The sequence below is a fragment of the Oryza sativa genome, chromosome 10 (assembly GCF_034140825.1).
Source record: "Oryza sativa Japonica Group chromosome 10, ASM3414082v1".
Taxonomy (NCBI): domain Eukaryota; kingdom Viridiplantae; phylum Streptophyta; class Magnoliopsida; order Poales; family Poaceae; genus Oryza; species Oryza sativa.
In genome coordinates this window covers 2087183-2150387 of record NC_089044.1, presented here as the reverse complement: position 1 = coordinate 2150387, position 63205 = coordinate 2087183, and the positions used below count along the sequence as shown (strand labels likewise).

Here is a 63205-nt window from a genome sequence, read left to right as displayed (position 1 = left end):
CAACTTCATAGTTGTTTAGCTCAAAAAATTTTAAAGATCAAATATTACACAAAGGTTAGCAGTGGAGGATGAACTAAATTAAAATGAGGTCTGGCTTAGCACTGGAGTAAACAGTAGTTTTTTTAAAAAGAAAAAACAGCTCAATCTGTAAACTAGGGGATTAAGTGACACCAAATACACCAACTTGACAATTTGAACCTGATGGTTCATCTCATTTGTATGGTGAATAGTGTAAGCAATTCAGTTAGAAATACAATCTTGACATGATGTGCGCGGTCAAAAAGTCGAAATAGAAACAAAGAGGACCAGCAAAGTTGAAGTCCAAACCTTATTTCATTGTATTTTTTTTTAAAGGAACTAAACCTTATTTCATTGCAAGGAGAATTGTTATAACATAAACGGTATGACGGCTTGAAGATTTTAGATCAACGGTATAGATGATGGCTTTACGATTTCACATCTTTACGTTGTATAATTCGAATTGATATGTGCAGTCCCAAACGGAAGTATTAGGAATATATGACCATAATTTCTTAACTTGAGGAACACACACAAAGGAGTTGGCCAAAGCTCACAGTCTAAACAGAACAGAAAATAAAATTGGGGAGAAGAAATATACTTCCTCCCTGTTGTCTGTTGAGAAGTCAGCAATGGGCATCTGCCATTTCTGGCCCTCCCCTCACCTTAATTCCTGCCGGCCGCTGCCTCCAAGCAAGCAAAGGGTGTGAGAATACAAGTGTCTTAGACCTGAAATTTCATACTGGAACAATCTCTTGAACGCACACATGAAAGCTAAGCCTCAAGTTGCTCAATGCTCCAACTTTATGAGCAAATCTGATAATACAATTGTAAATGTGAGACATGTTATAAAACCAGCCCCGAAATCACATCGGAAACCAAATGCGGAAGAAACGCCTTCGGTGGAAAAATTCCTCATACCCCGAAATCTCAGCTCCGTAGTTGTTTAGGTTATAAATTTAGAGATTTGCTCCGGTGCAGCAAAAAGTATCTCGAGGTACCGGTACCTCACGGTATCAAATCGTTTCCGATCGTTGAATCACAATGCCCATCCTGCCCAGCTAGATCCAATGATCGGAAACGATTTAGTACCGTGAGGTACTGATACCTCGAGGTACTTTTTGCTAGACCAGAGCAAATCTCAGAAATTTAACAAATCATACTAGACAAAGCATAACTGTTATCAGTATATATGGAATTGTTCATATTACACAGTACTAGAGTTAGTGAGACATTTTTTCGCATCTATGATAGAGTAGATAAAATTACAAGATTTTACTACCACGAAGTAGAATGGAATCCATTTTGAGAATGATATCTCATTATGCTATTATAAGGAGAGAAAATCTAGAACCACACAATTTTTTTTCCTAAGTTCATCACAAGACTAGAAAATGGCCTCCGATGCTTCCTCCCTGACAAGGGTGATAGAAGCGAGTCATGTGAACAAATGAAGTGTATGGTGGTATCCTCGACTCCCATGAAATTAACGTAAAATCACCCTTCGGTAGAAAAATATGGCCTGTTAGCAAGTCACCAAATCTCAACTGTGGCAATGGTACCTGTTCCATGAACTCTAGTGCCCATGCGTTCTGAACGTACATTATCAGCAGCGTGAGGAATTCTGGCATTCCCGGAGTATTTAGGGAGAACTGATTGTATGACAACCATGTCATCGCAATCAGGGTTTCATAAAATCACACATATAGATCGTGAGATAATCAAGATATTAACCTGCGACTTGCAATCAGGGTTTCATAAAATCACACACACAGCTCGTGAGATAATCAAGATATTTACCTGCGACTCGGTAAATATCACACTTGCCGTGCTCAGAATAAAATTGCCTTATGCTCGAGGACTTAAATAAGAACCACTATACAGAGGTACCACCTTTGCTAGATAACTTACTTTGCTAGGTCTATACCCATTTGAGAATTGTGGTCGTACTCGTTCGTTCTTCGCATGTACTTGGTAGTGCTTATATCGGTTGAAATAGTACTAGCCACCCGGAAATCAACCATTTCTAGCGTATTGTTCCAATCTAAGTTCATTAAATTTTATGCATAATCTAACTAGGCATCGCTAAGCAAAATCTAGCATATATCTGGTTTGCTACATGTTCAGGTTATGCATTCAAAATCATGTATGGCTAATGCATAGAATAGAGATATAGAATATAGGGTATTTAAGCTCAAAGGAGAGGAATAATAACTTGCCTTGCTCCAACACAAATAAATCCAAGATAGGCAACCTGATTATCCGGTCCTCGCAATACCACAGGTTACCATCCAAAAGACAATAGACTCTACTAAATAAGAGGAAGAACCAAATTCAATAAAAGTTATAGAATAACGAGAAAAACGATAAAATGGTGAGAAGGGCTAGGTTTATGGTATAAATATCTCCTTCATAGGGTATAGGGATTATTGGCTAATATTTTATGTATGGTTTCTAAAGGGTTAGAGGCTAAGGTGGGAAGGGGATCAAGAAACTAATGTCGCTTATATTTCTTGTGTGGGCCTTGGTTGCTTGGATAGTAAGGGATATAACTGGTTAAGTGAGTATGTAGCTAGTATTAGCTGGTGGTAGGTTGGGGTAGTATAATACCTAGGGTTTGGTTATATTTAAGCCGATTTTGGAGTAGGGCAGCATATCCGCTAGGCTTTATATTTTATGTATAGGTTCTAGGAGAGTAGGTGGCTGAGTATAGGGGATAGGCGATACTGGTAGGTGTGGAATTTGGATGATGGTTGGGATTTAACTAGCAAGGTGTCAGCTAGGGTTTGGTTGTGTGCTAGTCGATGCTAGAGCATAACGACTAGGTTTGGTATTTTCTCTAGCCGATGTCGACAGACATCATATCGGCTAGAGGGATTGGAGGGTTTGTATAGGTTTAGTAGGGCGGAAGTGTTACTCCGACAACCGTGAGTGCGGTGGAGCGGCTAGGATCACACAGAGCTCGAGAGCTAACTATGTGGTGTGCTGTGGAGGTCGAGGAAATAGTGAAGCTCTGACCACTATACGCATCGAGGCATGGGGTACTAGGAGCAGCACTTCGACCTTAGGTTTGGTTTTTCCGGGCTTTACAACCAATGGTTCGATGTCGGGGCCAATAGACTGCGAACGTCCCTATAGAAGGCGTAATGTTCTAACCGGCGGCTTTTTAGTGGGTAAAGGGTATTTTGGAGTAAAAGGAGATATTTGAAAAGCAAATAGCATTTAAATAAATTAGGGAAATTCAAATAAAATTATAAAATAGAAAAATTGGTATCAAAATGTAGATTTTGAATTTAGATGAATTTAGGTCCAAGGTTTGATTCACTGTAATCGGATCTACGGTTTAGGAGATATGGGCTTCTAAAAAATAGGATTTAAATTAAATAGGGAAAATATAAAATGCTACTGTGCAGGGGCCCACCTGTGAGCCTTTCTATCTATTTAACCCTTTTCTTTTTCCTTCTTCTTCTTCCTCCCGTTTTCTCTTCTTTTCTCTGTTTCACATGAAGCCAAGACAGAGAGTGGAGAGGACGAGCGGGGCGTTGGCGCTCCGGTGGCCAGGAGGTGGAGACGCCTGTGGCCGGTGGTGTCCCGAGTATGGCGCACCTAAGGGTGATTTTGGACCATTTGCCATTCACTTAGATGTAGCATTCCCAAATGCCATCCTCCCAAATAACTTAGACAATTTGCCCCAGGTCCCCACAAACCAGCTCTCCTCTACCATTTTACACCCAATTTTGGTCCCACGGTTGCCACATCACCAACCAAGGTGGCACTGAGAGCGTGAAATGTCCATCTTACCCCTGCCCCTCTCAGACTCACCACATATCCCTCTCTATCTCGTTTTCACTCAGCCCGGTCTCACTCCTGCAGCGGCGGCGGCGGCGCTGTCGATTCACCGGCAACGGAGCTGCGACAGCCAATGAGGTGTGAGATAAATCCGTTTTCCCCTTCTCTTTTTCAGTTTGGCAACAATTTGTCTCAGATTTGGTTGTTTTTGTTGCATATCGGATTGTCTAGGGTTTGGATTTTGGGGGTTATGGCTCCATCTAAGTGCCCGCTGGGGTAAGGCACAAATCCCATCCTTTAACGCTCTCAGTGCCACCTTGGTTGATGATGTGGCAGCCATGGGACCTGAAATTGGGTGTAAAATGGAAGAGGAGAGCTGATTTGTGAGGACCTGGGGCAAATTGTCTAAGTTATTTGGAAAGATGGTATTTGGGAATGCTACATCTAAGTGAATGGCAAATAGTCCAAAATCCCCCAAAGGAAATCAAGCCACATGGATTAAATTGGTGGCTAGATTAGAAGGAGGAATTTGAATACTTGGATCAGGAATTAAGGATAGGTTTGGAAATCAAAGAACATGTCGATAATTAATTCCAATATAATTGGAATTGCTTTGGTTTAGTTTCAAGGGTAATATTGGAGGATTTTCTTGGACCATAATTCATAAAAATAGAAAGGGTTTTCAAACTAAATTTGAATAAAAGAATTTTAGTTGAAAGAAGGTTTTTAAATTAAAACCAAATCAAGAAATACCTCAATTTAACCAAATATATTTTTAAATGAAAAACACAAAAGAAGTTAAATACCAGATAGGGATTTTATGCATATTAGTTTTAGAAGGTCCCTCTAATTATATTTTGCTAGGTTTAAAAGGTTATTAAAACAGAAGAATCGGCATGATGCAGGATTAGAAAATTGTTAATTTTCAAGATGTTACACCAATGCGGAGCGGTACGACACAGGAGGCCGTGAAGACGATGCGGCGCGTGACTGTGGAGGTGTTTGAGCGGCATGGCCAGCATGGGAGGCCAGCACGGTATGACCGGCGTGTGGGTGTTTCGTGCTGACCTGTGAGGTGGTGGCCGCCCGCCCGGATCCAACGTCCCCGGGTGGCTCTCAGCGACGATAGCGACTTTGGAGGACAGGGTAGGCAACAGTCGTGGCACCGGCTAGGTGTGGCAGCGAGGTGGTAGCGCCCCAACCATACTCTTCCCTGTGTTGCTGATGGCGACGATGGCGATGGGACAACGGTGACAGGGGTGGCGCGGGGCGATGGGATGTAACACCCTAAATAAAATTAGACCGACAAAAATCTAAACCCCAAAAATTTGGGCCTTCAAAAACTTATTGAATAAATTGCATCATGCCAATTTTATTCGATTATTTTATTGGATTTTGATTTCGGAGTTTATAAATCACGAATAATGGAATAATTAATTAGAAATAAACCCTAAAAGTAAATTGATAGGGTAAATAATTAAAGTGCAATTTAAAATAAGATTTGGGGAGGATAGAAATGAGTAAAATATTATTACGACCATATTTGTATCAATTAAATCTAAATGTGATGGAATAAGAATTAACTCTAATTAAATTCAAGAAAATTATATAAAAATAAAATATGGGTGCTATCAATCTAGAGTGAATTTTTCGATTAAAATAAACACAAGTATATGAAAACGTCATTTGTGGAAAAATTAGGAATTAAAGGACAAGATTTATAAAGAATAGGTTAAATTAGGCTAGCACTGTTCATTGCACTCTAGGTGCTCGACGAGGTTCCCTAGCCCTAACCCTCCTTTGCCGCGCACGCTCGGCCGCCTCAAGAGCCGCGCCGTCGTCGCGTCGCCGCTGCCGCGCCGCGCCAACGTCGCCGTCGCTGCCTCGCGCCGCGCGCCGCCGCTGCCGCGCCGTCGAGTCGCCGTCCCGCGCTCATGCGCCGCGCAGCCGTCGCATCGCCGCCTTGCGCCCGCGCGCCACGCGCCGTCGCCCTCGCCGCCTATCGCCGCGCCTGTCCCGTCGCCGCGCCGTCCCGTCGCCTCGCGCCGTGCGCCCGCGCCTCGCGCCCCGCACCGCGCCGCGCGTTGTCGCCGTCGCCCTCGCCGTCGCCCTCGCCGTCGCCGTCGCCGCGCGCGTCCTATCGCCGCCTCGCGCCGCGCGCCCCCACTGCCGCGCCGTCGCCGTCGCCATCCCGTCGCCGCGTGCGCATCCCATCGCCGCCTCGCGCCGCGCGCCACCACTGCCGCGCCGTCGCCGTCGCCATCCCGTCGCCACGCTGCGGCCCGCCCGTCGCCTCGCTGCCGCGCCGTCGCTCGCGCCACGAAGCCGTCGCGTCTCCTAGCGCCGCGTGCCCCCACCTCGCACCCCGTGCCGCCGTTGCGTCACCACCCCTCTCCCCTCTCCTCTCTTCCCCCTTATCTCTCCCCCTCTCCCCTATATAAGCTTCACCATTCCCCACTCACCCCCTCTATCCTCACCTTCTCTCCTCTACCCACTCCACCGCGCTGCCGCCTCCACGCCGCCGCGCCGCCGCATTAGGCCGCCGCGCCGCTGCTTTGAGCCACCGCGCCACTTGCGCCTCCGTCGCCGTCGCCGCCGTCGCCGTCGCCGCCGTCGGTAAGCCGCCGCCCCTCCCCTTGCGTCCATCACCGTCGCCGCCCGGGTGGGCAAGAAGCCGAGAGAGAGAGGGAGAAAAGGGCCGGGAGGGAGAGAAGAGAGAGAGAAAAGAAAAGGGAAAAGAAAGGGACGAGAAGAAAAAGAAAGAAAAGAAAAGAGAAAAGAAAGAAAAAAGAGGGGAAAAGAAAAAGAAAAGAAAAAGAAAAGAAAAAGAAAGAAAGAGAAAGAAAATAAATAGGCGTTTGAGTAAAATTTAGAAATTTAGAAAATTTAAAATAATTAGAATTTAATCGTAGGTCAATTATAGTCATAAAATTGCAAAATTTAATTATAGGATTAATGAAAATATAGTATCCGCAAAATAATACTACAATCATAGATGTAGTTAAGAACTAAACAATTAAATGAATTCTTATAGATTATTATAGATTATATTTAGTAAACTCTATAAGAGACTAATTCGCGGTAGTGATCTAGATATAATTAAGGACTAAATAATTAGATAAAATCTTAGGACATGACTTTAAATCGCAAAATTTCTTAAGAAACACAAATATCTTAGGAGGAATAATTCCACTTCGCGAATAATATAGCCGATATAGAATTCACCTCTCGCGCTCGTTTTTCAATTTGGTCATTATTTGGATTTTGTTTGAATTCTAATCGAATTCAAATTGTTCTTACGCACGTACCTATAGAGACCGAGGGAGCCGCGGATCCGGGTGAAGGCCAAGACCCGCAAGACCTTGAGCAAGGCAAGTCATCACTATTCTTTGATCACGTTGATCCCAATTATGAAATTAATTTTGTTTACAAATAAGATTGCATGTAATGATGAACATCCTATTTGTGATTATGCCATGCCTTGTTTATTGTTCACCTTTAAATCTTTGTAACCATGATTACGTATGAGTCCCTAGTCAATTATGACACTTGCTTAGAAATGCTACTTTAGAATCTTGCATACTCATATTTATCAAATATTATATGCTTGGGCAATTACCTTTGGGTAGGTAATTGAAATGCGGCATGTGGAGACATGAGCGCCACATTGCCATGATAATGGTGACATGAAAGGAATTAAACATTTGTTTTAGACCGGGGCGGACGGTGGATTTGGGTGGTATCCGGGAAAGGCTAGTACCGTCCCCGGTCAATTAAGGACCAAGCCATGAAGTTAAGCATGAAACGACCCCGTACAACCACACTTCTCGAATGGGGATAGACCTAGCGGAGTAAATAGCCGAGCGGAGGCAGTATCCATGCATAGTGGTTTCTCATGTGTAAGGTAGGGGCTCTACAATGGTGTCGCCATTGCTAGAACTGTCGTGTGTTGAGTTGAACCTAGTGATAACTTAATACCTGGGTGTAAATCTTTCCTTCCTGGGTGCGCCAGAACTCCTCTCACTGCTAGAAACTGTGTACGCCTGGAGTGCATGAGGATGCAAAGTTCATGGAGCGGGTACTGCCAATGCGAGGTTATCGAAAAGCTTTGCCGTGACGTGTCTCATGTGTTGAGACAAGGCTCATGTGTTGGGCAGTCACGGAGTATGGGTAAAGTGTACATCCACTGCAGTGTGAGTAAACCAAATCTATTCGAATAGCCGTGCTCGCGGTTATTGAGCACCGGGACATGTATTACACTTGGCTAGACTCTAAATTCTTAACTTGTGTGGGATGGGTTATTGCATGATGAATTTTTATGCTGTTGGAGCCACTTCCTGAGAAGGGGAAAGGTGGGCGTCCTCAGAAAACCATAACGACTCAATGGCGGGAAGCTATCCTTGGGATCACAATGGATGGTGGACAGAACCGTCGTTGTTTAAATACAAACACTGGTACTAAAATTTGATCAGTCAATGCTAGGTCTTAGGCTTGTGAAAAGAATTACAAAATTTGCTTTGCGCAAAAGAACCATAGCCATCCTTTGAAATACCCCTATCCTATGCATTGTTGATGTGGTGGCTTGCTGAGTACGGTTGGTACTCACCCTTGCAAATATAAACTTAATCAGAAGCGGGAGATGAAGCTCCGGAGGATCCCTATGCCTACTACCAGGAGGGAGATGAAGACGATGGCGCTCAGTAGGTCTTAGTACGGTCGTTGCCTGTGGCAATGGCATGCCGCTGCCTAAATTCCGCTGCCTTATCTATTTCTGCTTTTGAATGTATTCCGGACCGCTCGGTCCGATGATTTAAGACAATGCCTGTGGGCTTATGATGTAATAATTAGCACTAGACTCTTGTGTATGCGCATTTGGTATTTCAGTTATGAACTCGTGTGTACCAGACTATTTGATCTAGGGAAATGGTACTGTTTACACGAATGATTCTGTTATAAAAACGGGGGTCCACATGGGAGGCCACGACCGGTGCAGGCAGAGCCGGTGGGAAGCAGGCGGGATCGCGGGAGACAGGTTTGGCACACTAGTCCTCGTGCAACGGCGCCTTGCTACAACAAGATGGCCACGTTGGCAGGCTAGTGCTAAGAAGAGGGGATCCATTCTTCTCTCTCACCTTCTCCCTCTCCAACCTATCAATGTGGATGGATTCAGATCATATCGGAGGTCACAATTTCCTGCTTGATGGTTGGCCGGTGGTGAGGTGCTGGCGCGGTGGCTGCGCGTCGAAGGTGTGCTGTTGGGGGTGGCTTCTGTTTCCAACAGGCGAGCTCGACACACGAGGGAGCCTAGCCCATTCGGTCCGGCAACGGCGACACCTACTGGCGTTGCTCTCCCTTTGGGGCATTGTTGTGTGATCTTTTCCTATCCTTCATGTTGGTTTTCTTCAGGTGAAAACCATGGCATGGATTCCCTGGACGGGCTGCGGTGGCACTTTCAGTGTCGTATCCTTCCTGAAGGAGCATTTCCTTTAGGGATGTCATGTTCATATTTGTTCAGTAGCGAGTTCTGGTTGTAGGCGCATAGTGTGGTGGTTTTTTTCTCATTCTGGGCTATAGCCTCCTAAGGTTGTAGACTTATAATATTTTTCTGCTCTATCCATATGAAACGTCACACTGTCTTGTGCAGGCTGTTTCAAAAAAAAAAAAACTATCTTATCCGGTAAAAAAAACTATCTTAAATAAGTTAGTGAAGTTACTCAAGTGAAAGGGACCATATTTACTTACCAGGCTGTAATAGACCTCTAGAAGGCATCAAGGACCTGCCATCTGAACCATAAGCAATAAAGCAAATAACACTTGAATAGTGCTCACATGGTGATCAGAACAAAGGAAATAAAGAAGAAATAGGTCCGTACAACTGATTTCTATCTGTCTGAAAACATTTAGAAGTAACACTAGAGGTCATAGTGGCTAGTGATACAATTGTGTTCACAAACAAAATATACTAGTCCATGACATCCTAACCTCTAATATAATAGCCTGCCAAGAATTAAAGCAAGCCGTTAAGTGATCAATTGATGAAGTATGGCTGCAATCATACAAACTAAGTTTCATGCTACTCCATCCGTTTCATATTATAAGTCGTTTTGACTTTTTTTCCTAATCAAACTTCTTTACGTTTGACCAAGTTTATAGAAAAATTTTGCAACATCTATGACACCAAATTAGATTCATTAGAACTAACATATAATATTTTGATAGTATGTTTGTTTTGTGTTAAAAATATTGTTATATTTTTCTGTAAACTTAGACAAACTTAAATAAGTTCGACTATGAAAAAAATCAAAACGATTTATAATATGAAACAGAGGTAGTATATCATAGTACTGTTGAGTTTGTTCGTTTGTTTTGGCTGCTATTTTTAGGGACACACCGAACAAGACGAGTCATTAGCATATTATTAATTGAGTATTAATCATTACAAACTTAAAAAATAGAGTAATTTGATTTTTTAAAGAAAATTCTATATACAAAATATTAAATAAACATACAGTTTATCAGTTCGGGAAACATGGTGACGGTAAAAGAGGGAGTAGCTTAATTGTACTGGTACATTCGAACGGAGCCTAATGATTTGTATGATTTGTTTGAATTAATCCAGTACTTTTGTAGCTTTGTGTAATTAATTAGTTCAATCACCGTATTTTTTTTAATTATCGGTCTATTCTCGATATCATGCGGTCGAAAAGGTGAAAAAGTATACATCAGGCAGAAAAAAAGAGAAAAGAAACAGGTAGATGAGTACAATGGATAAAGACTTTAAGAAAAAATATATGTAAAATATTATATTTAAATGTTTATATTAAGGCCTCCGTTCTTAGCTTCGTCCCGGGCCGCTCAAACCTTGCCCTGGATATATGTAGTGAATTAAACGCATGCATGCTGTTAGTTACCTGTACTGTTTGCATTTAGAAACTGCATTTAGCAAGATTGTACATAGGGAAGAGCGAAGGCCAGCTGCATGAGGACTAGCTACTGGCAGCCCAGGAGGCCAGGACGAGAGCCAGCAGCGGTGGCTTGATCCGGCGCGTGGTGGCCAGCTCGGGAATGATCACGATTATCCCCGCGCTGGCAAGGGCTTCCCACGATCTGAACAAAGAACACTATTCAGATCGTGGGGAGCGAGTGTTTTTCAGGATTTTCTTTCCAAACAAAATTTAAAGAAAGAAAGAAAATATGTGTAAATGTACACAGCACGTTATTCACAACGTCTCAAAAGACGTCTTTGTTCATGATGAGGTGGTTCTGAAAATTGAGAAGAGTAGAAAACGCGTCTTTCTTCAGATAATAGACGTTTTTATAATCCATTTTGCTGTAGTTCGTTTCGTCCTAGCTAAGGACTTGCTGTTCATCACGACAGAGTGTTGTGCAGTGGGGCGGCTGCCTTTTTTTATCAGCCCAGGAAGGCGAGGGCATTAGTGATGACCCGTGAGTACTGAGTACCATGCTAAGATCCAACTAAACTTGAAATTTTTCCATCGTGATGGATTTCTTGATTATTTAGTCTTCCTTGAGCCAGTAGCTTGATTTTGAGAAAAATATGCAAATGGGTTTTGTGGTTGCACCTTGGACCAATCTTCCCTAAAATGTAGACAACAAATGAAATTTGGTTAATATTTGAACTCAGTTTGTTTTCTTCATGAAACGAATACAAAGATGTGCACTTAAAGAGCAATGCTACACGTACTAAATTTTTCTTACTAAACTTTTACTAACAATCATATCAACCGTTTGATTTAAGTAGATGAAAGTTAAAAAAATCTAGATGCACTCATAGCATGACACATCAGTGTTAGTAAGAATTTAGTAAGAAAAAGTTAGTACGTATAGCCTTTTCCGCACTTAAAAGGGTGAGCAGTTAGAATTTACCTTTATTTTGTGCTACAAGTTTTGCGGCATTGGTAAAATTAAAAGTGGACCATAGAAGCAGCAACAGATTTGTATTTATCTAGGTTGGTTCGCTTCCAGGTAAATTAAATCTGATTAGTTATTGAGCAATTTTCTGATAATATCATGTTTAGAGACATTGTAATGTAAAGCACCAGTCACCAGACTTTGTTATATTTTAGCAACTCTATATATTTTCTTGACGGGATTAGTAAGTCCATATTACCCTTACAACTGTAGTGAGTGTCCCAAAAAATCCCTCGATTCTGATACCATACACTATTCACTCTTAACTTATAAAACTATTCAATTTACTCAACTGTAAAAGCTTAGGCTTCGTGTTATATGAACCAAGTTATGGAAAAAGAATAACAAAATCTAACTGTTACTTTACCCCGTATGTGCCCAAGTGCATGAATGGGATAGAATAATAAAAAGTCTAGAATCATACACAAGGAATTTTCACTGATCTTAAGACTAGGAAACTGACCTTGGACGTTTCCTCCCTGACAGGTGTGATTCCGGTTTATCTTCCGCAAGACTTGGAGAAAAGCGAGCCATGTGAACAAATGAAGTGTATGGTGGTATTCTGGACTCCCATGAAACTAGATTAAAATTGCCCTTTGGTGGAAAAATGCGGCCTGTTATCAAGTCGCCAAATGTCAACTTAGGTAAATCATTGTTTGGGGCATTTTCTGTAGTATCTGCAGGATATAATACATAGTCTGTCAAATGTACTGGATGGCCTTGATCAAAAAGCTCATGCGGATGGGTACCATACATGGACAAATACTTCTTGACTGTAATTTGGACCCCTTTCAATGCAAAAAGCCAGAAATGAACATTCAAATTCTTTCTCAATACATCTGCAAGTATGTTGGCTTGGATGAGCCTGCCTCGCAATAGCATTGCAAATTCTTCAACTATTGGGACAAGTTGTGGATGGTCCATCGGGTTCGCGCTTCCAAAAGCTAGTGTCTTGAATAGGTATCTGTACTCCTCATACACCAGTCTATCTACGGTAATGGGCTTGACAGTTCCGAACCTCTCCAATTTTTGTATTTTAGTTAAGATTATCACTTTGTTTCCTCTGTTAAGGTTTGCCATAGATGAATAAAACGTTATCCAGTCATTGTCATCTACATCTGAAATGAACTCCACAATTATCAATGTCCTTGCAGATAGATTTCCATTTTCTGTAATTCTTGAAAGGTTCGCTCCACTGATGTGAAAAATAAGAGGGAAATGAGAGCGAATTCTCTCATCGTTGCATACATGCGTTACAAGTGTCCTCTTCCCTACTTTATGACCACCGATAACCGGTATTACAGCTGGAGGACCAAGAATGTTGTTTTCCAGTAAGAAGTTGATCAGATGGTGCTTTTCCACATGTCGACCAAACATGAAATTGTCGATGTAAAGATAGGCATCATAGGGCCTATGGGACATGCGCTCACATCTAGCCAGAAGGATTACAAACTCATTGATATCACCAATTACAGTCTCTATGTTTTGCAGTGCACCTTGTAGCTCCATACTGAATTTCTTCTTTGTTTCCGGACAAACAGTAGTAGTGCGAGATCTTTTGAGAGGAGTGGCAAAAAAACAAGGAAGATGAGTCATTTACCAGATCATTCGCACCTTCGTTGTTCTTCATGTACTTGATAGCATCCAGCACATGGTAGCCACTGTACATGGCTGCGACTATCGTCTTCAGTTGTGCGAGCATACAACGGTTGGTGATGTATCGCCCATCTGCCTCCTCGACGACCATGTGAACTCTTCGAAGGAGTTGCTCTAGCCTTTTCACCTTTTCCTCGGAGAACAGATTATATAAAAACTTGTTGATCAGAAAGGAGATAAATCGACTGGTTAGATCACCTGTGATAGATGATATGATGAGCTCCATCTCAGTGTATGATGCACTCTTTGTGGGAGAGGTAGGTAGCTCGCAGGTTGTGCACTGGAGGTGTTCTTGCTCACTTTCTCATCTCTTTCTAACTTGAAGTCATGGTTTTTGGTCACTACAGACCAAACGAGAAGTCACACTTCTCCACTTTCAATATTGCTATCTAAGGCCTGTTTAGTTCAAACACACAAATTTTACATCATGTCACATCGAACGTTTGAACACATGCATGAAGAATTAAATATAGGCTAAAATAATAACTAATTGCACTGATTGCGACTAATTTGCGAGACGAATCTTTTAAGCCTAATTGCTCCTGATTTGACAATGTAGTGCTATATATAGTAAACATTTGCTAATGACGGATTAATTAGGCTTAGTAAATTCGTCTCGCTGTTTACTGACGGATTCTATAATTAATTTTTTATTAGTGCCCGAACACCCTATACGACACCCTATATAATACCCGATGTAACACGCTAAAACTTTACACCCCTAAAACTAAACACCCCCTAAGCATCCTCACCCTCACGTTTAAATGATGTGACACCTTAAGTTGGACTAGCTAGTAGTACGACCATTTCAACTCTGACCAAAGAAGTTAACTAGAGCCTGCACTTCTTTTTTGAAAACTAGAAGTTCTTAGGACTTACCAATAAAATGATCTGACTTAAACAAAATTATAACATATTTTAGCATACAAAATTGCATATTATTCAATACCAAGTTTAAATATGTTACTTAATTTTGTTCACAATAACTCAATGCTATTATTCTGAAACAAAAACAGAAGTACTTCAGCATCACTAGAATCGTAGTGCGTGTGTTGGTGTGTGTACGCACACATTTCATGGCTTTATAGTACTTGGTAAGGAGGAAGCTAGGAGATGAATCAGCTCATGTGGCAAATTCCATTTCTAAATACTCCAAGCAGAGAAAAGAGATCAAATATAGCTGGTATATTTTTTTAGAAGGTGGATAAAAACTCGGACTCGATGAAAATTGGTTTTGATCTAATTTGTCAGGTCCGTCAATATTATTGACTTCTCTACTTGTGATGCTCAAGTCAAACCAGCAACATTTTAAAAGCATCAAAGGTATCCTAACAGAGAGGCATGACAACTGCTACTAGATGCAGCAGGGCAAAGGGCATAAACATGGCATGCTCATGATGGACATACTTATTTTTCTTATACATATTCGATACTATTTTTAGTCGTGTTGCATACTTGCATGCATAGCTCAAAAAGGAATTTTTATGGACTGATATACAACTTAATCTACGAGCCACGAATTATGTGGCTCTGTGAAATATCTCAGCTTTATAGTTGTTTAGCTCAAAAAAATTAAAGATCAAATACTACTCAAAGGTCAGCAGTGGAGGACGAACTAAATTAAAATGAGGTCTGGCTGAGCACTGGAGTAAACAGTAATTTCTTTTAAAAAAAGACGGCTTAATCTGAAAACTAGGGGATTAACTGACACCAAATACACCCACTTGACAATTTCACCTGATGGATCATCTCATTTGTAGGGTGAATAGTGTAAGTAATTCAGTCAGAAATCCAATCTTGATATGATGCGGCCAAAAAGCCGAAATAGAAACAAAGAGGACCAGCAAAACTAAAACTCCCAACTAAACGTTAACATAGGGTTGACAAAGTTGAAGGCCAAACCTTATTTAATTGTTTTTTTAAGGAAATAAACCTTATTTGATTGTAACGAGAATTGTTATGACATAATCGGTATGACGGCTTGAAGATTTCAGATCTTCACTTTTTATAATTCGAATTGATATGTGCACTACCAGTAGTAGGAATATCTGACCATAATTTCTAAATTTGCAGAACACACACAAACGAGTTGGCCAAAGCTCCCAGTCTAAACAGAAGAAAAAAAAATTGGGGAGAAGAAATATACTTCCTCCCTGTTGTCTGTTGAGAAGTCAGCGATGGGCATCCGCCATTTCTGGCCCTCTGCTCACCTTGATTCCTACCGGCCGCTGCCTCCAAGCAAGCAAAGGGTGTGATAATACAAGTGCCTTAGAACTGAAATTTCATATTGGAACAATCTCTTGAACGCACACGTGAAAGCTAAGACCCAAGTTGCTCAATTCTCCAACTTTATGAGCTAATCTGATAATACAATTGTAAATGTGAGACATGTTATAAAACCAGCCCCGAAATTATATCGAAAACCAAATGCGGAAGAAACGCCATATGAGATCCAAACACGATGACGACATCGAGGCACGATATTTGTTAATGAGGTTCAGCCGAAGCCTACATCCCCGGAGCATCGATTACGGGCGCTCCTCCCTGATCCAGCATATTACAGTGTATCAGAGTTACAACGACCCTCGGCCAGACGCCGCCGACAGCCGCTACTTTTCACTATGCTAGTCGCCATTCGGTTACAACAGATCCGTCCCTCTATTTAAGAGAGATTCTAGGATAGGGTCTGACTCTTATTCTACTACTAACACCTAGTATAACTCTGTTGGAGGCATGTCATGAGGGCCTTCAACCGAACCTGCCGAAACCGCCAAAGCCACCGAATCTGCAAGACGTCGACCGAAGCCCAAGGGGTTCGCCTTCTGGCAAAGTAGTTGGGCGAAGCACCCGGGCGAAGTTGAAGGACGAAGTCAGGAGGGTTCACCACCTAACATAGAGGACTCATCTTCAAGTCTCTCCTCCGGGCGAAGGATCAGGGCGAAGCTGGAAGGGTTCGCCCGAGGGAGGATCGCCTCAGCCGAGAGGCCCATATGAGCGTCATGGCCTAGGAAGGTTGTTCACCACATGTGGGCCGGGACAGAAGCCCATCAAGGGGCGTACGGTTAGAATAGACATTATATACCCCCACTAAAGTCTCTACCATAAGGGTATCCATGTAAATTCCACTGTACACATTAAACCCTAGAGGTCATGAGTGTGTACTAAGATTATAAATAGCCCCCTAGGGGCATGTAATGGGGGATCCCCGAAAATTTTCATCAATTAATACATTGTTTTACTATTCAACCATCCCACTTAGAGAACCACGTCCTTCGACGTGAAGCTATTGTCATTTCGACAACAAACTCCAAGTCCTAAACTGTAACCGACTCTGTACACATATTCGACACAAACTCTAACAAGACAAATTGTGCATCCAAGTTCTAGGAGTGTGTAGCTGTACCTACTGATAGGAAGAGGTGAGGTGAGATGACTAGATGAGATTGTGTTCAGAAGATGGATAAGTACAACATGTATATATAATATATGGGTAATTTTACCATCGTTGATGATTAGGACACAACTAGCTCAGATATAGCCATGACCACCTTATATATTAATCAACCAAACGTGCATATGTTCTATATTAGATTTACTTGTTATATATTTGAACAAACGTTGCTACACAATGAGTTTCGTGTGTTTTCATTTGCAGAGGTACTTGCTTGGGCGAAAGAAAAGAGACCAAGCATAAGGAATGCATGGATGATTAAAGAAGTTGATTGGGGACCAAACCAAGACCTTCTCTAAGTCTACTTCTACCTCACCACGTCACTTTCGGTCTATAGAAAACAATAGATAAAGTTCTACACGTTTTGGATTCAGATTCAGGTCTCCTGACAGCATCAACTTCAAACGGACCTAGCTGCTGATCTGGAAGAGATTTCGGAGCCCATCAGTACTTGTTGTAAAGCTTATGGAGTCTACCTTGAGATGGTTTTGGTCCCACGTTAAAATTCCTACCGAGCTGGGGGAATCAGGCAAACAAGCCACGTACCTCATCCAGTCCGAATCTGATTTGGGTTTTGATCCTTATAGTTGGTGTGTCGCGGGCTTAGCCCAAGTGGGTGTGCACCCTAAGGACGTTATCGTGGCAATATTGAAACTGTACTTTCCAGTACTATCGCTGCTGTTTTTTTTTTGCAGCTTTCGTAGTTGCCGGAACTATGGCAGCTTCGATAACTGTCATCGGCATACCGTGTACCTATACATCCAGTCAAGGTTCGGGATCGAGGGAAAGACACATGTGCATGACATGATAAAACGTGATATTTCACTGTGTTCAGTAACTCGTTCCCTCACTACAAAGAAACCTTTCATCTAGTTGACTTGAACCCCATTCAACTCAACTCGATTTTAGGTTTTGAATAAATCTCTGATGGACGGAAGGGAGCGGGACCAGAGGTTATGCGCCAGCTTGGGAAAGAAAAAGTAAGATTTGTTTGTCATATCACGATCGGAACTTAGATGTAACTCTTCTTGAGTATGGAGGAAAGGACACCTATCACGCGGTCAAAGTCTGGTTTTGCTTAGATTAATCTGTCAAGAATAGTTTCACTGCTAGATCGGTTTGTGGAACTTCAAATTCAAGTGCTTAATCATTCATATGCAATTGTGTTGCAATCTATCTTATTCTTGCTTGTGTTCTTCGATTCGCATGCAGGGATTAGCCTTCTCAGTGAGGTCAACCGAGTTTCGGCTCAGTAGCGTGTTCGTTCAGAAGCCGGATCGAGTTGTGTCACGACTCCGCCCAAATCGACTGTTGATCAATACCTATCGGAAGATCGGGACCTAACATACTCATCAGTTGAGAAGGTACTATATTTTCTGGTGTAAAATTTGGTATCTTTAAGTACTAAGTACCTTAAGGTACCAAAAATTTTAGTGTAAAATTTAGATCCTTAAAGTAATTTCTCAAAGACTATAAAATTCCTCATACTATATAGTATTGATGCCGATTTGCTTGCCGGAGGCGCTGGAGCAGCCACACTGAGCTGGCAGATCTACACGGGCAGGGAGAATGCAAGGGGGCACCTCTTTTTTTACATGAATATCTCAGCTCCATAGTTGTTTACTTGTTTAGGTTATAAATTTAAGAAATCATACCACACAAAGCGTAACTGTAATCAGTATGTATGGAATTGTTTATATTACACAGTACTAGAGTTAGTGAGACATTTTTTCGCACCTATGCCAAAGTAGATAAAGTTACATGATTTTACTACCACGAAGTAGAATAGAATCCATTTTGAGAATGAGATCTCATTTTGCTACTATAAGGAGAGAAAATCTTGAACCACACACAATTTTTTTTCCTGAGTTCATCACAAGACTAGGAAAATGGCCTTCGATGCTTCCTCCCTGACAAAGGTGATTCAGGTTGATCTTGAGAAAGACTTAGACAGAAGCGAGCCGTGTGAACAAATGAAGTGTATGGCGGTATCCTCGACTCCCATGAAATTAACTTAAAATCACCGTTCGGTGGAAAAATATGGCCTGTTAGCAAGTCACCAAATCTCAACTGTGGCAAATCATTTTGGGGAACATTTGGTGTGATAATAGTTGGAGGAGACAATATGTAGCCCGTGAAATGTGCTGGATGACCTTGATCAAAAAGTTTGTGTGGATGGGCGCCAGACATGGTCATGTTCTTCTTGGCTGTAATTTGGACCTGTCTCAGTTTGCAAAGCCAGAAATGAACATTCAAATTCTTTCTCAATACATCTGCAAGTATGTTGGCTGGGATAAGCCTTCCTTCCAATAGCTCTGCGAATTCTTCCACAATTGGAATGAGTTGTGGATGGTCTACTGGGTCTGTGCTTCCAAATGCGAGTGTCTTGAATAGGTACCTGTACTCTTCATATACCAGCCTATTTAGAGTCATTGGCTTGACAGTTCCAAATCTCTCCAGTTTTTCAATTGTAGTCAAGATTATCACTTTATTTTCTCTGCTCAGGTTTGTAACATGTGAATAAAATTTTTTCCAATCATTGTCATCTACATCTGAAAAAAACTCAATTACAAGTGTCCTCGCTGAAAGATTTCCATTTTCTGTAATTTGCCCAAGGTTTGCTCCATTGATGTGCAAAATAAAATTGAACTGAGAGCTAACCCTCTCATCATTGCATACATGCGTGACAAGTGTTCTCTTCCCAACTCCACGACCTCCAATAATCGGTAGTACAGGTGGAGGACCAGCAATATTGTTTTCCAGTAAGAAGTTGATGAGATGTTGCTTTTCCACGTGTCGACCGAACATGAAATTGTCGATGTAAATATATGTATCGTAGGGCTTTTGGGAAATGCGCTCGCATCCAGCCAAAAGGATGACAAACTCATTCATATCACCAACTACAGATTCTAGTTTTTCTAGTGCACATTGTAACTCACTACTGAATATCCTTTTTCTTGCAGTACAGACAGTAGTGCGAGAACGTTTGAGAGGAGTAGCAAAAGATAAGGCAGCTGAGTCATTGTCACATCCTGATTTTTGTTTCAGGATTTATAAATAATTTAATAAATTAATAATTGAATTTATGTTAAATGTTCTTTAATTTACAAGTGAAGTTAAATGTGGGAAATAAAATTTCCTAAATATAAAGCATGGATGGATTTAATTTTTATTAAATTCTCCATGATTAAGTCAACTCTCTGAAATTTTCTCGGATTTTTCGGAGCTCAATTCCTAAATGATACAAAGAACAGTTCAGTAATTATTTGATCATTAATGATCTAATTATATTTGTTAAGTGCTTTTCTTGTTTAAAATCCTTAAATTATAAATTGTTGTTTAAAAGGAATTATTAGAAATGATTTTAAAAGCCTAGAAGAGAAGATTTAATTTTAATTTGCTAAATCTCAACATAAAATTGGGCTAGATAAAATTTCATTAAATACTTTGCTTAATTCTATAATTCCTAGATTTTTCTGGGATTTATTTGAGCTAAGGAAGTATTTTTAATAAATGGAATTGCATTTAAGAAATAATTTAAATTGAAAAGGTTTTTAAAAGTCTTCTTTTGGCTTTGGGCCGAAAGCCGGCCCAAAACCCTCTCTCCCTCTTTCCCTTGGCCCAGTCCGGCCCAATCCGCCGAGCCGCCGCTCTCCTCTCTCTCTCAGCCGCTGGCAGGTGGGACCCGTCTGTCAGGCCTGTCTTCCTCCTCGCGCCGCCACCGCCCGAAACCCTAACCGAGCGCCGCTGCCGTCTCCTTACAAAATTCGGTCGATCCTTTCCTTCTCCGGCCGAATCAATAGAGGGGAAACAATCTCCGGGATCTCCTCTACCTTTTCTCTTTTGGAATCATCCTCTACTTCGGTTTGGAAATCGATGGATTTGAGTTTGTTTCGGATTCGTTCTTCCCGAAGTTTCCTTCGCCGTCGCCGGCCGTCGTGGGCCGTCGCCGCCGCCTCCTTGCCCCTTTAAAAGGACCCCGAGCTCTCCTCTATCCGCCGCCACCTTTGCCTTAGCCTGCCGTCGTGTCTAGCGCCGCCTCCGCGTAGCCCTAGTCGCCGCTGTCGTTGCCGTCGGTTCAGCCGCGCCGCGCCGCCGTTGCAGCCGCCGTCGTCGGTCGCCGTCGCCACCGTCGGGATCGCCAAGTCGCCGCCGTCCCCGTCCACCGCTTCGCCACCGCCGAAGACCGCCGGAGCGCCGTCGCCGCCGTCGACCCGATCTCTGCCGCCGTTTCTTCCTCGTCGCCGGCGCCGTCTGTTGCCCTTCCGCCGTTGTTTTGGTCATCGGTGAATTCGCCGCGCCGCGCTCTACGTCCTGGTGCTCTCCGTTTGCGCCGCCGCGCCGTCGTTCGCCGGCGAGCTTGCGCCGCCCGAGCCGCCGCCGGTGCTGACGTCGTCGTTGACGTCATCGGGACCGTTCGTCGTAGACCGGTCGTGGACCGATCGATCTCGGCCGTCCGTTTTGGATAGGGTTGATCTCGGCCGTTCGTTTCCGTGAACCGCTGCCGTGCACCCGGTCCACCGCAAACCCTAGCCGCTGACGCAATAATCCTTCTTTTCCTTTTCAAAAATAATTCATTATTGCGTCATAATTCAATTAAAATCAATATAAGTGTTTTAATCCGATTTAATCTTCAAAAATTCATAACTAATTCATTTGTAACTCAGTTTAATGTGGTTCAAGTTGCAAAAGTTGTATAAAATAAAGATCTACATATTAAAATTGTCCATAAATTGAATTAAATTTATTTAATTCTTTTTAAATGGGCTTTAATTAGATTTAATCTTGTAAAATTCATAATAAATTCATTTGAAGTCAGAATGAGGCCGTTCAAGTCTCATAATTCATCTAAAATTATGATCTACATGTTTGTTTATTTTTTATGTATTGTTTATTTGGTTTTTATTAGTCTTTTTCTTCGTTTTGCGTGTTAGCTAGTCGTTTCCGTCGTTGCGAAGGTTCGCGAGTGCGCTGGAAGTATTCAAGAAGATTAATTGAAGACCGATTATTGCAAGGCAAGTCACACAGATCCTAAACACAATCCTTTGAGCATGTTGTTCCTATATTTAAATTCTCTATTTATTTCAACTGTGCATTTATTTTCGAATGTCACCGGGTGGTGTGAACTTATTCTTTTGTTATGGCCAATTTGCATTGATTATTCTATTCCTTGATACCTTGGGTTATTATAATTGGACTAGTTGAGCTTTATATATATTGGTTCAACTAGATATTAGATATAATTGCTTAGCCATGCTTAGAAACATTAGCACACTATTGGGATAATTTATGACTCATTATTATTTAATGATGGCTTAATGATAGTTCACGATGGTCAATCGTGATTGGTTAATTAATTACTTGCCAACTAAAACTTGATAATGGTGGGTTGTGAGCACATGGTTTTGAGAGTCGTGCTCATGACAATTAAGGACCGGTTCGCGAGCTACTATTGTGAAACATTAACCGTGCCAACCACAAGCCAGCGTGGGCAACGGCTTTACCTTTTGTATAACATGATTCATTGTGGAGCACCAGACTGAGAAGTGGCGGAGATAAGCCCACGGGGGTCGCTGGGGAGTCCATGCCTTGTTTTATAAGGGGGTGATTATGATCCAGGAATGGTGCACTGTGGTGAGTTGTGTTATGCAGAGGGTATTGTCACAGCCTCTATTCGGGTACTTTCCAGTATCGCGACGCATGGTAGACATGATGTTGAGGCTGTGTCTTGTGGGTACAGTGGTACACCTCTGGCCAGAGTAAAACTATTCGAATAGCCGTGCCCGCGGTTATGGGCGAGTTGAGCAATGTTTTTCGTGATTAGTCCCACACCTCTCACAATAATTATAGATGTTATACCTGGTAATAATTTGCTTAGCTCCTGGTTTGGAGATTAGATCTGTACAGCCGGGTATGGTTGTTCAGGATGGTTGGGCCTGTGCAGCATGGGTGTGCTGTTCAGTGCTGATTAAAATTTCTGATTAATTACTCCATTGTTTTACTTCTCTTAAATGTTTTGCTAAATGCTGCTTTTGCAAATGAGCCAATATTATGCCATCCTTTGGTATCCTTGTGCACTTGCATATTTGCTGTGTGGCTTGCTGAGTATGTCATATGCTCACCTTGCAATAATCAATCAACCTCAGTTGAAGAAAAAGGATTCAGAAGGAGAAGACGTTTGGCTTATACCCCAGTTGAGCTGCCTGTGGGAGTGGAGCCGGAGCTTCGCTAGATTTTATTCTCCGCTGCAGTTTTCTTCATGATGAGGACTAAGTGCCTCATAAGTAAGTATTTATCGTTTTAGTTAATTTGATGAATCTGTATATTAAATTGTCAGTTTGTGTACCTCGGCTGATTTCTGGACGAGGATTTTATGCACAAATAAGTTCGGAAATTACTAGTGAATTTCCGGGCGTGACAGTCATTTACCAGGTCACCGGTGTCCTCCTTATTCTTCATGTATTTGATGGTGTCCAGCACACGATAGCCACTGTACATGGCTGTGACTACCATCTTCAGATGCACTAGCATACATGAATTGGTGATGTATCGCCCATCTGCCTCCTCGACAACCATGTGAACTCTTAGAAGGAGTTGCTCCAGTCTTGTTACCTTCTCCTCAGAGCATGTATGATCTGAAAACTTGTTCACAAGAAAGGAGATTAATCGACTAGTTAGATCACCTGTTATAGCTGATTTGATGAGCTCCATCTCATAATATGACGATTTATATGTCAGAAGATGGTAGCTGGCTTGCAGGTAGGGATTCTTATACTCTCTCTCTCTCTCTCTCTCTCTCTCTCTCTCTCTCTCTCACTGCTCATGGATTCTTTTGGTTGTGAAACATGTAATTTCAAGAACACCATTTTTAGTGTTCTGTCTTTTCTGACCTCTGAAGTCATATTCCTCCACTTTCATTGTCAAAAAGTATGTCTTGGTCAAAAGAAAGTCACAGCTAAAATGGGGCAAGTCAGACCATTTCAACTTTAACCACAAATGTTGACTAGAGTCTGTAGTTCCTTTTTCAAAGTTATAACCTCAGTTGTGATTCATTTTACCATATTATCTAACTTAATTGGTTTATCCTAAATTGAACTATGTGAAATTGTAACACAACTTAGCGAACGAAATAAGGTGTTTATCAAGTATCAAAAGTAAATATGTCCTTTTGTTGACAACAATTTAATGTAGAGACAAGGCTATATTACATTATCTAGGAAACAAAGAGAATACTTCTGTGTAATTTTGTTCTAGCACTACAAGAATCCTTTTATTTGTGCACTGGGCAGATATATTCTTTTATATAACTAGGAAGGTAGCCCACGCATTCGCGTGGGCATGCGTCATAGATTGTGTTTGAGAAACTTATAAAGGTGAAATATTAACCGAAAGATATAAGTAACCAGACGTGTAGCTTATGAAAAATTATAGCTGTTTCAACATTTATTGTTTCTCTTCTATTTTAATAGCTAAAAAAATAAGGAAGGGGAGGGCAGTGATGTTTGCATGTATTATAAGATGTTTTGTTTTATCTTAGAATTTATTTTGTTATTTTTATAGTTTTTAAGACATGAGATGTCTCGACTTATGGTTTTTTAAAATATATCTAATTGATGAAAATAATGAATCCATCGAGTTAAGTTGAATTATTTTCTAATTTTTAAGACGTGATACATGGTCACTTGAATGTGCTATATGGATGTTTAATCAATTTTTGTTATGTAGACTGATTTAATATGACATAGTGCATATAGTCAAGTTTTTTGGAATATCGTATTCTTATATTGACGTTTTTCCATTTCTTATTTTTCATGTTGTTTTATACTTATGCTTTTTTTATTTAAAGAAAGTCGTGAGGATGCAATTCTTATTTTATTTCATGAGATTGTACAACTAATTTAGTTATTTGTGTTTATTAACTGCTATAAGGTAATATGTCATATAATGAATATTGGCAGTTTCCGTTCTTCTTTTCAGCTTGATAGCATAGGTGTTCATCCGATCTCGGATAGTAAATTTCTTAAACAATCACCTTGCCAATAATCTTAACTCAGCGATTGGTGAATAATAGTTTATAAGTATAATTGATACGTAGATTTGATTGTGAAATATAATTGATACATAAGGTAGGCCCTATATGGGTCTATATGGGTCAAGTACGCTGGATGTTATATACTTTATACTAATATTAATTATGTTTAAGCTCTAATGATTGTAGAGGAAAAGGTCGGCATGTATGCCCCATATTCTTCTTAAGATAATCGACATGGTTTTTAAGGACACATTTGATCCTTTATTTTTATAATGTATTAACTTTAATTATTGAATATATAATTGTATCAAAATATTTGTCTTGATAGATCCAATTAATACCAAACATAGTTATATTTTAGAATGACGGTAATATTTTTGGGCGAATGCTAATAACAATTAGAGTATTTTATTTTGTAGATCTAATCTAATTATGTATGTTTTCGAGTGATAGTGATGATATGACCCACATTATCCATTTCCTTCATAATTTTTCTTATTGTTGGGATGGCATAGCAAAAGATTAGATTATGACTTAAAATAATGAAGGGAATAATGTTTTAAATGTTACTTGCAATATAAGTTTTTAATATAACAGTTTCAGTGATATATAAAGGTTATCATATGACAAAAATGAAAAGTTTCTTATAAGTTAAAGTACAACTTATATATACTTTTTATTTTTTAAATGCATTTTATAGTATCTTTTATTATTTCTCACTATAAAAACAGGGAGGGTATAGTGGAGAACTCAAGCCAAGAGGGGAGGGGATGTGTAGTGCCATGTTGTCCGGATGTGTGGAGGAGCGCGAAGTGGAGGGGTGTTATCTTTTTCTGTTTTTATAAATGATTGAAGTGAAACCGATGATCCGTTTATTTCTCAGAATTTCTAATATCCTTCTCTTCTAATTTTTAAGACGTAATACATGGCGGGTTAGGATTGTTCTAAAAGTATATCAATTATTTTAAAATAATGGATCCACCTATTTAAGTGGAAACTGATGGTTAGATGCTATTTCCTATAATTTCTAATTTTTATTTTTATTTGAGATGTAACCACATGAAGACTTAAGTGCATTACAGAGGATACACACTGATTTAAGGAGATATAATACTTATTATTATATTTTATATTGTTCTATTATGTCTCCTACTCCCTCCGTACAAAAAAAAAGGCAACCTAGGTGGGGATTTGACACCACCTAGGTTGCCTTTTTTTTTTGGATGGAGGGAGTATTTAGTTACTTGTAAAGGATTGGTGTATATGCTCAAATGACAGATTTTTATTTTAATAATGTAAAATATGGGTAATATAGATCTTGAATTATATATTTAATTATAAATAAAACAAATTCAAGTAAACTATAAGTGATATCTCTACTATTATAAATATTGAAGATGTTTTTGCCGATACTGTGGTACGTCATCCGTACATAAGTCAGTTTTTAAATTCATTCGCTTTTGGAAATACATGTCCGCATTTGAGTCGGTTTTTTTAAGTTCATTTGTATTTAGAAATACAGAAGTAGTCATATAATAAATCTCTTTAAAGTCCCATGCTAACTTGGAATGAACGAACTCCTGCAGCTGATGATTTTCTAAAAATGTATATATCCAAGCGAATTCCCATAGTGAATTTTACATTGCTAACTTGAGACGAACGAACTCCTAACTGCAGCTCATGATTTTCTATATATATATGAATCGATAAACAAAGTCACCTACAACGGCTGATACAACCGGCTCCATCGCATGCTTTTTTTCACCTTTTGTTTAACTTTTGTTTGTTGATATATATATATACATATATATATACGTATATATATATATACATATATATATACGTATATATATACACATATATATATACGTATATATATACACACACATATATCCGTATATATACACACACACATATATACGTATATATATACACACACATATATACGTATATATACACACACACACACACACATATATATATATATATATATATATATATATATATATATATATATATATATATATATATCCAAGCGAATTCCCACATTTAATTTTACCTTAACTAAACTATGTATCAATCATAGTAAAAAAACCCGGACAGGTGGGTGACCTAGCCGACCCCCTGGTTCACCGGTCCACCGGTCTGACCGGTGTCTCGGACGGTTGAACCGCGGTTCACATGTTTACATGTGTGCAATAGCATAAGGGTTCGATTCCCACCAAACGCGCCACTCCGTGACATTTTTGCGGAAAAAAAAGATAGCCGCACCCCAAGCATAGATCAAATGGTCCTCCAGGCAGCCCATTTATGGCCCACGCCACTCCGTGCCATTTTTGTGGAAAAAAACGATAGCCTAACCCCAAGCATAGATCAAATGGGCCTCTAGGCAGCCCATTTATGGCCCATTTGCAGGTTGGTTTAATATCCAGTTCACCAAAAAACCGGCCGGTTCAAAGCGGTCTGAATGCATGTCCGGTCTTTGAAGTAAACCGAATTGTGCTAAGGTCTGGTTCAATAATAAGATTAAAACAGCCTTCACCCATTGCAACGCACGGACATTTTTTTCTAGTAAATTTAAAACTGTAATTATTTAGCTTTCTAATAATCATTTTGATTAATCAGTTAAAATGCAGAAGACTAAAGAATTGAATAAGAGACAGAGAGGAAGAGAGAGTCAAAGGGGAGAGTACGTACGCATATAGTTGTAATAATTCTTATCGGTTATAATGTTTTAGCTGCTATTACTTTATTAACTAAAAATAAAATAAAAGTTTTAATGATTGATTAAAATCTATCTTTTTAACTCGTCTATACCTACAATATATTCATAGTTGATACTAAAAATATGAACAGTACAAATCATTTTTTTGAGGAGAACACTACAAACCTAATAATATAATAATGTTATTTTGACTTTTTTATTGTGTTAGAATGGGGGTCAAATTTTTTAAATATTACTCAAAGTTATGTTCATTTACTTTTATTATATCTATTATTTTTTATCAAGTTATGTACGGTGATAAAATATATACCATTATTTTTAATAATTTTATAATTTCTTAAGTGACACAGAAAAGTCGGATGATATGTAGCCCTAATTAATGTGACATATTTCTTCTCAAAGTTGAATTAAAGTGGATTTGAGTTTTTATAAATATAAAATAATCAAAAGACATAAGCGGATAAAATATTAGTTTTATAATTTAGATGCTATATTTGCTTAATTGTTTAACATAGAATTTTTGCTTTTTCTAAAAGGGTGAAAATAGATAAAAAGAGAGGGGGAATAGACGTGCAAAACGTACATATGTACGTACGTACATGCCAAGAGGCCCAGGTGGGCCCAGATATGAGAAGACGATTTTTTAAAGATAAATCTAATGGTTACAAATAATGGGTCCACCAAATTTAATGAAAATCAACAGTTCAGATGCTTTGTTTTTTATGATTTTCTTTAATTTATTTGAGTGTCATGTGGCGGCCTAGGAGCGTTTATAGGATGCCAAACGGCGGTTTAGGAGCGTTCGTAGAAAGTTTAATGGACTTTTAGTATATAATAGAAGATAGATGAAATAAAATAGTTGTGCAACGCCTTTGATATGCATATTCTTCTTACACTACCTGAAGAAATGCCATAAATTGCAATGCTCGATGAAATATGTACAGTTTCCCATAAAAAAATATATGTATAGTTGGAAGGATGAATGTTGTCTTCAAGATGGGTTCCCGCTGTGAACAAACCTCTTGTTGTTGCTCTGTGAAATTTACCATTCCAGTTATAACGTACAAACTGGCAAGAAAAATGATACTACCTCCATCCACATGTACAAGGAATTATGCCCTTCTTTAGAAAAAAATTATAAAAAGGCTACATCATAGTACAAATTAAAATATGATAGTTGCGGGAATAAAGTAGTACAAATTATGATAGGTGGGAAATAAACTAGTACAAAAATTGATAGGATAGACCGAATGGCGGCCGCCGGTATAACGCGGTGTCATTCCGATGGACTTGAGTCGTCATGACGCGCGCGGCGTGCGGCGACAATTTTGCCTCTTAGGAAGTAATTGGGATCGTCTATGTTCTGTAACTTCTATCTGGTATTATCAGCATAGAGGCTACGTGGGGGGTGGGGTGGGGCCCCTACGATCTGGGGGGCCAGAGCGGCTGCATTGCTCGCCCCCCGTCAGGGCCGGCCCTGAGTAGTGTGACATTCTGGCCCAATTAGAATGAGGCATGTTTGGTCCATGGGAGTTGTGTGCATGTGTTAGTACCACCTTGCTAGTTTGAACCAACTTATAAGGACTTGTCCCGCTAACCATATCACTCTTGTGTTAACCCCTTTACACGAAGCGAATGGGCTGACTACATAGTTTTGGATGGTGGAAAAGTGAATGGTGGAGGGTTATGATTAGTTGTGAATAGAAGATTCTGAGTACTAATAGTTGTTATAGTGATTAGTTGGGAAGTTGTTATATTTTGGAACGAAGGAAGTACTTCCCAATACCAACTCGAGTACTTTATAAGTTCTCTACTTATATACTAATGTTTACTTTTGGTATATTCTTGTGACTTTATGCTTAATTGTGTGCTTGTACATTTCTTGAAATGCTCAAAAGGGTTGGGTAGTTGAAATACCTTCCTTGACACAATATAGTACTCTTCCTCTAGACGACTACAACAAAACATAGCTACGGAGATGCTTTATTTATAGGCTAGAGATGTTTTAAGGTGTTTCTTTCTATGTTAGCGTACAGTCATCTTTACAAAGCATCATAGAAGCGTCTTCGTAGAACCTTCTCAAGTATACAGAGACACTTTACTAAATCATCTCTATAAGAGATGAGGCATTTAAATTATTTCTCTATTATCAATTGAGGTGCTTTTATAAATGAGCTGATATTGCGTCTCTACCGCAATTGTAGTGTCTTTAAGAAAAGAGTAGGGCACTTTTTTGTGTGGGTATCTGTAGATATTCACAGGCACATTCGGCCAAAATTTTTGTTGTCCTTTTCTCATAGTGTAATTTTATATGATTATAAAAGGACAATTCAGATTGGATAACACCGTATTACTGCCATAGTGCCATCTACACAAAATGTGTTGCAAGACAATATCACACTTTGTTCCGAGAAAAGTAATTATATTAAAAAAATGTTGTTTAAAATACTTTTTAATACTCTGTTTCTTTTAATATAGTGTAGTAGGAGGAGTCTCTCATACTGTTTTAGCTTAAAAAAAACTGAATGTTACATATGCTCCACTGAACGAAACAAAATATATAGACTTGGTAAAAGAATACATCCCCTCTTGTATATAAACCTGCTCGCGGGGGATGGGGGGAGGATGGGGCGTTGTCGTGGCGGACAGATTGTTTGCTTCTCTCTTTTTTGTTGAGGTGGGAGTGGACTGTTGGGTTTGGCCCAATTTAACTAGGCCCAATTCAGTTTTTCCTTTTTTTTTAAAAAAAAAATCAGGGTGTTGCAGCTGATGCAAACAGCTTCCATCTTAAACAACTTGAGTTAATTTGAGATTGAATGGAACTACTGATGAGTGACGAAGGAATGGCTATGCATGATTTTTTTTCCCCTTTTTGTCCAATGCTCTTGGGCTCAGCGTGGAAAGGTAAACAGATGGTGCAGTACTTTAGACCATAAATAGTGGCTTGATTTTGCTTGTTTCTTATGCTAGTAGCAGAAGAGTCAACATGAATGCAATATCATGTGTACTATTTCTGCAGAACAACCTGGAATTTTGTGTCAAGAAACGAGATTTGACTGAGACAAGCATAGAAACAAACAACACATTGCATCACCAGAGACAAGGCTTTCGAAGCTACTCAATGAAAGTGAAATACATGGACTCAAACAATGTTTATTTATTTAGTTCAAAAACTTATTGGATGTTATACATTTCCATTATCTTAAAAAAGAAGACTCAAACAATGATGAATAGTTGAAGTCCTATTGGGGATGAGAAAAAAATATTGTTTATTCAAAAAGAATTTCAGATATTGTTTACATATATTGTTGGGAACTTAACGGGCTATACAGACGCTTCTCTTCACCATAAATTGAAGACATAGCACTAAGGGAAACTTCTCAGTTTATAGACATAATCTCGGAACTTGATTGTGTCTACAAATTCCATCACGGGAAATCCAACTCTGGAACCATCACTTCTGTCACTGGTCAGTGGCGTAATTTGTAGTGACTTTGTGATGTTAATTTGGCAAGCAAAAGTCAGTTGTCCACGCTAGTGTGGTTCTTTTACCGTGTGATCTTGAACGTGTTGCTCGTAAGAAGACAAGTTATTCTCCAACATCTCTTTTACAATCAGTGTATGGATCGAGAAATGAATTCAAATTGCTTTCTAGAACAATGAAATGCAGGTCTTCGCAGGCCTAAGGTTGAAGTGTCAAACAGTGATATATCCAAACCTCACCTCTCGGTTCCAGTTACAAGTATATTGGCTGGAAAAAAATTAAATTCATGTTAAATGTTTGACATTTAAACCTAAACATAAGAACATTGAATTAATGTATTGAAGTTAAGTGATGTGTTTTAGATAAACTAAATAGTTGAGTCGATGTAAAGTTTAAATCTAAACAAATGAATAGCTAGTGGCCTTATCCCTATTTTATATAACAGCATATAAAAAGATACGCATTAGCGATGCCAAAAGCTTTAGTTAGAAAAATTGAATTGGTAAACCAAGGTGATATCGGCATTAACCAGCTTTTGAATTCTTACTTTTGTTTGTTGAAAACTTGCAACACCATTAGGCTGTCGGTTTCCCGGATGGGCTAGTGCTGGAAAAAACCTTGGTACCAAATAACAGAATAGTGGGAGCAGATCATGTCATCGGTACAATCACTCCAAATTGATGTCCTCTGACCAACTCTGCAAACCACCAAGGATAGGCATCAGAGTTGGAATCTAGAATCCGGATGCTTATGAATTGATAACTTTTGACTTGGTGTCCAAACATGATATTGTCGATGATAAGATGGCTACTATAGGTGCTGTGGAACATTGTTGATATCCCGTTCAGGGTGAAACAGGTTCTTTTCTGAAACATGAAATTGCATAGAACATTTCCATATAACGGTTCTATGCAATTTGTACCTCTATGCAAACAAGTAACAATCGTGCTACTTGCTGTGTAAAATTATATGTAGTATGACAATCAAATAATAGTTGCTTCTTATATACTCTGCATCAATATCAAAGGACTGAAGGATTCAAATTTATTGACTGACAAACTCGCTTCGATAGAAATGAAACTATCCATGAGTTTGTGTGTCTCTCTATATATTGCTCTCTTATGGGCTGTGTTTATGGCCACTGGTTCACTATCTCCCAACCGACGGTCTTTCTGCAGTCAATTATTTTAGAGATATAGTATTGTAAATATAATTAAAGCTGTAGTTGATATGTGATAGTCAGTACTGTTACTTAGGTGTGGTACTAGCTCATAAATACAGTCGTCCAATCAACAAGAAAACGTCAAAGGGTAAACAGCGATAGTATTCATTGCCGGTTGACTCTCCCGCCATGTTTCAGCCCTTCTGTGTCATCTACATGAAACTAGGAAAATATATATCTTATGTAACTTGATTAAATTTTTGACATAAACATCTTATGTGACATAATATTTACATCAGTCAATTGGTACATTTATGATTTATGTATCATGTGTTCTATCTACTGTGCACATGCGTGCATTTTCTATTGGCCCTGTATAGCTGACCTTGATGATATAGCCATGGAATATACATAAGAGGAAAACATGTTACAAATTAAGACCCTTCCCCTCATGAATATTTCTTTTTTTTGGTAAAATGACCCAAGTAACCATCGTATCGACAAGTAATGTGGCCGTGATCAACTGGCATAGAGACTAGACACCATGTATGTGTCTCAGTAGCACTTTTCGTGGTTGTGGCATCTATGGGCAGAGCCAATAAATCTCCAAGAGTATGGTTGAACTTGCTTCTACATCTTATGTTTTCATAAAATTTTTTGAGAGAATCTTAACTAGGAATTTATAATTAGGAGACAACCCTAAGGCTCAAACCCTAGCTGCCTAGAATTGTAGCCACCCCCAACCATATGGGGTTTTATCGACCAGACCAAGGATGCCCGTGCCTCCACTAGTCAAAAAGCTCACTTTTTTTCATTAGCACGACACCTCCTGATTGTGCCAAAACTCATCGATGTACAAGGATAAGTTATTATATGTAAGCATGCATGTGGGGATAATGCAACTAAAGTACTAGCTATGGACAATGATGACTGACTTTTCTGCTATATCCAACTTACTATATATAACGGCGGTTATATTGGGAGAAGGAGCAAGCCTTTGGGAGCCACACACAAACACACAAAGTTTCACATGGAGGCAGCCATTTCGGCAATTGCAAGTGACCTAATGAGCCGGTTCATGTCCTTTCTAATCAAGAAATACACAGTAACTACCGTGAAAGATGACAAGACAAAAAGGATGAAGGAACTCCTACTCAGGGTCCATGCAGTGGTCGAGGAAGCAGATGGGCGATGCATCACAAACCCTAAGATGCTAACTCAATTCAAGATGCTTGCAGAGATCATGTATCGAGGGTACTACATGCTGGACACAATCAATTACAAACCTCCAAATGATGAGGAGGTAAGAAGATTATCAACCGTGTCAGTTTCTTTGAAGCGCTCACGCACAATTTTTGGTACACCTAGAAACCCAGCTATTGATAATGAATTAGAAACTGCACTGAATAATCTGGAAGCTGCTGTTTCTAATATGAATGAGTTTGTTGTAATGTTAGTGGGATGTGAACGCATGTGTCGCAGGCCCTATGATACTTACCTCTACACAGATAATTTTATGTTTGCTCGTCATGTCGAGAAGCAGCAGATTATCAACATTTTGTTGCAAAATCCTTGTCATCATAGTGCTCCTCTCGTTCTTCCGATCATCGGTGGTTGCAGGGTAGGAAAGAAAGCTTTGATCAGCCATGTCTGCAACGACGAGCGTATTAGATCTTACTTTTCTTTTATTTTGTACATCAGTGGAGACAGCATGGGGAGAATAGAGTATGCAAAGTTAAAAAAGGAGACGTCTTTGATTGTTTGTGAATATTTTACGGACATTGATGAAGATGACTGGATAAACTTCTATTCTACTATAAGTCAGATGACAGCTGGAGGAAGTAACGTGGTAATCATAAGTAGGATTGAAAATCTTGCGAGGTTTGGATCAGTAAAGGCAGTTCGTCTAAATAGTTTATCAAAAGAGGTGTACAACTATCTTTTCAAGAAGTTAGCATTTGGAAGCATTGATGAAAAGGAAGATCCTAAGATGGCATCGGTTGCAAATGATCTTGCAGTAGTCCTTGGTGGATCCCTGATAACAGCAAATGTGATTGCTGACTTGCTTAGAAGGAATCATGATGTTCACTTCTGGCTCCACATATTGCAACGCTTCGAGGGGATGGTCAAGAATAATTTATCAAAATATGGTGAACATCCAAAAGATATCATTGAGAAAGAGAAGCCAGTAGATGCCACTAGATTTGTGTCATCTTATCCTACTCGTCTTCATATCATGCCACCTCGAGTAGAAAGGGACGATCTTCCAAACATAGGAATGCCAACTATATTCTTCGGAGATCTAATAGCTGGATCTGTGGCAATTCCAAATGGTGATTTTGAAATAGTAACATGGAAATCACGAATACCACCTTATACTAAGTATGTATCATCTGGTACATCTTTTGTCGATGACAAGAATGGATTCAAAACTATGAGAAAGCGCCGATCTAGTAGTTAATTTGGTTGATGGAAGTTCGGCATTGCTTTCTAACTGAGGGAAAAATAATACACAAAAATTGTAGAGCAAAATAAGTGTTCTATATGTACTGCAGTTAAAATTGTACAAAAATGTAGTGTATCTGGTTGAAATATATGCATTCTATTTGTGTGATCTTGTATTGTTGGAGAAGGATGTTAATACTAATCCAAGAGAAGCTTTTACGCCCAATCTTTTAAGTATACCGTCAAGAATGAAGAGAAATATTTTTTGAAGTTTCACTCATGTGATGTATGTACTACCTATACTAATTGGACACTTCCTAGGAGCTCACATGTTAATTAGAAAGATCCGAACGTTGATTGGATATGTTGTACCATTACAACCGTTGATCATTAAATATATTTGTGCTTCTTATGGCCCGCCTTTAAACAAATCTACTCTATCCCACTTCTAAATCTCATCTACTATGCGTTACAGCTACCGTATCCCATCGTGTTGTTTTTTATCCAATCTATTGACAACAATGCAAATGTACATGGAGAACACGAGTAGATTGAAATTTTAACATGCGACGAAAAATACTGCTCGAACTTCACCTGCGATTGAAAACTCTCCATTCAGACCATCATCCTGATCAGTGATCGATTTGGATTGGACTTGATGATCTCAAGCCAGACGTGACAAATGGGACTTCGCTTTCAGACAGCAGCCCTTCAAATCATGGCAATTTTTAATGCCTAGTAAAAAACCCTGCTGATTTTTTGGACCTAACTGCATTTTATTCATCCCTTTCTTTTGGTCTTAGAACATGCATGCCCATGAACCTACCATCGCCATTATTTGTGTTTCCCAGAGGAGGTACATTCCTGTATGTGGTGCTTTTGCAGAACCAGAGTTAACGGAGCTCAGCAGTGATCAAAGAAGGTTTCTTTTAAAAACAAAGGTCATAAATGGATATATCTAGTCAACGTATAGTGCTCTTCTTTATTTGTTGAGTTCCAACAGGCTTCTCCCAGTGCAATGTTAAACAATAAATTCACGTATTAGCCTAACCTCATTTCTTAGGTCTCTTTTGTAAGTACAAATTGATATATTTCTCTCACCCATTGAGTACAACCCCATGTATTTTATGACGTAAAATAAAAAATATTAGGTTCAAGATTATATGACTACTATAAGTTTATAACACGTCCAATCTGTTCAATTATTATCCCACATAGAACCAGTACACTACCAGGGGTAAATGTTTTACTGGTTGTGTATTTATATATTGGGTATACCAACGATTATAATTTTTACCTGTCTTGCATGATATATTGTAGCACGCTGAAAAGTACTCTTTAGTGGTATTGCCCTATTCTATGATTTTTTACAACAGATGAGATATGCTATTCACTATTATTGTAGTTTTGGATAAGTAATGTTCTATGTTGTTCGGACTCTAGTAAATTTCAATTAAAACATCAAATTTATTCCAATATTTGCGTAATTAGGTATTAATCATCTCTTGTAGATTATTGTGTTACTCTTCATACATCCATTGTACTCATGCCAATTAGATTATTAAGCAATAAAATGTATTTGGTCTTTTTTATATTTTTATTTCTTGTAATAGCTTGTGCAACGTCCGGGTTGGCGGCTAGTATGAGCTAATCCGTTATGTCGTTCCAAATAATTAACTCATTAAATGATTATTGACATAATGCAAACATACAAGATAAATGGAGAGTTGATACTCACACCTTGGAAATTGCCACCTCTACAGTTGATGTATTTTTTGTCACCTGCCTTCCCCACCTTGATATGAGAATGGGAAAAGAAAAATCAAATCTTGAATTTCTTCTCCTTCTTCTTCGGGGTCACGTTTGGGAACCTCCTGCTCAGCTGCTTCACATGCACCACTGTGGCCCTAGCCCCTAAAAATAGTGACGGCATTGATGAGAAAGAGTCCTCCTGGCTTGCCACGGAAATCGATTGTCATAGCATCCCCATAGTGGCAGCAAGTGGCCTGGTAGTGTATTCGGTGCCCCTAAACCTGTCAAATCTCCGCCACTAACCCAATTCAGAAGGATGCTCCATCACATGAGAACTGTTAGTATAAATGGGGTCTCTGCAAAATAGACTGTAGCAGTTAATTCATTCAATAAGGAGATAAATAAATCACAAACCCCAATGCACCAACAAAGAGAATGTGCCAAAGTGCCAACAACAAACTGCTAACAATGCTGAACATTCCAAAAGCTCTATAAGTATTACCTAATAGATATTTATGGAGTGGATTAACAGAAGAAAAAACAGAATTAAATCATATGTTTTTTTTTTGAGGAAGACGATGGCAGGAAGACTGCCGGAATTAATATATTAGGAAAAAAGTTATGTACAGGAGAACATAAAAAGGCAAAGAATATATAGAAAATTAATAATAGGAGAAACATCAAGGGCAGGATTAGGGAAGCCACCATGTCGGTCGTCGTGCATAAATTTTGGAAAATATGTTGATTCCGCTCCAACCAAATGCTCCATCAGGGGGTGATCAAGCACCCTAGAGTTCTTTTTGCTGGGGTTTTGGTAGAATGGCTGAGAGCAAACTCCACCAACATTTTAAATGTAATCTGTTAGGCAAAGTATTTTGACCTAAACCCTTCCAAACACAAGTCTTGTTCCACACGTTGATCGTGAAAGAACATTCTATGAACATATGAGCAGTGCCTTCGAAAGCCTCCCTACAAAGAGGGCAAATCCAATCGCAGGGCCTGTGGCGATGAAGAAGATTTTGCGCGGTTGGAGTTTTTTGGTGTAGAATGAGCCAGCCAAGAAAACGATGTTTTGGCTCAGTAGGAGCTGACCAGATTTTCGCAAAATCGGTGGTGGTGAAGTGCAAACAGTGAAATTTGGTGAGCCCCGAAGTCGTTCGCGCCAACACAGACCCGACACCATCGCCCGAGCGCAGATTTTTCATCAACACGAAGATGCCCTAAAATTGTAACACGTATGCACCTTTTGAGGTGTAAATCCCGTTAGATGAGAATTTCCAAAGGATATCGTTTGGCAATCTTGGAAGGAGTTGCACGTTCTGAATGAGGGTGCCTAGAGAAATCAATTCATGGATCTCCTTAATTGTAGTAATCTGCTGAAAGGAGAAGATCGATTTATTGCCAGTCAGCTCGTGATGCACTGTATTTCTTTTTTGTTTTGCTAAGCTGAAAAGCCTTGGAGCAAGGTGTTTTGGGCATTGGTTTGAGATCCAGTTGTTATCCCAAAACAATCCTTTTTTTTCCCATCTCCTAGCATGATCTCTGTAGCAGCTTGGAAAAGACTCTTGTCGACATAGCCCAACCAAGGCTTGTTTTCCTCCTTCCAACTGAACCAAAACTAGCGAAGATGAATGGCTCGAGAGAACTTGTTAAGCTCTAAAATTCCGAGGCCTCCTAAATTTTTCGGCATGCAAACTGTGTTCCATTAACTAGGCTATATCCTGGGCTGACATTGTTGGGGTCGTCTCCTTTCCAAAGAAGCGCTCTGCGAAAACGATCAATGCGTTTGATAACCCACTACTTAGGTGTTTGGATTCCTGTCATATGATTTATTGGAAGGCCGGTAAGAAGTGATTTAACAAGAGTTTCATGGCCTGCTGAAGTGAAAAACTTTCCTTTCCAACCTGGTAAGCGTGCACCACATTTGTCAATCAAGGGAGTGGAGTCCACTTTCCTCAGTTTGCGCATGTGCAGCAGCAAACCTAAATAGGAGCAGGGGAAAGTTTTTATTGACCCCTGGGGAACTTGCGTTATATCTTGAACATCCACACCCTCACAAGCTATTGGGAATATTTCGGTCTTTTCATTGTTGGTGTGCAGACTGGATGCTTTGGCAAATGAAATTAAAATCTGGCAACATCATCAGCATAAAGAGAACAGCGAAAACGGCTCATTTTGTTTGACACTGGCGTGAGAATAGGCAATTCTTCAGCTTTACAAATCATTGTTTGCAGCGGTTCCATGACAAGAATAAATAGGAAAGGTGAAAAGGGATCACCTTGTCTTAAACCTCTGCAATGTTTTATTTTTCTCTCCTGGTGAACCATTGAAGAGAATCTTTGAAGAGGAGGCAAGCAAATTTGATACCCAATGGTGCAATCTTGTTCCGAAGCCAAAACGTTGTAGGACTTCCAACAAGAAAGGCTAGCTTACCGAGTCAAAAGCTTTTGAAATGTTGACTTTGACAAAAAGGCATTTGTTTTCTGTGCCTATGCAAAAATTTTACCATGTTTTGGACAAAGAGAATTATCGCGAACAGCTCTTTTCCTGACAAACACACTTTGAGTCTCGGTGCCAATTTATTTGCAAGAGTCTTGGTGATGATTTTTGCAAAGCTAAGCATTAAGCTTATAGGTCTATAATGATCAGCGCTGGAGGTGTCTCCTTTTTAGGGAGGAGACTGATGTGCGCTGAATTCAAATCTTGCAAATTAGAAGTGTTCAGGTTCCAGAACCATTGAACCGCTGCTAAGAGATCACCTTTCAAAAAGTCTATATGGATGCTCAGCGTGGATAGTAATGTTTCACTGAACAATCTTTCCAATAGGGCTGTTTATGGACAGATTTCTGTGGGTCAAAACAGTTTGGGCACAGCTGGTTTTCTGATTTGTACGATTTTCCTCTCTTTTCCCTTCCGTGCTCAAATGATAGAGAGGTAGAGCCACAGAGAGCCAATGACCACGGATCCAACTACGGCCATTCACAGGTGAAGCAAACCCAACTAGAACCGTCAATCCAACTGTAGGATCGTAAAGGGCATTTCCCGCCCCAAAAGCTAGCCATTGAGGTGAGGGGCTCCCCTACTTATATATTAGGTCCTTTGCCCTTCCACAACCAATGTGGGACTATTCAACAATCTCCCCCTTCACACATTGGTGTCCCTCAGCCCTTCACCGCCCCTTCACCGTATCCGGGCCCCACCGCCCATGGTCCATCGGGTATACGGGTCCCGCAGGCACCCACGGTCCATCAGGCCTTCACACACTGTGTCTATCGGGCCAGAGATGTTAACCTAGCCAGACTCTGATACCAATTGTAGGATCGTAAAGGGCCTTTCCCACCCCAAAAGCTAGCCATTGAGGTGAGGGGCTCCCCCACTTATATCTTAGGTCATTTGCCCTTCCACAACCAATGTGGGACTATTCAACACCAACCTGGACAAGACCAGAAATGTGTTGTCCTATGGTTGTTGGTTTCCCAGTTCGAACCTTCAGAATAGTATATAGGTTGCGTTGAACACAGGTTAAACCTTGGTTACCCTCAGGTCGGGTTAAATTTAGTATTATATATGTTCAGTAAAGAATATGTAACCACCATTAGGTTGCCCATTTTTCGGATGGGCTAGCATTTGCTTCGAAACAAGTATTAAAAAAATCTTGGTAGCAAATAACATAACAGTGGGATCAAATCATTACAATCACTCCAAATTGATGTCCTCCGGCCAACTAAGCCCGCAACTATCAACAATAGGTATCACAGTTGGAATCTCAAGAGGCCTATGTGGCAGCAGCACATCTACTGTATATATTCAGGGTGAAATTGTTTATTTCCTGTTACCAACAGTTAATTCTAAATGATTGTGCACACTTTGCACATCCTCTTTTGGTATACATTCTATTCACATCCTCTTATGGTCGGTTCTGCTTCTGTAAAAATCATGAACCAATGGCATCCCTGAATTTGTTAGCTATCACTGCTCTGAATCCCCAACGACCATGTAAACCTTTAGAAGAAGATGTTGCAACCAAAAATGGTCGCTCTTCAGATAATATTTGCTTCTTCCATATTCATCGATATCGAAGGACTGAAGGAGATGAATTTATTGACTAATAAACTTGCTACGGTAGAATGAAACTATTCATCTGTACAGTTGGCATATTTTTGTGTCTCTTTGTTCCATTGTTCTGGGCTGTGTTTAAGGCTAATGGTTCACTATCTCCCAGCTTACAATTTTTTTATGGTCAACTTTTTTTAAGATACTACCAAATTACCCATGCCATGCCATCCCATCGCCTATGGTTCGTTCTTTTTTTTGATCGGCTGCTTTTCTGGAGGAACTGTTAGTTCTTTTTTTTTTTTTACTTTTGTATGTGGTGGGTTTGTCCACCATGGGGAGCAGGATGTTGGTTTTCTCCACTAAGTTTTCCAGAGACGTGTGGGTAAGTCCAAGTGAACCGCACACGGAGAGGTGAATGGACGACTATGCAAGTAGTAGAGATATCTTCGGAGTGGATCGTCTGAGATTAATAAAAGCTTCCTTTATAAAAAAAATGTCATCTACATGTCGCTAGGCAAATATGTTATGTAACTTCATCATTTTCCAAACGTAAACATTTTATGTGATGCAATATTAATTTACAACAGTCAATTTGTTTATTTCCAAATATTTAGGTGCTGTAGGTAAAAGATATGCTGCAACAAGTTTGAAAGTCCTTTTGCCTCATAAATATTTCTTTTTTGTAGAATGACCCATCTTGTGGATATGTAGCAAAGAAACCAGAGGTCATGTCTCAGGAGTGCTGTCTTGCTGGTGATCGCCATTTCTCACCAGCAAAGCCACTCAACTTTATGTGTTAGCAGAGAATAAAATCTCAAAACTATACTTCGAGTCAAATCTAATTCAACTTTCAAGAAAAAAAATTCAGGACTTCCAACTTATGAATATCCTGCAGACTCATTTTATTTGTTTATTTAGTTGGTGATTTATTTATTGATTGATTAGTAAACACAAAGAATGGTTTCATTGTCAAATCGACCCATCACCTTCATCACACCCAATGAGTACTGTGGTGATTCCTCAGTAGCAACCACCTCATTAAGCTGATCCTAGATATTCAGAAGAAGAGGAAGGAACATGTTTGATGCAGTGTGCAGAGTGAAAGTAGTTGCTATAGGAGGAGAGCTTAATAAAGGAAAAATCAAGGAGAATTTGAGTAATGTTCTGTGAGACGGACGAAACAAAATGTTCTGTTTTGGATTGTGCCTTCTCAAGATGGGATATTACTACAATGGTTGTCTTATTTAATGTTTTGGATTCAGACTGTAATACTGAAGTTTTTTTTGACTGAATAAATCCTACTGTTTGTTCCCTCAAAAATGCTTTCTCAGAATTTAAGTAGTCATGATGAAGATAACATATGAAACTTGTGATAACATTGTACATATGTTGAATAGTAAGAATTTAAAATCGGTAAGTGCAGAATATTAACTTCCTAGATTTCATCCATAATCAATACTAATAGGGTTTTCATTGACCAGATAAAGGCTGATTATGCCCTCATTTTAGTAAAAAAAATGCAACTAAAGGTGTGTGTGGTTGGAGGGATTTTGGTGGATAGGATGATATTATTCAGGATGATGTAATATGTGTTTTTGGAATATTATCCTAAAATACTGGATATGATTACATTTTTCAAACATTTTCGCTTTCGATCCACAGCTCATGATAGCACTCAGTTGATGCCTCTCAGGTTGTATGCAGTCCCACAGACCAAGAGGCTCATGATCAAAGATGGGCATATGACTGCACCAGAGCAAGCACTTTGCATGCCTCATGGGAGAAAAAGAGAGGGAAAAGCTAAAGAAAAGGAAAGGAAAATTAAAGAAAGGGAAAAAGAAAATGGAAGAAAATATAGTGCCAAGAACCTATGGAGTGTGCATCCTATCTCTCCAACCAAACACTGTCGTATCATCCCACGTGTACATAAAACTAACCAAGCAATTTGATACATTGTTTAATACATCGAACCAAACAGATAACTTGCATAAGTGTATTTAGGATCATCACATCATCATTCCATCCCATTCATCCCTATCCTTCAACCAAACGCATCCTAAATGCCTATGGATACTGACTGGTCTTTGCTGTCAATCATTTCCAACCTACTATATATAGCAGCGATTCTTGGGAGATAAATAAGCATGTCTTATAGAGAGATGTGCACAGACACACTAGCCTTTAGAGAGCAGCACACAAACACACAAGCCTTTGCAGAGCTACACACGTGAATAGATTCAGATGGAGGTAGCCTTATCTGCAATTGCAAGTGACCTAATCAACCGACTCACATCATTTCTGATGAAGAAATACATGGAAAGTACTTCTATAGATGACAAGATGAAGAGGCTGAAGGAACTCCTACTTAGAGTCCACATAGTCGTCGAGGAAGCAGATGGGCGATGCATCACAAACCCTATGATGTTAATGCAACTCAAGATGCTTGCAGAAAGCATGTATCGAGGGTACTACATGCTGGACACAATCAAGTACAAATCACCAAAGGATGAAGAGGTGAGAAAGTTTTGTACTATGTCAGTTTCTTTGAAACGCTCGCGCACAATTTTTGATACCCCTAGAAGCCCTGCTGATGACAATGAATTAGAAATTGTGCTAAACAATTTGGAAGCTGCCATTTCCAATATCAATGAGTTTGTTGTATTGTTAGTGGGATGCGAACGTGTCTGTCGCAGGCCCTACGATGCTTACCTTTATACTGACAATTTTATGTTTGGTCGTCATGCCGAAAAGCAGCAGATTATCAACATTTTGTTGCAAAATCCTTGTCAGCAGGGTGGTCCTCTTGTTCTTCCAATCATTGGTGGCTGCAGGGTAGGAAAGAAAGCTTTAGTCAGCCATGTCTGTGGTGACGAGCGGATCAGATCTTACTTTCGTTCAATTTTGTACATCAATGGAGATAACATGTGGGGAATGGAGCACACAAACTTCAAAAGGGAGAGGACTTTGATAGTAGGTGAATTTTTTACAGACATAGATGAAGATGACTGGGTAAAGTTCTATTCTACTATAAGTCAAAAGACAGATCGAGGGAGCAAAGTGATAATCATAAGTCGGATTGGAAAGCTTGCAAGGTTTGGAACAGTAAAGACAGTTTGTCTAAACAGTTTATCACAAGAGGAATATAGCTACCTTTTCAAGATGCTAGCATTTGGAAGCATAGATGAAAAGGACCATCCTAAGATGGCCATGGTTGCAAATGATCTTGCAGTTGTCTTGGGTGGATCACTGATAACTGCAAACGTGGTTGCTGACTTGCTTAGAAGGAACCATGATTTTCAATTATGGAACAGCGTATTGCAGCGCTTCAAGGAGATGGTAAAAAGTAACTTGTCAAAATATGGTGAACATCCAAAAGATATCATTGAGAAAGAGCATCCAATAGACATAACTAGATTTGGATCATCTTATCGTACTCGTCTTCATCTGATGCCACCTCGAGTAGAAAGGGATGATAGTCCAAACAGGAAAAAACCAAGTTTGTTATTTAGAGACCTAATAGCTGGATGTGCTGCAATTCCAGATGGCGATTTTGAATTAGTAACATGGGAATCACGAATACCACCTCATACCATGTATGTGCAGTCTGTTGTAGCTTTCGTCAATGTTAAGAATGGATGTACTACATCTACAAGGAAGCGTCGATCCAACGCTTGATTTGGTTCAAGCCAAGAAGTAGTGTAACAATGATTTGCTATATTCAAACTGAGTGAATAATAAGTCATAATGATTTCAGCGCAAAATAAGAGTATTATGTGTATAGCAATGATCTTAAAGCACAGCTATAGATTGTTTGGTTTTGACATATGCATTCTACTTGTGCATTTTTGTGTTGTTCAAGAAGGATGTAATGAAGTCAAACTTGTAATTCGAGTCTCCTATGTACACTGTCGATATATATGTACTGAATAGAAATATTTTCTGAAGTTCCTGAGTGTGCCAAAATAATAGTGTTAGGAATGAAGCAGTAAAATAATTAATATGCACTTGTTGAATGGGAGAAGCTCCTAAGTGTGCCAAAATTCTATGGGGGTATTATGTGCTTTGACACTGAACATCCACTGAGCGCATGTGGGAGCACTAGCTAGGGAGGAAGAGAATACCAACTATACATTTCAAACATACAGCAAGTCTAAGAAATGAGTGAGTGAACAAACATAATGTAATGATGAAGTTGTGGGTGTATAACTTCATCAAGGGACAATCCTAGGGTCGAATTGACCAATTTTAGTTAGACAATCATATATGGGATTTTAATGCGATTATGGAGCCAAGCCTGTGGCTCAAACCCTTATTGCTCTAGGCCTGGCTCTGCCCCTGACTCTAATTATCAAAGTTCAAATCCTGATGTAAAAGAAATATGTTTGTGTGTATTTTCTATATAGATGGTGCATACGTTGAAAGTTATACTTCCTTTCTAAAAAAAGAAGAAATGAGCGAATGCCCCTTAGCCAAGGGAATTGAGTGGGATTTAGACGGGATTTATTACTTTGGTGTGGAATTATTCTTTCTCAATTCCCTTCAGTCCCTCACTCTTGGAGATCAACCGAACATAACCTAAGGGAATTTGTGCCCTTAACTGGATCTCTATCGGTGTGAACAGTACTTTTTCTAGGCTATAACATCAAATCTTAATTAGTACATCACAGTGTCGTGGACTCATGGTAGACAACACAAATATATGGTTCAGCGGATTAAGTGGAAAGAGGAGGGAAAGGTACCTGTGATGGAAAAAGGTTTCCTTTTCCACTTAATTTGATTCATCATTTGCTTGAGTTTTCATAGTCTTTCTGTTAAAATAAATGAATCTGAGCTTGAAATTTAAACTAGTGATACATTAAATAATTGAGAAGTACATGTAAAATTTTGTTTTCTAGACTTCTAACCATGTATTTTGTTCCTAGACCAAAATCAGATTTATTTTCATTTTTTTGCTCATGTTGTGATTTTAATTCATTTGCCAATTGTGCTTAATTATTACAGAGAGACTTTATTCTATTCGTAGATGTCACTGCTACGTTGTTTATATTTAGCTCATCAGATTATAATGTAACATATATTAAAGGTTAGACATCGATAGAATTAAACAATGAGACTGTTTGCTGTTTGAGCCTTAATTCTATGATGCAAGTACTACAGCACCTCAAGTATGTCTGAATCACATAAAGCAAATTTTGTTTATGAAGTTCCTAGAAATAATAGAATGAAATGTTTACATCAATACTTTCTATTAAAGAATCCAACATTAATTTTGCTATGATGAAGTGGACAGGAAACTAAACCATGGTTTTTGTCTTAAGGAGTCATGAGCAGCTAATTGTGGTCATTATCATAACTCACCAATATGTGATCAAATTGAATTTTATAGGAAAACATGGGCAGAGGTTTTTACTATGCTGTATATACATTAATGTAAACTAGAATGCTGTCTGCGCGTTGCAACGGGGTTTTAATTAATAGAAACTATCATTAACCCGTTTTTATATAAATTTGTAACTGATATGTGGACCCTCTTGTCCCACCCTATTATTTTTCCCTTCCCACAATAAGTAGAGTTGGTGGTGGGGGTGGTTAACTTGTGGGCCCTCTAGCCCCACATGTCCTCTCCATATTCCAAAATGTAGGGAGGTGGTGCTTGGGGTGGTGCCACGTTCACCACTCACCACCACTTCTTTTTACAGGAGTATAGAACTCGTGGACCATTTTAAAATTAAGTTTAATATCGAGGGGAAAAAAATATGATGTCCTTCATTAATTAAATGAGAGGTGTGGTGAGGAGTGGGAGGGTTGATTCGATTTACAAACCTAGAAGGGGAAATACTTGCGATTGGGTGAAAATTAAATTAAGGAAATGGTATTCTAGAAATCCTTATAGTTTAGAATAAATTTGAAATGCTAATCTTGGGACGAAGTATTCACAAGCTGGGAAGAGGTTTGAAAAAAATATACAAGAAATGTCACTAAGGCTTGCTTGGATGGCCTGTAATTGGCCCATTACCGGTGTAAAATGTGTAGGATCAAACAACAAGAACTAAGACAAGCAGAGGGGGGTGAATGGTTGTGGTACCCAAAAACATATGCTTTTAGCGGAATTAAAAGTTATCATCAATTTCGATGACGATCGGTCTAACAGGAGTAGGTGCGCCGGTCTGACCGTTCGGTGAACTCCGGTCTAACCGGTGGAGTAGCTCCGGTCTAACCGCCCAACTCACTGTTGTCGCCTGTCGCCTTAGTAGGTCTAACCGCCATGTCCTCACCGGTCTTACTGCGCAGATGCGACGGTTTGACCGTTGGTGTCCCACTAGTTGGACCACCGAACCTAAGCAAACACAAATCGAAGATCCCTTAAAGATTGAAATTTTATTACTTCTCTCTGTGTTTATAATGTGCAACAACATTCCTCACGAAAATCTTGACTAGACACGAAACCCTAACTTTTTTCTCAACTCAACTCTCCCAAAAACGATACTGAGAGAAACCTTCATGTACAAGAAACACACTTTACAAACTCCAATTGTACCAAATTTGACAACGCATCCCATAGCACACAATATCTCCATCGTATGCCATAAAAAATCTTCACCAAGCACGTGCATTGATCTTTAGCCTAAGCATACCGCATAATATCCGGATCGTCCGGACACCATCTTCTCCCAAGTTGACTCCCGATCCATCGTTGGGAACACTCTCTTGAGGCATCAAGACCACCTACACATGCACGAACCAAGAAACCATATCTAAGCACAAGTTATCACCAACTTGACTAATTGTTAGCAAAGAATAGTATTACATACGCATAGTATCCATCTAGAAGTCATAAACATGAGTTATCCACGATTATCCAAATAATCAACCCTAAACCGAAATTAACACAGAGTCGCCCGGCCAAACCGCGGGCTGGCTGGTTTAGCCGCTCACATAGCTCCGGTCTGACAAGCTACCAAAGCTCGGTCCGACCAGTCACAAATTGTCTGCAGTTCATGTTCATCACCTGTAATATCAATCATCTCCAAAACCACTTCGCCAATAATCTCCAACTATCAAAACCAATAATCTCATATGCCAATTTTTCATCACAAAATAACGATCAAACACACTTTGATTTTACAATCTCCCCCTTGATGAATACATTGGCAAACTCATCCAAAATATTTTGGCGTTTGAAAAAATAAAAACAAAAGTGGTAGAAAAAACATTGGAGTGCTCAAAATATTTTTTAAAAAACTTTTCTCACTTTTAGAAAGAAAGAAATTTCCCTTGACTTGTAAAACATGCACTTGTATCTCTTCTCCCCTTTTGACAATAATTTCATCAAGCATAGGAATTATGATCAATAATGTTCAAGAGCTTAGCATCATACATGGAGCCATTCATATCATGTGTCATAACTCTGATACCACTCGTAGGATTGAACAGCAAGAACTAAGCCAACCAGAGGGGGTGAATGGTTGTAGTACCCAAACATTGAAACTTTTACAGAATTAAAAGTTACCTTTAGTTTCGATGACGATCGGTCTAACCGGAGTAGGTGTGCCGGTCCGATCGTTCGGTGAAGTCCGGTCTGACTGGTGGAGTAGCTACTGTAATGCCCCGAGTTTCGAAATAGTATATTTCTGGGAACATTAGCACAAACGCGTAAAAGTTTAATTTTTAAGCCATTGTTCGAATAGGCGATCAGGAGCCATGGATGTGTAGAGCTCGCCAAATAGTGCAAAATAGACTATAAGTTTACAGTAAACGGAGTCGTGCAAAATAGCTCGCCGAACCGTGGATGTGTAGAGCTCGCCGAAAACAATGTGGGCCGTTAGATCTTTTCAGTCTCTTTATATAACCAACCAAAAGAAAAACGAAAAAAAAGAGAAAAAAACAGTGCCGCTGCTGCTGCTGTTGTGTCACCGCCGGCGCTGCCGACGACGGCTGTTCAGCCATCGTCGTCCTTCGTTGTCGTCCATCGCGGCCACTTGTTTCCTCCTGCTCGGCTCGTTCTTGGTGAGTTCCTGCCACCGATCTTGGTTGCTGCTGGTGGTTGCTGCTGCCGCATGCAATTGCTGCTGCCGCTGATTGCTGCCGCTGCTGGCTGCTGCTGCTAGGGCTGTTGCTGCTGCTGCTGGTAGCTGTTGCAGCGATCAGAGAAGAGAAGGGGAAATTTGATAGAAGAAGGGAAATTTGGGGAATTTGGTGAATATTTCCAAATTCTTTGTTTTTCTTATAAATTAGTAGTACTAAGTAATCCGTTTTAGTCCCTAGTTGTTTCTAATTTATATTTAAGACGATCCGTTTCCGGTAGTTCGAATTTATTTTTTATCGAACGCTAGGCTGAAACCGTATTTTCAAATATGGTATTAAACCATCGGGATTCACATTAGTTGTCCTAAATAAAGTTTGTAGTCATCGTCGATATCTTTCTAACACCACTGGTTTCACTCAATTCCGATAAACGGTTTGGGAGAAACAACAAAAACAGTACTGCTGGGTCCAGAAGTCAGGACAGCAATTCATTTTCCTTAATCTGGGATTTACAGAGGCACAATCTGATTTTTCGCGCAACATGAAAGTTGTAACCAATTTTGTCTAGATGTCCGAAGTTGTATTATTTACTAGATTCCGTTAGATGGTTTATGAGTTACGTTTAAAACAGTAATAGAACTGCTATAGGTGAATTGTTTAATACAAATCGGTAAAAGTTTATATGTTCTAGGTTATTGATTTTAGTAATAGTGGTTTATGCGTAGTTTTGCTCCACAGCTGTGGGGGGTTCCAATATTGGAGAAGTTAAGTCGGAGTATCGAAGGAGTTAAGGCAAGTACAAGACGGACTTATGTGATGTATAAACTGTGTTTTCTTGTTTAGTTTCACATTCCTAATTATTATTCGAAAACTTACTATCACTCATTGTGTGGATTCGTTATTATGCTACATATTCATGTTTCACTCTATGTAAAGTTCATGACGTTATTCATGTTTCATTATTTCGGATGTTTTTGTTTATATTATTCAAGTACCATGAGTAGTCATGGGAATGCAATTTGGATCTTCATTCATGATCCTTGAGAAGCGCTGATTACGCTTGCTCGGCTTAACGGTAATGCTAAGAGAATATTCATACCTACTGGGGAGGGAACTACTACTTTTTGCTTCCTTCGTTTTAAATTAAAGAAAATCAAATGTTTCATATTGGTTTTATTATTACATTAAACCTGTGTATTTTTACTAGTTCAATATTGTACTTGCTGAGTATTCTTTACTCACTCTTGTGTTTTAATTTGGTTTTTAGGTACCTAATGATATTGAGTGGCATGGGACGGAAGTAGCACCCTTGAACTACACATTATTATTGCACACTATATTATTATTGCACACTATTAAAATTTAGTTTTAGACTATATTTCTGCTTAGCATAAGTTTTGCGTAGAACTTGTAAAGGTCATTTAAAGTTCTGGTCCTTATTTTCACGTGGAATTTGTGGAGCTAGGATGGGTTGGATTGTGTGGTTTATATCGTTATTGAGTTATCTTATAATTGCCTGTCGTGGATGTCCATATTTTTAGAGGAGACTTTGCCAAAATTTCTAATAATTTTGGGAGTTAGTGGTTTTAAGTGTATTTTGGTGTGGCACTCTAGGTATGTGGCTACCTGGGGTGTTATAGCTACGGTCTAACCACCCAACTTTGAAATGCTTGTTGATATTTCGTAACGACATTACTAGGAACATAATTCCCAGCAATGACGCCTGAAATACTTCTCGGTATTCTTTACGATTACAGATATAATCTGCAAGCACACGGATATACTGTTGTAGCAATTCACCCAGAATTATTTCAAGGTATCGTATTTATTTAATCGCAAGGTAAGATATGACAAGAGAGAACTATGCTAATAATTTATATCACATGTATAGATCAAAGTCTAATTCAGGGGTTAATCAATTCAAGAGTAGGGTAGATTGACACACATAAGAAATTAATCAGAATACTCTGATTAGTATAATATTCTAAGCTAACTGGAGAATGAATAAGAAAATAATCATTATATAATCATTTTTAGTCTACACTTACTATTATACAATTACGTAGATAATACCCCTAACTATGCCCTCCTGGTATATCGAGAAGTCACCCTGATTGCTGAGTTTTTTCGACAACCCGTCATGGCCACCCAACCATTATAAATCTTCTCCTATCAATTGATAATGGCCATGCTTTATAGAGCTGCCTAAACACGATATTGCCCAATAGCCCGTACAAAGTAGCACAATCATGGCCCAACAAAGCCCGACTTGCCTCTACATGGCGCTCTTCGCTGATCTGGTGTTGGAGCATCCGGTGATCTCCCGCACGAACCTCTCCATCGCCGGCGCCGGCAAGCACATGGACACCACTGCGGCTTCCTCTCCTGCTCCAATCTTGCACCTCTCGTAGTAGCTGTACATGCTCGCCGCAGTCGCCTGTCCAACCGGCGTGAGGCCGCCGCCGGCGCGCTCCCACCTTCCGACGACGCCCAGGCTACGGCCGAGGCCACCGGCGTCAGCCACCACGAACGTCCAGTCCAGGTTGAAGAACGGCCGGCCGCGCCGCGCCAGCATGTCGAGCATGGACCGCATGTACTCGTCCGTCACGGCGAACTTCCTCCCCCGCACGAGCTCCACCGCGTGGGCGAGTGGCCGGCCGCACAGCTCGCCGGCGGTGGCCTCGGCGACCTGCGGGACGAGCAAGTTGCCGTAGAAGCCGCGCGGCAGCGGCGGATTGCGTTTCCAGCTCCAGCGCGCGCTCGACATGACCAGGACGCGGACGCGCTGCGCCGCGGCGTACCCCAGCGCCGCCGCCCGGCACCGCCACAGCACGGTGGTGACGAGCTCGAAGACAGTGGCGGACGACAGAACATGGGCTCGCAGGGCTGCCATCTCCGTCGGGCCGAGGTGGAAGTAGCGGGTCACCATCTGCTCGCGCGGTGTCGTCCACACGACGTCCTTCGCCGCGGCCGATGAGACGGGCAGCGGGTCGTAGGCGGGATGCTCGACGACGTGCCTGATGCGTGGCGAGGAGCGTCGTGGCGCGACGGCGAGGAGGTCCCTCTCCCAGACCGGCGGATCGTTGAGGGACTCGCCGTCGTCGTCGCCGCCCGCGAGGCGGCAGACGGTGTGGAGCAGCTGGGCCATGCCGAATGCGTCGGTGATGGAGTGGCAGTAGTGGTAGCCGATACAGAACCCTTCGTTGTTTCTGAATCGTGTCACCTGAGTATGTGTACAAGCAGATCGTACTGGTGAGCAAAGGGATATATTGGTGTGTGGACGTAGTGTTTTAATTAGTACGTTTGGCGATCGGTCTTTCCAAACAGCTAATAGCTCATAAATAAGGCTATAATAGTGGCTAAGTTGAGCAAATAACTAGATCTCCTCAAACAATAAATTGAGCAAATAGCGTGTGAGGTTGTAGTGACATGTTACAATGTTCACGGGGTTATAGTAAGCATCGAGATGTACGAGGTTGCCAGCCATCCAATGCATCAGTGAAAGAGCCCATATATAGGAGATATTTTGTTTTGGTGACTAACAAAATAGCCCAATGCAATGGATTTCAAAATATATATTGTAAGTTCTTAACTTGAAAATATATACTTATTAGAATATAAAATTTGCAAGCAAATATCCAAAAAAAAAAAGGCCAAGCCACCTGCACAGATATACTCCATTTATCTAGGCTTAGAAGATCCCACCAACTCGAGGGGGTGGCAGATTCATCACCACGTTCACTAGATTCTTTTATATAGTAGAGATTAGAGCCACCACAGAGAAGGCATATCCATTCTTTCTATATAGGTGGTACCCACTATAAGCAATTACTCCTATAAAGTAGCCACCAGGTGAAGCCACGTCAGCACTATTTTACAGCCATCGGATCAGCATTACTTGCACGTCCTAGATCGCTCGGTCTAAGCGCAGCACATGTTCCCTTCTCTAACAACCCATCAATTCATTGGTCCAGCCCAGCATGTCTCTCACATCCCTTCCCTATCCTCAGCAGCAGCAGTAGCAGCATAGTGGTCATGCCTTTCTGTCTCTACGTTTCCTCTTCTTGGAACCGTCGGCCCGGATTAACTCCTTCCACTGTAATAACTCGACGGCAACGCCCGTCCATAAAGTGATACGGTGGCCATCCAATGCGAGGAATCGACGGGACATGACCGCGCGCTGCGAGCAGAGAGAGAAGAGGAGACCCGTGCGTGTGGCAGCAGGAGGCGTAGTGGTGGGTTGTGGTGGTGTCTGCGCTCGGAGCACGGCGTTCGGTGGGTTCGCCGCCGGTAATTTAGGTACGGGGCAATGCTCTTGATTTGTCGTGTTTGCTTCTCTGCCTAATCTGCGTTTGTTCGATTCCTGATTCTGTGATGCTTTAGTCAATCAGTTTCAATTTTAGCCTAATCCCCTAATGCGTGAAGCTCTGCGTTTGTTCGATTCCTGATTCTGTGATGCTTCAGTGAATCAGTTTCAATTTCAGCGGATCAGCGCGCGGAACACTTTCAGATGGTTAGTTTGTTTTGATTACTTGCATCGATTAATTTTGCACCGGCTAACTGAATATTTTTGCTTCAATTTTCTTTGTAGGCATCACTTAAGATCAATGCATATCCCAGTTCATGGATCCGGCTTCCATCCCCAATTTCCTGTATTTATTTTGTTCAGTTCATTGGATGTATTTATATGACTCTGAATGAGATAATCAGCGATTTGATGCAAACATCAAAATGGTTTTCTTCGCATTCACTTAGCCTATGTTCTTTCTTTTAATATTGTAATATTATGTGAATAAAAAGCACCTTTTTGTTGTTTCCGATAGTAATAGTATTATAAAATTGCGGACCCATATACAACTCATATACTCACTTAGCCTCTGTTCTTAAAACACTGTCGCTTATTTTTATGCAATTCTCTTTTTCAAACGAATTTATCCATTTGGTTCTCTCATTTTTTGACTTAAGAGAAGGCAACAAGGGAACACCAGCACAAATAATTTAATTTTATGACTAAACCTTCTCTCAACTCAAGTATCTATGTAATATTATTTAAGTCGCGTCGGCTTGAAACATGTATAATTTGCTAACATGATATATCTAGAAGGCTATAGCTTACAACATTCAATTAACACAACCTTAGATATAATAATATAATAAGAACTCAAGCGGGCCTTAACTACTATTTCTATAGGCACCAAACAAGTTAGGGAGTCATGGGTTGACGGTCGCCCAAACTATGGATATCTATTGTAGCCATAAACTTCTAAACTTCAGATTAATCAATGCCAACACAATTAGCTAAATTTATCAAAATTGCAATAAAGTGACTAGCATCACTATAAATCATGGTAAAATGCTCGCGAGTCATTAAGGAAAGATCTTTGAGCAACTCGAGAGAGAAATCAAATAGAGTATCGAAATTCAAAGAATAATTAGTTCTCTATTGTCCGAACATTTTGTTTTTCGTTGTATTCATCAAATTTAATATGTGCAATTAAGGTCTCAAATTCTTCACCTGCAATCAAGGTTTGAAGGTTCAAGACCAACTACATGATATATGTGAATGACTAAGCATATATGAACATTTTACAAAAAAAACTTTGCATATAGATATAAAGAATTGAGCCGTCATAGTTAATTTTATCATTTAGAAATACAGAGATGCCGCTTTCTTCCCTCCTACTTCTAGTTATTTTGTAAAACAGGGTTAAGTTGAATATACTTCCTCCTTCCCTAAATGTTTGACACCGTTGACTTTTTTAAACATGTTTGACCGTTTGTTTTATTTAAAAACTTTTGTGATATATGTAAAACTATATGTAAACATAAAAGTATATTTAACAATAAATCAAATGATAGAAAAAGAATTAACAATTACTTAAATTTTTTGAATAAGACGAACAGTCAAACATTTTAAAAAAAGTCAACGGCGTCAAACATTTTGGGATGGAGGTAGTATATATAAACCTGCATGAAGATCAGCGGCTTGCCAACGACGACGTCAGGTTCGCCGACGAGGTCGTTACTGCAGAGGAGCTCCTCGACGCACGGGTACGGAGGGCCCAGCGGCTGGCCATGGCCGAGCTCCTGCAGCCGCACGTCGGCGTCGGCCTCCACGAACACCACCCCTTCCGCCGTGCACTCCACCACCAGCTTACCGCCTCCACCTCCTCCTCCTCCGGCGGCGGGGAGCTCCCGGATGCGGCCGGCCAGCGGGTAGAAGCTCACCAGCGCCTCCGCCAGCGCCGCTCTGATGATACCCACCGGGTCACCGCTATTGTCGTCGTCACCACCGGAGAAGACGGCCGCAGCGTGATGGCGGCGACGGAAGAACTCGACGCCGGCGGCGTAGAGCTCCAGCCCGCGCTGGCTGTCGATGTCGGAGAGGGGCTTGTGCTCGTGCGGCGTTGGCCTCGCCGGTGCCACGAGCTCCGCCTTCCGCCGGCGCGCCGTGAAGAAGGTGGCCATTATGTAGCTTGGTGATGGTGCCCTCGGCTGTCTTAGCTCGACTTCCCGCGTCTCCGGTGGGCAAACGAAAAGGAGCTAGATAGCTAGTGCGTCTCCTCATGTGTCGTTCGTGTCCTGATCCCGATTGATGAACACACGCCATTAATTGGCGAACTATTTATTTGCTTGGAAAATTAATTATTTGGTTATGTTGTACTGAAAGCTCACAACTTTTGATATATACCACTAATATAAAAAGATCCATGTTCACCTTTAGCATTAAATGTTTTCTCCATTAAAAAAATAAAAAAGTAAGGGAAAATTAACAGAATTTTAGGAGAAAAATACTATACTGGCACTACTATAAAAACACAAAATTAGGACGATGACAAGAATTATAGAAATGACACCTATATAGTGCTTTTTCTGTCCGAAAGTGCACTCACAAGACACCTTCTGGGAGAACCAACAACTATGTGACGATATAGGTGCCAGTTTTCAATAATCACCGGCACCTATGAATGCACATGTATATAAGATAAAATTACCAGGTTTTATATATAAAAAAGGCACTTTTAGGATAGAGCAGAGCAGTAGCTCCTCTCTCTCCGTTTTTTAAGCCTTTCTTAGCCTCACCCTGATCCTCTCGCTCCTTCCCTCCCACCCGTCCTTATCTTCTCGCCCTCTCGCTCACTCTGTCTATCTCGCCGCTTTCTCTCCATACTTCGCTCCTTGCCCGTAGCGACCCTTCTGTCCACTGCAACCGTGCCTTCTCCTCGCCCCACAGCGTCACACCGCTGCCACACATCCTCCTCGCCCCCACAACACTGCTTTTGCCCGCTGCCTTCGCTCCACCATCGCCTGTAGTCTTGGAGCGAAGCCGCCATGCGCCGTCCCCAGTTCTCCTCCTAGCCAGCAACACCTCCTCCTCTCTCGGCTCTCTCCCTTTCCTCTTCCTCTCTGTGGGCGGGCAACAGGTGTTTAGGAGGGCGATGAATTTGGCCACATATAGAACCAGTGACTTGATGGGCTGGTGGCGGTGTTAGCCGTCCGGAGGTCATGGACCGACATATCCGGTCGGCTGGTGCTCAGTGGCCGTTGGATCTAGCTACCATGATCCGCGCTCGGTTCAACGGCGGATATCACCGACAATGCGGAGGAAAGGGCGGCGGTGGGCTTCTCTTCTTCTGCGTCCTCTCTGTGTTCTTTATTTGTTCTTGTATGTCAATTTTGTTCGACTCTATCATTGTTTGTGTGTTAAGATGCATCTCTTGTTTAATTCTGCTATGGTTTATGTGTTGATGTTGATGCATCTCAGGGGCGATTGGGGCCGCTCAAACCATCGGTTCAATCCAAGCTAATACATCGAGCCAACTTTTTCTCTTTTTTTTATTCATAGAATCTCAAAGGTGCCAGTTTAGGACCGGCACCTATGATAGCACCACACTAGTGCCGCTTGAGCGGTATAGGTTGGAAAATCTAGCACCTATGTGGGGTTGTTAACTGGCACCAATAATGTTTTCTATGGTAGTGTAGCACAAACCGAGTTAACTATAACGGCTCTAAACTTCCATGCATGTTTAACATCCATGCATGTTTAACAGCTTGGCCAGCCATTACATAGAGTTATTCACTGATATGGCCAATCATCTCTAATGGCTCTCCACTCGTTACAGATGTAAGCACGGGCGGATCTAGAAAAAAATAGTAGTGGGGGTTAAATAAACTACATCAATATAAATCGAACTTCCAGTCCTCACATCCTATGGATCTATGGAAAAAAAATTAGTGGGGGCTTAGGGGGGTCTCCACTGTCCCGGGGGTGTTAGTGGGGTCTCAAGACCCCTCCGCCCCCATTGTGGATTCGCCCCTGGATGTAAGACATCTGTAATGGCTTGAAAAGAGGAGCTGTCACTAACAGGAAAACCAGAGGAAAAATTAGCCCCAGCCCACCGTTACAGATATCCAGCCCATCGCCATCGACGCTCGTCACTGTCACCAATCGTCGTACGTACTTGTTGCTGGTCCCTTGAAGCACTTGGCAGCGAGCCACTGTTTCATTACTGGCATAAATGAAAATGAATAGAAACGAATCTAACTATAAATATAACTTTGTAATTATGCACGTGGCCACTGTTGCCCTACCTGGGTTGGATCTTTTACGCAGTCCCGCTAAACTATACTATGTGCAATGTGATATAACATATATGTACATGAATTAGCTAGGGCTACTCACAAATTGTATGCGAGGTTATATATATGGTGTATTGTTGAGTCCTACTGCAACTTTCGGACAATTTAGATATTGTGATTTACTCCAGTATAATTTTGTGTTTCCAGTTGCATATACCTGTAAGATACTTCATGTTTTCCTACTATTTAGATTCCACTTTTATACTTTGCTATGTAGCTATTTTCCTACCATATAGATTCCACTTTTATACTACCTCCGTTTTTTAATATATAATATCATTGACTTTTTGACAAACGCGTGACCATTAGTCTTATTCAAAATTTTTGTGTAAATATAAAAAAAATTAAGTCATGCTTAAATAATATTTGACAATAAATCAAGTCACAATAAAATAAATAATAATTACATATTTTTTAAAATAATATGAATGGTCAAACGCATCTCAAAATGCATGTCAACGGCGTCATATATTAAGAAACAGAGTAACTTCTCTGCTATGTAGCAAGTGTGTGATCGAAGGATAGACTGAAGATCATCGTGTAACATTTTTATTTACTCCAACTAATTCCAAATATAAGTTAATTTATACATTTTAACTTTGCTATAAATATGAGAGACCCTTGCATTGGGCATCTCCAATATGTTAAAAAAATGACTTTAACCAATAAATGACTCCTTAAGACTAGTGTTATGTATTGCAAGATGAAAAGATCGATGAAGCATGGACAGACCCAAAGCCTTGAGCTACAGTTGATAAGGCATAAAAATAAACAAAACAACCAAATATAATTTATGGTTAAAACTTTTACATTTGTTATTAGCGGTTTAAAAGGCAATGCTCAGAAATAAATTATAATAGAACCACCCCCCTCCCCCCCCAAAAAAAAAAAACTAACTCCGATCCAAAGTTAAATTTTCAAATTCAAATTTTAGTTGTGGCTGTTAAGCTAACGAACGGATAAGAAGAGCACATCCTTATTTGTCAACTTTGTGAGGTGCTAACCTCGATTTTAGTTTTTTTAGTTGGTTGTTTATGGCACGAACTGGTGATATATAAATATTGCAACTTGCAAGGTATGGCTAGATCCAGTGATAGTAGAGAGGAAGTATTTCATAGTGTTGCATCTTTTTCAGAGGATGGGGAGTCGGTATACTTCAGTGATGAAAAAAAAGACAACCAACAGACAACAAATTTGTTGGCACAGCAGCAATAGACAGAGACATTCCATCTTAATATATAATTGATAACTGACAGAACTGCACTATTTGCTGATGGATTATATTCATGATGTAATTAAGAAAAAAACATCTTAACTGCTGTTGCTAAACAGTGGTGATGAGGAGTACTAGTGAGCTAGGAAGATGCATATTCATTAGTACCATTTTCGGAGGTGTTCCTCCCTCAGATGGATTCTTCCTATTTAAATAGCCTTTTGTTCTTCCGTAATATTTTTGCGGAAAATATACCATGGAGATGCCAATTATTGCAGAAATATAGCACGACCACTTCTTGCAACTTAACGCTGAATTCGCTCTTGTGCTTGTACAGAACCAATGACAGTCATGTACAAATATCTACAACATATATAATGAAGTTGTGAGCTGAAGAGTTACAGTAGGGAAAAGAACTAAGATACACATGTTTGCTACATGTATGGATGAATTACTATTATACAATAAATGATGAATGTTAAAATACTGTAAAAATGAAGTGAGTAAGATTATTTGACATACTTATATGTTGAGCTTTATAATATTATATTTTAAATGTTGTGTCATGTATGAGATTTAAGATGCTCCTCATAATAATAATTGTTGGTCAGTAATAATGTGATATACTTATATGTTAAACTTTAATTCTAATAATTGCTATGTGATAAGATGCAGTATGTGGCAATTGAAAATTATGAATGAATGAATGCCATCCCGATAAGGGGTGGGCACAAATAAACCGTATACCGAGAACCGAACCGAACCAAACTAGCGGTTTTTGGGTTTTCGGGAGACGACGTGGAATTTATTATGCCTTTCTTCGGTGCTTGGTTTAGAGATCGGTTTTTATCATGCATGAACCAAAGTCCCGATAAAACCGAGGTAGTCGTTCTCAGCGGCTGGAGCGCGCACTGTATCCCATCCCATTGCGAGTTATTGATGATGTTGGCCCGTTTAGAGGACGCACAGCCCATCAGAGCCCCATTGCACACAAAAAGTCCATGTTGGGTCTGAGCAAATGATAAAAATTTACCCAATCAGCCCAGTAGTGCGATTGTATCTCTGTGGGTAGAGGCATAGCGCTTAGTCGGCTTGTTCGATAGAAACCGACACCGAACCAAAGTTGTTCGGTTTATCTTGGCTCGGTATTTTCATTTCTTCTAATAACAATGGTTGGTATTTCTCAAAAACCTAACATCCACAAAACCGTACAAACCGAACCGGAGAACCCGAATAAACCGAACGCCCACCCCTAATCCCGATGATCACTAATCATACAACTAACTTGATGAAACTTCAAGTGTTGGTACCAGAGTTTTGTATGATAACAGTTGAAATAATATGTAATATAGCTAGACAATGTAAATTTATATACTTTACATATTCATATTTGATCGAGTATTGAAAAAAAATTTACAAACAATTGATATGATGTGATTTATAACAATTTAAATTATATATAGATTAATCATTAAAATGAAAAATAGAATGAAGTGGCTCAATGAGAATAGAAAAAATAAGAGAGATAATATAGATTAATCATTCAAGGCCAAAACTAAGGTAGTGTGAGTTCTATAGTGAATAGAATTGATGGGAGCGAGAGGGAATGTAAAGGGAATGAATGAGCGGATCCTTTATTGATAACAGTAGTTACAATATATAGGGGGAGTGAGGCGGCAACCGAAGACGCGATCGTTTGGGAACCATCGCGTCCGTTGCTAGAATCGCCGTGAGGGCGAGAAGATGTGGGGCACCACACAACCGTCGTGCCCATGAATTGGTTACTGCTCTATCCATATAGATGGATGAGATCACTCAAATATTTCATAACACTCCCCCTTGATCGAATGCTTTGATCATTGCTCATTTAGTGTTCCAGATATCTGTAAAGATAATCTTAGAAATAATTACAGTTAGTATATTAAATACATCACGTAAAACTCCTCGAAAACCCAGTGGGAAAAATAAGGAGAGAACCGTGATATATAATTGACTATTTTTAGATCGTTATGAGTAAAGCTCATTGTATGATCGAAAAATAGTATAATATCTACAATTATCATTTAGTAAAAACCCCAGTGGAGAAAACCAAAATGATAAGACATATAACTTATGTTGATATTACATCGTTAAAAAATTTGGATGAGAAAACCTAAAGGGTAAAACTCATACAAAGGATAAAGGGTATAATATGATGAAAATAGGTTATTTTCCAGAGGGAGGTACTCCCCCTGAAATCCTGCAAAATTTTAAGTCGTCTCATACCAATTCCTTCTACACATTTAAAGAATGTGGAGTATGGCAGAGATTTTGTGAATAAATCAGTAAGATTATCGCATGACTTAGTTTGCAAGATATTTATCTCTCCATGTTACTAAAGCTCATGAGGATAAAATAATTTAGGAGCAATATGCTTAGTGATGTTGCTCTTAATATAACAAGTTTCTATCTGAACAACACAAGCGGCATTATCTTCATAGATAATGGTAGGTGATTCTAATGAACCAATACCACAAAATGTTAATATGTGGTTATTCTACGAAGCCATACACATTCACGTGATGCCTCATATAATGTCATTATTTCAGAATGATTTGTGGAAGTGGCTATCAGAGTCTGTTTAGAAGACTTCCATGAAATAGCAATCCCACCTTGTGATCTGGTGTTGTGGGGATCAGATAGATAGCCAGCATCAGTATACCCAATTAAAGTCGAATCCTGGTTCTTTTTAAAGAAAATTCCAAGATCTCTTGTGCCATTAGGATATCGAAAGACATTTTTAACTCCAGTCCAATGGCGTTTGGTATGAGCAGCACTGTATCTTGCTAATGCACAGTGCCTTTGTCACTGATATGTGGACCTAGGGACAAAGTCATCGGGTCTACGTGTCACTAATAAAATCATGTGATTTTAACTGCAGAGGATCCTGGTCCATGCCCCATCGCCATGCATAGTAACACGACGAAGCCCGATCAACTTGCCACCAGTTGGTCTGGATGTACTAACTAGATGGCGCTCATTACTGAGCTGGAGCACACCGTGATCTCCCGCGCGAACCTCTCCATTGCCGGCGCTGGCAAGCACATGGACACCACGGCGGCTTCCTCTCCTGCTCCCCGCCTGCACCTCTCATAGCAGCTATATAGGCTCGCCGCAATCACCTGTCCGGCCGCCGTGATGCCGCCCCCAACACGCTCCCACCTGCCGACCGTGGCAGTGGCCGCTTCGCCCATGCTACGGCCAAGGCCACCGGCGTCAGCCACCACGAACGTCCAGTCTAGGTTGAAGAACGGCCGACTACGCCGCGCCAGCATGTCGAGCATGGACCGCATGTACTCGTCCGTCACGGCGAACTTCCTCCTCCTCACGAGCTCCACCGCGTGGGCGAGTGGCAAGCCGCACAGCTCGCCGACGGTGGCCTCGGCGATCTGCGGCACGAGCATGTTGCCGTAGAAGCCGCGTGGTAGCGGCGGGTCGCGCTTCCAGCTCCAGCGCGCGCTCGACATGACCAGGACGCGCACGCGCTGCTTGGCCGCGTACTCCAGCGCCGCCGTGCGGCACCGCCACAGCGCGGCGGTGACGAGCTCGAAGACGGTGGCCGATGACCGAACATGGCCACGCATGGCTGCCATCTCCGTTGGGCCGAGGTAGAAGTAGCGGGTAACCATCTGCTCGCGCGGCGTCATCCGCACGACGTCGTCCTGGGCCGCCGCGGCGGAGGATGAGATGGGCAGCGGCTCATACGCCGGGTGCTCATAGTGGGTGATGCGTGGCGAGGCAGACGGCGCGACGACAAGGCGCTCCCTCTCCCAGACCGGTGGATTGGTGAGGGGATCGCCGTCGCCGCGCGCGAGGCGGTAGATGGTGTCGAGCAGCTGGGCCATGCCGAATGCGTCGGTGATGGTGTGGCAGTAGTGGTAGCCAATACAGAACCCTTCGTTGTTTCTGAGTCGTGTCACCTGTGTATGTGTACATGCAATCGTAATGGTGAGCAAAGGGATATATTGGTGTTGTACATAGTGTTTTAAATAGCTGGCTAAAACATGTATTGACCTTTTCAAACAGCTAATAGCAGATTAAATCAGGCTTAGTGAGTAGATACTAATGGTGGCTAAATTGAACAAGTTGCTAGACTCTTCTCAAACAGCTATAGCCCAATATTTAAAGCCTTTGTTGCATCCGACTTGCATATATGTTAAGTTTAGCATTATTTCTGACTCCTGGTAGTTTGTTCTGCTAGCTGATTTTTTTTAATTTATCAAGAAAATGGTTAAATTTAGCGAAATTTGTGTCATACTAGAGTTATATATATATTTTAGTAAACAAAAACATGTTTGCCATGAGTTTTTTTATAGTCCCTCAAGGAGATACTAGAGTACTATATATTTTTGAAAAGGTTCACATTTGATCCCTTAAATATATAGATATAGTCTTTTACCCAATTTTTATCGCTCGAATATGATACCGTTTACTACTATAGACGGTTTTGATATAGCCAAGATACCAACAGTAGCTCGTTTTGTACTTGAATGGTTAAAATCAGACCGGCCAAATCCGTAGTTCAGAAATCAAACGTGCATCATTTTAAACACTGCTTTTGTGTAAATTTTGTTTCCTCACCCTGATAGATACTTTCTCTCTTAAGGCAATTCTTCACTGAATTTTTTAATTGAAAATTAGGTATTTCCAAAATTGGTGCATCAAACAACTTTAAATTATATTAATAACTAGGAAGGAAGCCCGTGCAGATACGCGGGCAATTTATTTATTGTCTATGAAAATAATACTAAAAGAAGCCCTATCTCACCATATTCACTATAAGAAA

General features: G+C 40.4%; 6 protein-coding genes and 1 long non-coding RNA gene across 8 annotated transcripts in view; 3 read left to right on the top strand and 4 right to left on the bottom strand.

The window, feature by feature from the left end:
- Positions 1–10953: 10953 nt before the first annotated feature.
- LOC107279017 (disease resistance protein RGA2-like) lies at positions 10954–13734 on the bottom strand. Its single transcript, XM_026020699.2, has 2 exons — positions 12203–13734; positions 10954–11406 (listed from the first exon to the last, which is right to left on the bottom strand). The coding sequence occupies exons 1-2, from the start codon at positions 13333–13335 to the stop codon at positions 11322–11324; spliced, it is 1218 nt and encodes a 405-aa protein (XP_025876484.1). The 5' UTR covers positions 13336–13734; the 3' UTR covers positions 10954–11321.
- A 4993-nt stretch (positions 13735–18727) lies between these two features.
- On the bottom strand, positions 18728–23557 carry LOC107275992 (putative disease resistance protein RGA3). Its single transcript, XM_015758028.3, has 3 exons — positions 23266–23557; positions 22556–22567; positions 18728–19860 (listed from the first exon to the last, which is right to left on the bottom strand). Exons 1-3 carry the CDS (start codon positions 23555–23557, stop codon positions 18728–18730), a joined length of 1437 nt encoding a protein of 478 aa, XP_015613514.1.
- Positions 23558–33279: 9722 nt separating this feature from the next.
- LOC107275540 (putative disease resistance protein RGA3) lies at positions 33280–34710 on the top strand. Its single transcript, XM_015758027.1, has one exon. The coding sequence runs from the start codon at positions 33280–33282 to the stop codon at positions 34708–34710; it is 1431 nt and encodes a 476-aa protein (XP_015613513.1).
- A 7912-nt stretch (positions 34711–42622) lies between these two features.
- On the top strand, positions 42623–44446 carry LOC4348050 (putative disease resistance protein RGA3). 2 transcript variants are annotated; one of them, XM_015757839.3, is made up of 2 exons: positions 42623–43016; positions 43296–44446. In XM_015757839.3, the coding sequence occupies exons 1-2, from the start codon at positions 42744–42746 to the stop codon at positions 44175–44177; spliced, it is 1155 nt and encodes a 384-aa protein (XP_015613325.1). In that variant the 5' UTR covers positions 42623–42743; the 3' UTR covers positions 44178–44446. The 2 variants fall into 2 exon arrangements, with proteins under 2 accessions (XP_015613325.1, XP_025876456.1); XM_026020671.2 differs by having other exon boundaries at positions 43257–44446.
- A 6075-nt stretch (positions 44447–50521) lies between these two features.
- Positions 50522–55118, bottom strand: LOC4348049 (acyl transferase 1-like). The gene is made up of 2 exons (XM_015757986.3): positions 54495–55118; positions 50522–51750 (listed from the first exon to the last, which is right to left on the bottom strand). The coding sequence occupies exons 1-2, from the start codon at positions 54993–54995 to the stop codon at positions 50803–50805; spliced, it is 1449 nt and encodes a 482-aa protein (XP_015613472.1). The 5' UTR covers positions 54996–55118; the 3' UTR covers positions 50522–50802.
- On the top strand, positions 52654–53353 carry LOC112936598 (uncharacterized). Its single transcript, XR_010736857.1, has 3 exons — positions 52654–52826; positions 52911–53040; positions 53119–53353. It is a non-coding gene; the product is annotated as an uncharacterized lncRNA (long non-coding RNA).
- A 6051-nt stretch (positions 55119–61169) lies between the features above and the next one.
- The window catches only part of LOC107276533 (acyl transferase 1), a 7050-nt gene continuing 5014 nt past the window's right edge, over positions 61170–63205 (bottom strand). Inside the window, exon 2 of the mRNA XM_015758026.3 lies at positions 61170–62339. Within this exon, the coding sequence (XP_015613512.1) occupies positions 61386–62339 (954 nt within the window). The 3' untranslated portion in view covers positions 61170–61385. The remainder of the gene's footprint in view (positions 62340–63205) is intronic.

Coding starts and splice junctions, on each gene's coding strand:
- LOC107279017 (XM_026020699.2), bottom strand. CDS start 13,335: ATGACTCATCTTCCTTGTTTTTTTGCCACTCCTCTCAAAAGATCTCGC. Junction 11,407..12,202: donor TCAGGGAGGAAACGTCCAAG/GTCAGTTTCCTA, acceptor TCTACATTTTAG/GGAAGATTGGTCCAAGGTGC.
- LOC107275992 (XM_015758028.3), bottom strand. CDS start 23,557: ATGGAGCTCATCAAATCAGCTATAACAGGTGATCTAACTAGTCGATTA.
- LOC107275540 (XM_015758027.1), top strand. CDS start 33,280: ATGGAGGCAGCCATTTCGGCAATTGCAAGTGACCTAATGAGCCGGTTC.
- LOC4348050 (XM_026020671.2), top strand. CDS start 42,744: ATGGAGGTAGCCTTATCTGCAATTGCAAGTGACCTAATCAACCGACTC. Junction 43,017..43,256: donor AATCACCAAAGGATGAAGAG/GTGAGAAAGTTT, acceptor GCCGAAAAGCAG/CAGATTATCAACATTTTGTT.
- LOC4348049 (XM_015757986.3), bottom strand. CDS start 54,995: ATGGCCACCTTCTTCACGGCGCGCCGGCGGAAGGCGGAGCTCGTGGCA. Junction 51,751..54,494: donor AGCCGCTGATCTTCATGCAG/GTTTATATATAC, acceptor ACACATACTCAG/GTGACACGATTCAGAAACAA.